Raw genomic sequence first — 72,089 nt, forward strand, 5'->3', positions numbered from 1 at the left:
ACAATTATTGACAATGATGTCTGTTTGTAGCCAATGAACTTTTTTTTTGTTACGTCATAAGCAAGCATTTTGATAATTGAAATTATAAGAGTAAATGTCGAAATTGTTAAGCCGGACGTTTTGGAGTTCGATCCCCGGTACTTCGATTTTGTGCGTGTGAGTTTATATGATAATTTTGTCATCTCGTCTATCTCCAAGATAACTTTTAGTGTCTCAAATTTGCAAAATGACTATTTATTATTTAATCTTTAAATTAAATAACGTCTCAACCAATTTTGTTGTAATTTTTTATTATTATAAAAAGAAAAAAAGATAATTCTTTTTCTTCTAAATTTACTATAATAATTGTAAAGGCTCGATATGTTTATCTTAGTTCAGTAAGAGATGAATTTGTAGTTTTTTCATTGATTTCGTTAGATGTTTTCTAAAAGCTGTTTGCTTATGATGACTAAATCACTAAATTAATGGATATTTTTAATTTAAAAAGACTAAATTATTATTTTGCAATTTTTAAATATTAAACTGTCCAGCTATTACGATTTGGGAGACCAAAATATTGATTTAAGCAACTCTTATTGTTGAGTGACAAACACATCCTCCAAATTTCAGAAAAGAACAAATAGTTAATGATTATTTCAAAAGTTTCGGTCAAAATATAAGAAAATAATTTTCCTACAACCGCACGTTTACGAAATTTCATGTAATAATTGATCTTCATCGTTGATTTGAGATCGGACAATTTAGATCAAACAATCAATTTTATGTTGTTAAATGATCTCGTTACATCGAATGACCAATCTAGATCAAACAATCAGTTTCATGTTGTTAAACGATCTGGTTGTCGTTGATTGACATCGAACAGCCGAGAGTATAAGAATCCATTTGAGATTCCTAAGGTGGATTATGCAGTCCATATATAAATTCAACACGGTACTAGTCAAGTACATATGTAATCAAATATTAATGTAGGGGCCGGTTTTAATAAAGAACGAGTATCTCATAGAAACTTGAGAAAGTAGGGGCCAATAATACGGAAATTACAGAGAGGGCTTATAGCCAAATCACGACAATATATTGCATGTCATGGGAACATAACAATTTAAATTATAACGGATTTGATGTCATGTAAAGGTTGGTTTTCATATATTTTATATGAAAACATTATTATAACCGTGATATAGGTTGCATGAAAAATTCACAATATGGTGCTATATGGTGGTAACTTATTTTATTAGAAAATTATTTAGAAATGACAACACACACAAACTCATGCATGGAGCAGTATTAGTTAAATAGCTTATGGTGGACCAATTTTGAGACAAAGCCATTGTTGCGATGTTTCTCATAAACAATGAAACGATATATAGAGTATGATACATCACTTTCATGTGTGTTGATTTTATAGTAGATCTCTGCATGAAATGGACCAACCATGAGTATCTTGGTGCACTATAGGATTGTCTTTTCTTATTTGGAATCCTAGCTTTCTTTTAATGTTTGTTTTCTCACATTCATATTTTTTTATTTATTCATTTCTTATGAGATATGAAACCATCTTGATAGAAATAATATGACTTGAATTGTCAAAAAAAGATAATAATATCACTTGAAGATTATAATTATTGGGTTTTTTGTCTAATGATTTTTTTACTTGTTTGTGTTTTGCTTTTTGTTTGATACTTCTTTGTATCTTCCCCATGTGCATGCTTGCTTTCATCCCAAACAAAGGTATAGTGAAAACCGAATTGTTTGGCTATTCAAGAGATTATTGGAGCGTGTAGCTACGCTCCTTAGAAGAGAAGTGAGGAATTAGTCCAAGAAACAGTGTCCATTTTCAACACATGCAATTGTAATATAAAATGTATATCTTACGTTTTTCTTTTCTTTGACAAGAATGCATATCTTATTTAACAACCATCATAAATTAACACCTTAAATTTCATACTTTTATTTAATATCTCAATTTATTTTTATCTCTCTTTCTATAGTCTCGTCTATATATAACATCACTCAATTTTTCTCTTTATTTTAAGGTTTACATTCATAACGGGTGTACAGGAAACATTTTCCCTTAATTTCACACAACTACCCCTATAAAATATTTCATCCAATCATATTTATAAACTTTTATTTTTCCATATTCATTAAATAAATTATGTATCTGAACTATAATACATTCCAGATACATCAGTTGTTTAATGAACCTAAAAAAACAAAAATTACTTGTAAATGTGACGAGAGAGTATATGTTAAATATAAGTTTCATCACCAAATTTTAAGGAAGAATGTCAATACAATGAACTAGTCGTTTTTTAAATCATGTGCTCATCTGATACTTTTTTTTTAAGAAGTCATGGGCTCTAATATTATACTCCCTCCGTCTCTAAATTATAGTCGTTTAAAGTTTGTGCACGATTATTAAGAAAAAGATTAATTGTGTTGATTTCAATGGTAAAATTAATATCACTTACTAAACTATTCTTATTAATTATAGTTAATGGAGTAGTTAAGTTGAATTAAATTCATTAAATAAGGGTATAATAATGGGAAAAAAAAAATACTACATTGGTATTGTAAAGTAACAATTATTTTGAAAAAAAAAAATGTTAAAGAAACAATTATTGTGAGACGGAGAGAGTATTTGATTCACGAGAGAAGCTTAAAACATCAAAAAGATCTCTATAGGGAACTAGAAGTGCATTAGGTTATATGTTAAGCTGTTTATCTGTGATTTTTGAGCAATTATGATGATCATGATTAGGACAATAAATTGAGCCATAGTTAATCGTAGTAATTGGTTAACTCAACATTTACAAAACCAACTTGTAACAATAAGATTAACTTTATTTATAAATACATTGACAATGTTTTTATAAATACATTGGACATGTGAAGTCTGACCTCGTACGTGGTTCTAAAGTGATGATATGATAGCAAGTGTCCATTGAATCTTAAATAAGTTTTTATACTATATTAGAATTTGACTAAGGTCTAACTCAATATATACAAGACCAACTTATAAAGTAAAAATTATCTTCGCTTATGAACATGGTCAAATCATATATCATTCAAACGCAGCAAGTGTTACTAATCAAAATAATTAGCTTCTTCCAAGTGAAATCGAAATTAGTACGTTGTTATGCATATTGTAAAACTTAGAAAATTGAATTACGCTTTTTTTTTTTTGTGGTGGTTGGGGTTTGAACTCCAAACCTTGCATATAATATATATTGTCTCTACCAACTAAGTTAAGTTCACGAGGACTGGATTACGTTTAAGAAACCTAATTAATTTTAATTTAGGTATTTAAATTTTGAAAATATAATTTTAATTAAAGTCTATTTGAACTTATCACATCACCACCACAACAACAACTAAATTTTATCACATCAAGCGAGGTTGGTACCTGGATCAGATTATGTCATAACGTTTTATCATAAACCATATTTGAATCCAGCTCATTAATCTCTAAAAAAAAATTAATAGTTCTTATTATAGTATTTTTAGGTCTTCATCTACCTCTTGTAACCTGACTATCCTCTATTTGATCTACCCTCTTTACTACTTATAAGCTATAGATCTTCTCTCTACGTGTTCAAACCACGTTATAGACAAATTATTATTGTTGTTGTTGTTATTACTACTACTATAGCAATGTTAAATTTTACAATGTCAAAAGAAAAAAAATCATGTGAGATTTTTTTATGGAGTTAAGCGAAAAGTAAAAATGGGGTAATGGTGCACTTATTGAGACTTAAGCACATAAGGACATTTTTAAGTGGTATCCATGAACTATCTTGACCCTAACAATAAATTGCTCATTTTCATTGGTTGGTGGGTAAATTACCCACCATTCTTCAAAGGTAATCTAGAAAAACCTTTAAAGGACGTATGCAATTTTGCCCTATTATCATTATTTAATTTGATGAGGACTTCTTTTTCTCATGTACATATTTTATTCCAACTATATATACATACATTATCATAGAGCAAAGGGCCTCTTGAATGTTGACATCTTCATTTTACAAGTACATAGAAACATGCCAAACACAAGAAATCTGAGGAACCTCAACCTATGTTTTTCAAATTCAACTCTTGAATCAAAATCTCCACCCACAAGTCCAATTTCTACAACTATCAGTGAAGCTTCCTCACATCAACATCATCATCAAATTCTTCAAAAGCCTTCTTCATCTACACCTTCCCCATCAATTATGATCAAGAATTTCAACTCTCTCTATGACCCTTCCTTAACCTCTGACCACACTTTATGCTCTTCTTCACTCTCTACCACCTTCACTACATCAACCTCTTTCGATCTCGAAATTGAACCCGAACCTGAGCCAGCAGATTTTGCAGCAGCCTTCGCCTCTCAACGCTTCTTCTTCTCCTCCCCCGGTAGCTCTAACTCATTAATTGAATATACAAACACAGATTGCATTCAACATTCTTCGGTACCACTGATGGATAAGTCCAATAGTACTAAGCGTGAGAAGAAACAAGAGAAAGAGAAAGAGGAGGTTTTGTTCAATGGAAGTGTGGCAGTACCAACCTACTCGCCCGATCCTTATATGGATTTTAGAAGATCGATGCAAGAGATGGTGGAGGCGCGACCGGAGTTGATGGATGTGAAATCAAATTGGAACATCTTGCATGAGTTGCTTCTTTGTTACCTTGCTCTCAACCCAAAGAATACTCACAAGTTCATTCTTGGTGCTTTTGCCGATCTCCTCGTTACCCTCATGTCATTCTAGTCATGGTTTTAAATTGCAGTTGCGGTTGCACTGCAATAAAATGTAAGCAAAAATGGTCAATGCGACCACCATCCCAATTGTGATACCGTTGCAGAGATTGCTAAAATTGTTATATTACGACTGCAATTACAAACCACAATTTAGAACTATGATTCTAATGGTCTAGCAAGGTGTTACAATTTGGATTTTTTTTTGTAAATTGAAATGATAAAAATGCATGTAACGTGGATGGCAGTTAATGATTTGTCTCATCATCATAAATTGATCTGCTACTTCATTCATCCACGATGATTGTTTCTTGATTTGGTTAATTTTAACAAGTGAGTACTTGAGTATATAGTACGTACGTGTGACTAAATTTTTTGGTTTCTTTCCTTTGAAGGTGGGGAAACTCTAATCAAAGTTTTGGTCCCCTCACTTCTGAATCCATGGTCCTCTACTTCATCTATCACTATCTTACCTATAATTAATATTTTTTTTCTTATATAAATAAATATAATCTACTATAGTTCTCGTTTTTGCTTTGGACAAAGACCGTTCAGGAAATTTGGGGCCTTGAGTCACGTTAATTTTATTGTTGTGGGGTACTTATGATTCACTAGTTCGTTTTTCTCAGTTACCTCTGAGCATCTTATTAGTAGTATAGTTTTGATTTGAAATTAAGATATGCAATCAATACGGAAAACCTTGAATGTGTATATAATATGACTAGGAGTATGTGTCACGCTAATTTAAAGAAATGTGAAATTGATGGACTTCTTTGATCAAATTAATGTATAATAAAATGACATGTTAATTATGCTATGACATTGGTGAATGGTCGCATTTGTCAAATTCAAATTAAGATATTTGGTCTAGGGTTTGATCTATAATCAGTCCATAGAGAAACACATAGTTGAAATATATCAGTTTTGAATTTCAGTTATCTTGATAGATTAATTTCAACGGATATGTAGAGAATAATTTTGGTTTATAATAAAATAAAAAAATCATAAAAGACGTAAAATAGTAAATTCTAGACCATTGGTCTCTTTTTAGATCTTGACGACACTCATAATTTAATTACTCAAATTCTTTGTAATATAGTAATGTGTTGATAACACTGGTCTAATATGGCTGGTAGTAATAATATTAATTAATTAGTGGTTATAATAATTTTGACATGTTGGGCAGTGGAAAGGGAAAATTCATCTTACTCAACTAATAAACAAATGAAACTGATTAGTTAATAGTTGTTTGATTGAGCAGAATCGATGCATCCAGACTATGAGAATCATGAGATGCTCAGAAAGAGCCAAATGAAAAATCAGTAAAATAAAAAATTGACAAACAGACATAATCAAGGAATCTCGATTTTCTGCCCCCTTTCATCATCATTTCATTTTTTGTATTTGGATTCTTATATTATTTTAATCAGATGCTGATGACCTGGGGGATAAGCCACGCTGAAGATTCATTCATTTTTATTTCCATTTTTCCATTTAGATGTATGGATATATACAACTCACATTTATCATTAATTAAAGGGTATTTTTAGTGATAGTAGACCGATGCAAGAAATGCTTTGTTAATGGAGGTTTTTGGTCGTAATCCATTGAGGAGTTAATGCTTTAGGAGGGACGTGTATATGCAAATACTCTCAAGCTTAAGTGTGTATGTGATTGAGGTGAGTGTGAGGTTTAAAATGAATCATATCTTGATAAGTGATGACTTGAGGTTTATATAATTTGAAGGATGATTTTTGGCTTGAGTTAGCTTAAAATTTCAATCTAGAACGGTTGCCATAAGTAAATTGTTTATGATGTGTAAACATGTAAGGTTGGCTGAAACGAGCAAAATTGCAATGTATGTGGAGTGATGAATATTACAATGTTGGGGTTTTCTTTGCGCCACTCCCTCTGTTCCTCTGTTGGGGTTTCAGGAAGAGTGGTGTATAGTGCCTCCCATATCCATATTCATCGTGTTATAATCAGCCCGTCCTACTTTTCAAACACCTTCACTATGTCAATCGATACTTTCAACGTTCAACCCCAAATCGCTTTCGGCCCTAAACCACTTCCACCCTAAAATTGAATTCTTCCCCCGAATCATTTTCGACTCCAAATCACTTCCACCCCAAAATCGGATTCTCCCCCAAAAAGCTTTCACCCTCGTGAAGTTGTATCGTCCTAAAGATTTCTTTAATTGATCGTCCTCCGCCTCATCCACCGCCATTGGATCTTGTTGATAGGGTTGTCATCTCAATTGCTAACACGACATCCGAGCGCCCCTTCAAAACCACCATGGCAACATTGTGTTTTTATTACTTCATATTTCCTTGTTTTGAGATCTATTTTGCATATGTTGGTGTTTTTTCTCATTTGGTGAAGGACGTTTTTTATTTGTTCGTGAAAATGCCCATAAAATCAACACGTCAACAAACCATTGTATGTGTAGAGAATCTTGTGACCGAATCCCTTTTTTTGTTACTCTCCTATAATCAATTGGTTTTAGATCAAAGGTTTAAGATGGACTTTTGCGAGACCATTAAAAGTATAACCGTGTCTGCAGAGTGCAATTTGTCGTAACATAATAACTTTTAAGAATGTGACGTCTTATCTCATCTATGTCTAAGACCAACGGAGAACAAGGACATGGATCTTCTCACACTTGAGAGAGATATTGTGATGTATCGATTGTAAGGTAAAGTCTCACATTGGATGGAAGAGTTGAGGTTGAACAAGATATAAGTGATAAATTTCATAAACTCAATGTTAGATTTTTGATGAAGATGTGGTGTTCAATCTCACTTGTGTTGTTGCTATTTATCTAATTTGTCGATGCAACAAAGTCTGGTTCAACTTTAAGGGGGAGCGGGAGAGTTCGGTTAGTGGAATAAATAATTCCATGATGTCCACTTTTTATGAATGTGTGGAATAAATAACATATCTGAATCCTATATTTTAAGTCTTTTGTTGGCAGTCGGCCCTAGATTTTTAGTGAGAGAAACTCCAACTTCTCTCTAAACTTTCTTTCTTCTTTGTTCATCAAGGAGAGGTGGTTTTAGGTCATTTTTTGACCTAGAAGCACCTCTCTACATCTTTTTTTCCCTTTTCTTTCGATCTAAATAAGTGGTTTTCACATATATCAAGTTTTTCCTTGTGTTTTTTGTGATTTCGTCGTCTAAGTGCGGCGTTGTGTTGTTTGCCGTGTGGCGTTTGATTTCGTGTCTTGTCGCGGTGTTCATTTAGTTCCTATTGAAATATCGACATCAGTCAATCAATGATTTGGGCGTCAACGTTGCAAATCCGGAAGCATGGGTATTTCGGTGACTTAGGTTTTATCATATTATTTTTAAGCATTTTGTCGTTGTATGCTATTAACTTGGGTGTTGTGACTTTGTTCGCAGATTTACCCTTTACGTTTTTAACAATGTGTGTATTTGATGTACTCTCGATTTAAATGAATGAATATCGTTTTATTTTTATTTAAAAAAAAAAAAAAAAACATATTTGAATCCTTGGACCCAAACAAGAATTGCTTAAACATGAACAATTCTCATTAGTATTGATATATACACACACAAGGGGAATACATAATTTTAACCTGGTTTTTTTTACTTTCAATTCTACCTTTAAATATATGTCTATAAGAATTTTATATTGATTATTTTTTTTTTTTTGAGAGGGGAGAATGTTATGTTGTTATTGTCATTCAAAAATATTATAATTTATATTATTATATTGTTTGTCATTAAAAAAAAAATAAGTAGAGTAATAAATGCAACCGTGTCAACGCATTGTATAATGATAATTCTTAATTATTTCGTGAGTTAGTCCGTCATGGATCAAAACATCATTCGAAACACTCGCACGTGGCAATTAGTTAAGAACAGTCTACACTCCTTTCTCGGTGAAACATGAGCTTGGTGAATTTGCAAAGATGATAAAGTATTTCTATAATTTTTTTAAATAAATGATTCGAAATTCCAACCATTTATCTGAAAAATATAATAATATCTAGTGGAAAAATTTAGGGATTTGAATCTTCTACCATTTAGGCAGGAAAGGTAGCGTGATTTTAAGCAAAAAAATTATTAAATAGAAGAGATGATATTTAAAATGGAGAGAAGGCAAATAAAAGAGATAGAAAGAGACAAAATTTATAGAATCCTTATTTACATAGTTTTAAAACTCGGACCGGACCGGCCGGTCGGACCGGTCCAACCAGGAACCGGTAACATGACCGGTTCGAGCAGATAGTTGGATCGGATATGCAGTTGAACCGTGACGAACCGGTATGAACCGGCCGGTTTCCTGTCAAACCGGTGACTCGGTGGTTTTTAAATCAGACCGGTTTTTTGTCCAAAGAGTGAAAAAACGCTGACAGAAAGCTGCAGATCTGTGTTTGGTAGAAAAATCTGAGTTAGAGAAAGCTGCAGTTTTGCATCACAGTAAGAGAGAGAGCGAGAATAGCACTTTATTCAACTATGAAGATGGAAGAGAAAAACAAATCTCAGATAAGAAGGAGGAGAAGCTGAAGCATTGAGAAAAGAAATGAATGAATCTGGCGGCTGCTGTTAGTATTGCTACTATTAGGGTTTGTTGTTGCCTGTTGGTGCTTAGTAGTGATTGGTATAATGGGCCTCTCAAATAAGCCCAAATTTATGACACGAATACCACAGGTATAATGGTGCTTGCTTAGTAGTTGGTAGAGGTATAACAAAGCTCATGTGTAGAAATTAATTTTTTTTTTAAGGAATGTGAAGAAATTAATAGAAAGCATTGATATATTTTTGATATTTAATTTTTTTAAAATAATTTGTTATATTTTAGTTTTTCATGACTTGAATATTATACTTTTAATTAGTGTTTGTTGTAAGAAAAGTTAGTGTTATGAACGATTTATAAATATTTTTGAGATGAGTAAGTTAGTTTAATCTGATTAAATGAAGAGATGTTTTTTTTAAAATATTAATCATGTAGTTTAATTTGAAGAATGAGTTTGTAAAATTATGCGTGTCTTGAATTTTTTGTAATTTTTAGAGATCGACTCACACGGTTAAACTTATTTATAAGAACCGAGTCATATGATCGAGTCATCCGGTTCAATCCGATTCAGTTGTGCGGTTCAACCAATGACCCAGTGGTTCAACCAATGAACCAGTGACCCAGCACCCTTACCGAGTCGACGACCGGTCCGAGTTTTAAAACTATGCTTATTTAGTTACTTGCCAGTGTGCCCTATCATAATAATAGCCTCTATTTCTTTTAACGCACATAATGCAACCCCTGAAAATGGAAACAATAAAGGTTGCCATCTAGAATCTGAAAATAATTTTAAACTCAAATTTCAACTTTCCATTTGTCATTGCCAATTAAGGTACAAAGTTCATAGCCATTCACAACCATCAATGATCATGTCAATTTCTACCACCTAAAAAAGTTAATAATGAAAAATTCAATGCAACACCTAAAACAACGAAAGTATAAGCGATATTTATAACAAAAGCAATGGTCAACTCCTTCACGTCTGAATGGCAATGACCGCGTGAGCAATAAAATACATGAGCCTCATGTCATGGTGTTGTTCCTCCCCTAGCTCCTCCACCCTCTAAAAAAATGGAGCTAACCTCCAGAAATCTTTATCTATAGGTAAGATCACCCTATTCTAACAACTTTTTACAAAATACTTTGCTACAAAGACAAATCTCGTGTCGCATTAAGTAAGGGGTGGCCCTCCTGAATTAAAACCAAGGGCATACCTGTGACCCTATCCAAAATGCATTGCTATATCACCTACTCAACTGCCTGGTTTGACAGAACTATCCCTTCAGCACTACCACATGAAGTACTGCCGGTAGATGTACAGTGCAGAGCCGCACCCGAAGCAGTGTTAGCGTTACTCGATTCAGTTTGATCAACCTGCAAATTAACCTCTGATAGCTCTGAAGACTCTTTTATCCCAGGCTTATTATTGGGAACTAATTCAAGATCAATTGGAAGAAAATCAGCATCAGCTGCATTGGACACTTTATTCCTCTCATTTACAACATCTGCAATTTTCTCACGATCTCCAGGATTTTTGTTTGTCTGGAGATCAATTGTTTTGGAGTAACATCGTTCTGATTCATCAGCATTTGGAGCACCAACAACACTAGAATTGTTCTCACAATTAACAGGAAAATCTTTAGTAATACTCTGGGATTCAAGGTGCATCAAAACGTTGGTTGTAACACCTGCTTCGCCATGGGCACTATGACCATTGGGTCTAGAATGAGAACCAGGCTTATCATCAAGAATTAGTTCAATATCAGCAGGAAGAAAATCAGTATCAGCTTCCCTGGATGCTTTATTCGTTCCATTGACACCATGTGCAATTTTGTCACAAATACCTGAAGATACTAGAATAGATGAGCGATCTCCAGGATTTTTTTTTGTCTGGAGATCAATTGTTTTGGAATAATGTAGTTCTTCGTCAGCATTTAGCACACTAACAACACTAGAGTTGTTTTCACAATTAACAGGCACATCTTTGGTAGTATTCTGTGATTCAACGTGCCTCAAGATGTTGCTTGTGAGACCTGCTTCGCCAGAAGCACTATCACCATCTGGTCTAGAATGAGAGCCACAACCATCGTCAGATTCAGCATATACTTTTGATCCTATACAGCCCGGTTGAGCACAGTCAGTCGTAAGTCTCAGTTCACAACTGTCGGAAATCTTGTTGTCCACAACCAATTTTTCATTAACAATCTGACATGCAGCATGATATGTGACATCTTTTTGAGATTCAATATTCTGTATGTTGTTGCTAGTAATGTCAGGTGCATTATTCAACGAGTTCTCAAGTTGCAGACAACCAGATTCAACAGATATATTTTTTTCAATTTTCGGGCAACAATCAGATCCAGATGAGTCTTCCCCATCCTGACATGCTACCTTGTATGCAGTAAGATTCTTCTGATGATTGGAAACTGCAATAAGTTGCATTATGCAAAACACAAGTTCAAACTTAGAAAAAGGACAGCAAGGGTTTAGATCTCCAAGCATGCATAACCAAATAAAAGATTATGTCGAGCATCTAGGAAAACGTACCTTCATTATGAATCAAATTTTCATTAGCAATTGCATGCTTTGATATCTTCTTCTGTAACAAATCTACATGAGGAAACACCAACAGATTCATGTTATTTGTTATTTGCTTGCTTGTTTGTTTAAGTGGCTCAAACCCAAAAACGGAGGTCCAGGTTTCTCTGAGTTCTGATATTGCTGGTATGACCAATAACTCAACATCTAAAGAACTGAGTGCCTGATAACAATCAGAGATTGAGTTTTGAAGTCAGCAAAATGAAGATCCAAAGGAAACATATAATGTGAAAGTGCAGCATGATTCTTTCTCGTTATCCTACAATTAGACTAACTATTTCCCTCAAATTACAACGCTGGAACTCCTTTTTACTATGCCACATACTACCTTTGGTCCACCCCAATCATTTCCTCTCAAGACGTCGAAAACAAAACCCCGACTACCATTCATGGAATAATTGCAAACACGCACAGTGACCACCATGGGACATGCTCCCAAGTTCACACTAAGCCCATAAACTGCCTCCTAAATCGAATGGACAAGAAAAGACTGTGCAGAACATATAACCTTTCTGGACATTTGCTCAGTAGTTTCAACCTCTCTGGTGTTAAATGGCTCTACGCTCTAGTTTATTGAAATGAGAAAGTGGAGCACTCTACTTAATAAGTTTAACTTTCATTTTCTCCACTCTCTAGTTCTAACAATAAAAGCAAAAATGAATCAATATAACATCCCTTGTCAAATGTCATATGCTTCAGCAGCTAGCCAAAACAGTAGCCCACCCCTAAGCTAAACCAGTTCAGATCAATTTTTTGCAAAATGTGACAGAAGCAAGGTTAACCAAAAAACAAAAGTTATAGGCTAAAGGGCATAATTGCAAAAACGGAAAAAGAAAAAATGAAAATGGTTATGAATGAATTCAATATGAGCAAGTTAAATGGTGAGCAACAAAAACTGAAGATACATATAAAAATGCTGAACTTACCGATTCAATGGCATTTAGAAGCCGACGGCACATTCCTTGTCGCCTATACATATAGCGGGTCCCAATATATGGCATCTCTGCAAGTCGGTTCCCATGGACCCTATTTGATGAATTATAAAACTAAAACCATCAGAATAAAAATCACACTCTCTTCCATCAATTAAAAGAAAATATTTCACAAAGTATGATTAGATTACACATTAGCTAACTGGGCAGCGAAGTAAAGCTATACAAGGGAAATTTTGATTTAGCTAAAGCAGAGAAAACTAAGGACAGATTTTAAATATGTAATCAAGATTTTAACTTTTCTCCAACTTATGTTGCTGCTCCAAACCCATATCCATTTTATTGACTTTGGTCTTCGACCCATGTTGCATCAATACTCTTGCCAAAAGGGCTGGACTTGGAGACAGCTTGTGCAGCGTAAACAGTGAACAGACCAGAAGGGTCTGCATCGAGGATAATACACCGAAAAGGCTCGCAAAAACCGTGGCACAGCACACATGTCGAAAGGATTTGCAGGGGAGAAATCATGTGCACTGTAAGAGCTCGTAGTGGAGGACACCTCGCTCTCACACTCGGGTCAAATTCGCCGGAAAAACTATCTCAGACCGAACCGAGTCTTACCTTTATTTGGGCTAACGAAAACCCTTCTTTTGTGAACATATACGTTATGATCTTTTTGGGCAAGTCCTATCAAATTTATCCTCTTGGACCAAACCTACAAAAAGCCCTTTTCTGTTTTCTAGTGATCCTCGATTCTTCACACACAACTTTATTGAGTTTGGAGCATAAATACTCTCTACAGGCTTGTAAGGTGAGGAGCATCACCCTTTATTAGTTAATTCCATACCTTATCTTGTGACCTAAGGAAAGGTGATATTAATTACATATTGGCAGGAAATACCTATATCACATTTATTTCAAAAGAATGGTAATTGAAATAATTATCGAGACATTAAACCAATAAACCCAATCATTTGCAGAGGATATTGAATAATCAACCCCAGCATTTCTATGGACAAATACCTGATAGATGCAACACAGATGATCTCATCACCTCTCTCTAGAATTACAGTAATAAACCCACTATAGTCCAGTCGTTTGAAATTTGACCTAAAAAATGATATAACAAGAATATAAGAAGCATGTATTGTATAAGAATAATAGTCATCTATCCTAACTTCAAAAATTTATGCATGAATGATGAAACTAGGACACAGTCATTTACTTTCTTAAATATTCTCAGATTTGGCAGTAGGCTTAAAGCATCCTTAGATTGTAAGATGAAGAATGCCACTATATAAACTAATTGCAGGCCTTATCTCTTCACGCCCAAGATTAATGAGTTTGGTGCATGAATAATATTTCCAGGACTTACCTCTTGACACACAACATTGATAGGACCTTTTATACTATCTTGGGTTTTGGATTAGGTCAAACTCATCCTTACAAAACAGCTTGTAAGGTGAGAGGCATCACCTTTTATTAATTAATTCATACCTTATCTCTTTTCAATGTGGGACTTTGATTTCCCAATATAGCTCTTCAAGCCCAGTACTATTAATGGATAGGCTCTGATATCATGTTAGTTTTGCATTGAGTTTAACTCATCCTTGCAAACCGGCTTGTTAGGCGAGTGTTGTCACTCTTTATAAACTATTTTCAAGACTTATCTCGTTTTAAAGTGGGATTTGGATGAATCAAGTGGCTGTGTTCAACTGGTTAAACAGCTTTAGTTACAGTCATCTCGATTGAGAGTATCCGGGTTCAATGTTTCATGAAGACCCTAATTTGTAGGTAGTTAAACTATTCAGGAAAAAAAAAAATCCTGAGGCTCTGTTTGGATTGATGGAAGAGAGCGGAACGGAGCAGAATTTAAATGAACGGAATGGAATGGAATGGAACGGAACCGAATGGAATATAGATTCCATTCCACTGTTTGGATAGTGGATGGAATAAAATAAGTTACAATAATTTTTTCCATTTTTACCCTTATAAAATAAGTTGCATATTATGATTATATATTCATATATGTATGAAACAATGGCTGCTAATACTGATGTAGTATGAGTGATCCGATCCCACATGTTCAATAGTTTATATTTCCCTCTACTTCCCACATTAATTTGTACGGTGGGTTCCATTTCAGTTGATAAATAAAAAAGACAACATCAAGAGAATAGACTAAAGAAACATTATCCTGTCAAACTGCAATAGTTGATAAATAAGATGTACTTGCATGAGTAATGTTAGAATCCAGACATAAAATAACAGTGGTTGTCCACTTTTTTTTTTCACCAAAACAAGCTTTTCTTGGGTGTACAAAAATGATTTTTGAAAACTCTTAAAAAAGCTAAAACAAGCAAAAGAGTTTCTGTTCAACTAACATTAGCTCTTAATAACAAAAGTCAAACATGGGTTCATTGCAAATCAGAGAAGTATAGAAATGAAGACACGAGAAGAAAAAAGTGAGATGAGCAGTCAGTAGGAAGTAATGGAGAAAAGGACGTGTGGGAAATTATATTTGAGTAGAGGAAGAGACAAATAAAATGAGGGTAGAATAGTAATATTTCAAGACACAAGTTCCATTCCATTGGATACCCCCAAATTGGGGGGAATGAGGAATTGAAGGAATGAGTGGTATAGAATGGAATTGATTCCATTGTGTTCCATTCCATTCCATTTACATCTCATCAATCCAAACAATGGAATTTTATAAAATGACATTACATTCCATTCCATTCCACTACAACCCATCAATCCAAACAGAGCCTGAGTGTTTCAAAAATATCTTCATCCCCAGGCCTATCACCCCACTTATACTACTCAAGTCATATCATTGTCCAATTTGAGATTCTCAACACAGAGCCCTCACACCTAGAACTGGACATCTGGAGTGTGAATTTTGCAGTGTTCGTTTAGGATAAACTCTGATATCGTCTTAAAATTTGAATTTGGGCCTAAACTTAACCCCAAAGTCTAGCATATGATGAGGGCTATCTCCCACTTATAACAAATTATTCAAGTCACTATCTATGTGGTAGTCTTGACAAAAGGAAATCATCCCACATTTCGATGGCAGAAACTGCTCACACAGTGCTATTGTAACTACTAAAGGAATAAAAACTAAAAATAAAAATAAAAACTGCAAGATTGCAACCACTAAAGGAATATCTACAAAGGCAAATGCAGGATCTGGATAATGTTTTCATATGAAAAAAGAGGCCATGTGATCTTACCCACAATTATATAGAATACTGCGGAGCAGATTGGTCCCACTTCTATGATCAATATATGGCATGAAGCACTCATTCATTATTGATAATGCAACAGCCAGCTTAGAATTACATTCTACCAACTGAGGATTTGTCAGAGAAAGATCACAGCCAACATCTGACCGGCGAATAAAAGACCAAGAAAATCCATCTTCAATTTCATGTTTAACCCCAAGAAGCATTTCAAGTCTCTCCGATAACTGGAGGAAAAAAAAATTATAAAAATAAAAAAACGTAAACTTATTAGTATGACCAGAATGTGTAAAGATTAAGTAATATTTATCAACAGGAGTTAACAAACCATTGGAATTATACAGTAACTTACATCAACCAATTACATACAGTGAGCAATTCGAGCGGATGAAAAAAAAAAAAATAGATCATACCTCTTGACATTTGTTTCCACAAAATAATGCATCCTTGGAATCATCGGTCTTGCCACCATTTGCCTCAACACAGGATATGTGAACTACAAAAGGTAGAAGAGCCATATTCATTTCTAGCTGGGAAGTAATACAGCTCCTCGTGAGAAATAAGTATTTAGCTATCAAAAGAATATAGATAAGAGCGTACATTTTTCCTCACATAAATGGCATGTGAGCAATGCAGGCATAGTAAACTCATCATTGACAACACTTTGGTTTGAACTTCCGCCAACCAACCGACAAAATTTGCAACAACAGTAAGCACAGTGCCAGTCACCAGACGGGAACTTCTGCGTAAAAGAATAGACACTTTACTTTCCAGAACAAACATAATTAAGTTGCACAGATTTCAGTTTGCAGATGTCACAAATACATCTAATAACTATGAAGTATATAAAAAAAACAATAAGATTTTCCCATTGATTCTCATGAAATCTTGTAAAAATTCAGAAGCAAAAAACAATCAACAAGCATATATATTTTCACCAAGAACCAGAGAGATAGAGAGAGAGAGAGAGGCACAGATATTGAACAAATCCGACAAATTTGTCACCAATTTAGCATATATTCAAGCCCTTTTCAGTGATGAGACAATTGATACTAAAGGAAAAGGGACAAACTTATAGTTTATAACAGTTAAAATTAATATCCTAGTAAGAAATTTACGATGAAAGAGTAAGATATTAAGACCGATTAAAGTTATATAAAAAATTGAAGTAACCCCTGTAGCCACGCATCAAGAGACATACTTTTATATCTAAGCAGCTTTTATGGAATGTTGATGGGCAACCATCACAGCAGATCAGGTCTCCACCATCCCCGCAGACACCACATGTATCATCATTTGGATCTTCACCCGCAACATCAAAGAAATGAAAACTTTTAAGTTCAGATTCATCTTGTTTATTCCATGAATCTAACAGGCATTGTAGGAGTGAAGTTTCTTCCTCCGTATATATATTTTTCAGAGGATCAGATTGTTTGCTTCCTGCATGAGCTCCAAAGTCTGAAATTGTTACGATTTCATTACAGCAGCCACAGTGAATGCCATCTCCTGTGATCTTACCTTCCAGTGAAGCATTTTCCAACCTATCTTGTGTATAATGGACCTTCCCATTTTGGAGGATTGTGCCCAAATCAATCATCCAGGAAAGTATGGTTCGTTTTCCACTGTATGGCACATATCCATTAATTTCTGAATCTACCTCCTCTGTAGCATCACGAACCAACAGAGTGCTCCGCGTCTTGTTCTGTGTTTTGTGCCGCTTACGATCCCTGTTAGGTGATGTAACATTTGTGTTGCCCTCCTCAGGAAGCGGTCGTTTCCTTTTAAGTTTCCTTTTCATTTTCCCCTTTACTGACTTACCCTTGCCTGCACCAGAATCAGGTTTTATTTTTTTCTCTTTTCGTTTGACTCCAACTTTCTTTCCACCTTTTTCTTCAAAGGGCTCACATTTAACATTACTTCCTTTTTTGGACTTGGTAACTACTCTGGTTAGTCTATTGAAATCTTCCTGCAGTATGGGTGTAAATATAAATCCAGGTTTGTACAACTTACCTTCACCATCCCCAGCTTCATAATGCTGTTTAAGCCTTTTGTACGCCAAGGTTACAGACCAATGTGTAGTTCCATCCAGACTAACATATACTGAATCAACATAATTTCTGCCGTTTCTAGGTCTATGGTCTACTGTCCATCCCGCAGCAAAGAGACATTCCCTTATTTTATCCCTCACCAACTGCTGTTCTTTACGCCTTGGCCCTTCTTTAGCAACAGCTGCTTTCACAGTAGTTGATACCAATGGCGAGACCATCTCATCATTCTCAGTTTTCAAAACCTTTCGTGGATTATTTTTCCTTACAGGAGAAAATCTCTTCTCTTTTAACTTTTTGCCAGAAGATCTCCCTGAGCATGTATCATCAACTTCATTTGTACTTGCACTATCTGTTACAGTTAAAACTTTTTTACCATTTTCACGGCTCATCTTTCCTTTACTATTATGTGCCACGGTCATGAGATGTTTTTGTTGGTCGGCCTTGAAGGGTCTTCCACGCTTACGTGGTGACTGATCATCCTCGTTTAACTCTGTCTTGCGAGGCCTCCCAAGCTTACGCGGTGACTGATCAACGAACTGACCATCCCCTTTTAACTCTGATTTGCGAGTCCTCGGAAGCTTTCGCGGTGACTGATCATGGTCTTTTAACTCTGTTTTGCGCGGCCTTCCAAGCTTACGTTGTGGTTGATCAACTAACCGATCATCCTCTTTTAACTCTGTTTTATGAGGCCTCCCAAGCTTACGCGGTGGCTGATCAACTAATTCATCTTTCTCTTTTATCTCTGTTTTCCGAGGCCTCCCACGCTTCCGTTTCAATTTCTTCTTTACCTTTCCCCCTATTTTCACCTTAACCTTTTCATTCTTGTTACCATCAGTTAAAACCTCATCAGCTTCTTCAATCTTGACTTTGATCCTCTCCAACACACCATGTTTTCCATCACTCCCAGAAAAGACACCATAATTCTCTTCATTATAAGATATTCTCTCACCCCCGTTCTTTGACCTTGACCGCAACAATCGAACCCCACTCACCCCTTCATCCTCCTTCTTATCAGCTTTAGCTTCGACATTGATATCCCTGTCTTTTAAAGAACTCTGAGGGCTACTCTCCCCATTCTCAGCTATGTCATCATCCATACACAAACTCACATTTAAATCCAAGTCACGTCCTCTTCTCACAGCACACTCAACTTCACCAGCACAGTCAACATTGCCTGCACATTCAACTGCACCTTTCTTCTCAGTCGATGAGGTAGGTTTCACTAGAGCCTCAACTTCACCAGTACACTCAACATTGCCTTCACATTCAACTGCAACTTTCTTCTCAGTCGATGAGGTAGGTTTCACTAGAGCCTCAACTTCACCAGTACACTCAACATCACCTGCACATTCAACTGCACCTTTCTTATCATTCGATGAAGTATTTTTCACTAAAGCCTCAACTTCACCAGAACACTCAATATCTTCTGCACATTCAACCCCACCCTTCTTCTCAATTGATGAGGTAGGCTTTGTAAAAGCCTCGACTTCACCAGCACACTCAATATCACCTGCACACTCAACCCCGCCCTTCTCAATCGATGAGGTAGGCTTCGCTAAAGCATCAACTTCACCGGCACACTCAAAATCACCTGCACATTCAACCCCGCCCTTCTTCTCAATCGTTGAGGTAGGCTTCACTAAAGCCTCAACTTTGACAGCACACTCAACATCGTCAGCACATTCAACATTGCCCTTCTTCTCAATCGATTCGGTAGGTCCCAATAAAACCTCATCGCCCGTAACCATACCCTCATTCTGCAGACGTGCCCTTTTCTTTTGAACAACTCCCCCATCACCACCAGAACCCTCATCACCCAAAACTAAACCTTCAACTTCACCCTTCTCATTCAACTCGGTAGGTTCCACTAAACCCTCTAAACCCAAAACCAAACCCTCATTCTTCACACGTACCCTTTTCTTCCTAACAACTTCTCCACCACCACCAACAGAACCCTTCCTCGCCGGAGTTTGAGATCTCAACCCTTCCCTCATTTCTCACAAAACCCTAACTCTACAAACACCGCAAACCTTAAACAAACCTAAACAAAAAACAAAAACACAGATAACCCATTCAATTCTCAAGTTCAAAAACCTTAACAGTTACAAATTACACTTCACACAAACCAAATTCCCGTACAAGATTTCACATCAAACACACCATCGTCATTTCTGTAACAAAAAAAAACCACAAAAAAACTTAGAAAAAAAATCGATTAAAATAATCAGATCAAAAGCAAACAAAAAAAATTATACTGAAATTTCGTAACTTACCAATGTGAAACCGGTTACAGAGAAATCAACGAAACCTAGAAAACCGAGCGCATTATTCGAAGATTGTGGTTTCAGGAAAACGAAAAGACAGAAAACAAGGTTTAGAGAATTTGAAGAGAAACCGTGTGACTTCAGATTTTATACGAGACGAGATTTCTTCTTCTTTTCTTTTCTTTTCTTTTTAGGTAAATACGTGGAAAATATTTTTATTCATGATCTATATGCTCGAGTAAATCTTTAACATTTGTGTAAAAAAATTATTAAATCTTTAACATTACTTTGGTTTGAATTTAAACAATAATGATTATGTTTAGTTAAGACAAAAAAAATATTCTTTAAAAGAGTGAGGCATTTAATTTAATATTTGAATGTTTTATGGTTTTCCAATAGTAAAAAGTAGATTGGATATATTTAATGTATTGTATGAAAAATTACTCTTTTGGTTTGGTTTTATTTTAATTTTAATTTTTATATTTAGGAAAATGGTGTGATGATTTCTTGTTGATGGATTAATTAGGACTGAAAGATAAAATGATTGCAATTTCGTATATAGTGAAAAGCGTTTTAATCAAAAGGCAAAGGAGTGTGTTGTTTTTTGTTTTAGGTTGTGTATTGAGATTTGTGGTGAATTTGTAAATTTTACATGTTGGAGCTCTCCCACACAAAAAGAAAGCATGTTATAGCTTTAATATCAAATAGATAGAATGATAGATGGTGAATCTTTATCAATGCGTTAGCATTGTTGAGATTTGAGTAATATGCAATAAGTTCGTAACCTAAGCATCCTCGTTAGAAAACAACAGTTGGATATCATTTTGTTTTAGAAATGTCCGTGCATGAGAGGAAGATCCAAAAACAAAGTTGGGTTTTGAAAACCACTTTGTAGTCGGTAAGAAGGATGACTAGACTTATAGTTGTTTGTTTGGGACATTCTTTTTCGTGTTTAGTATTGAATAACGAAGTGATCCACCAATTCTCACAACATTGAGAAAACATGTTTGAAGAAGGACATTGGATGCTCACATATTTATATATTGTTATTCAAAAACATGATAGATTTCTTGGCATTATTACACAATTTATATAACTGATCCACTCTTTTGAGATGTATCAGACATGATTGATATTAAATGATAGTGAGATAGAAATATGAAATACCAAATTGACTAATTGCATGCTTTCTCCAAGCACTCCATGTGATCTTAAATATAAGAAAAAAATCAATTGTATTTGGTTTAAATTTGAATCAATTATATTTAATTTCTTTGTTTAGTATTTAAGACCGTAGGAAGCATAACATATTAACATTACAACCTCCATGACATTCAATTAGAAGGATCTATATATGTTTGTGCAAGAAATCTTGGAACTGTCAATACAAAAGAAGGGTGATTGGATTGAGCAATGGCAAGCAGCTCTAGATTATCCATCTTTTTCCCAAAGTCAAACTCATGAATTTTGATGCAGCTTGATAGAAGTTATGGATCTTGTATCCATAGGGAGTTGAATAAATACCCCAATTAATTGTAAAGCGGAAACGGAGTTTCAAAGAAAAAAATTCAAAACTACATCCTTCGGTCACTATTATAAGCAAAACTTTGTATTTTATATTCATTTATTAAATGATGTATGTGATCTATAATAAAGATCATATACATCATTAAATGAATGAATCTAAAATGCAAAGTTTTGCTTATAATAGTGATCGGATGATGTATATGTATATGGACAAACGTATCAAGATATTGTATTCTCGTGAGCTTAAATCAGTTGGTAAGAACAATATATAATATATGCAAGGTTCGAATCCCAGATATCAAAAAAAAAACGTATCAAGATATTGTATTGGATGAATGAAATGCAATACAAGATATTCTTGAATCATGCAATTAAACCTAGATGATTATGCTTAGAATATCACAATGTCGGAAAAAAATCCAGACAAATAAACTAATTTGAAATTGTATACAATAGGCAAATTAATATAATGATTGTTGGAGTGCATTGCTTATTTTGATTAGATGTCTTTGAATGTATGTCAAAACTTATATAGAATTTTTGTGTCAGTGTTCTCTCGTAATATTGTCTTAACAATCTTATATAGGTGGCATTGGTTTAAACCTTGCATTCATACACTAGTTAGTTTTTGAAATACGCATATTTTTGTCTAAGATAATCGTTTCATTTGGCTTTCAAAATTGTGATTTTTGATGTTTTTCAAAAAGTTAATCGTTTCACTTGTCAAGGTGAATCGTTTCACTTTCTAGAGAAAAACAATGAATTGTTTCACTTGGCTTTTAGAAATGTGATTTTTAGTGTTTTCAAAAAGTTAATCGTTTTACTCGGATAAGTGAATTGGTTAGTTGTCCATAGAAAATCAATTAATCGTTTCACTTTTAGGAGTGAATCGTTTCACTTATATTTTTAAAAACGTATTTTTTAACTTCACTTTCTTGCATATTTTCAATACCTATATAAGTAAAACATCTCACCACTTCTCAAAACATGATTTTTTTTCACAATAAATTCTCTTAAACCATCTTGCATGCTTTCTACTTTTTGAAAACTCTTAGCATGAATTTTTCACAATAAGTTCTCTTAAACCTCCTTCTATTTTACACTCTTTAAAAACTTTTAGATATTGATTGATTGTGAATATTGAGACATTATGGACTACGTAGATAAGATTTCTTTGTACGAAGATTGATATTTAGGGTTTTGCATTTAGGGGTAGTTGAAACATAAAGGAAATGGATAAAAATTTTCACCTTTAATTGGGGTTATGGGGGTGGGTGTGGTGGTTTTCCATCCAACATCTCAAAAGATCAATTTACGGTATATCAACAATCATCGACGGATCAAAGGTTGAGTTCTTTATATCAAAGCAGACCCAATAGGATTTTGGGAGCGGACCATGAGAAGATTCAGGAGACTCTACGATTGATTAGGCACAAGATTAGTTACTGAGGAGAGTTTGAGGTTTGAATCTTAGGCGCCAAGGTTTATAGGCAACCCCAAAAATTGTTGAAAGATTGGGGTTCTACTGCTGAATTCTCAAATCTCAAGAACAATATCGGCGTAAACATTTTCGCAAACAGTTGGTGTTCAATAATCAACAAAAATTGCATTGAAGGTTTGTCTTTGGGACTGAATGTACCTCATTAGAGAGGACGGTGTGGGGGAACCACTATAAATATCGTGTTCATCTTTATATCCCTTACATTTCTTTGTTTGTGAATTGATTTAATTATAGGTTTTGAAATTTGATTTTGAAAAAGGATCCACCAAAGATAATCTGTGAAACCCCTCTTAACAGTCGTGCACAAAAATATTACCAACATTTTTATATTAAGATAAAACAATTAATACAAAAGATAAAAAATTTGTTTGTCAAAGTTTGTACACAAAATTTGCAGAATTGACAAAGCAGACAAATAAAATATGGAAAATGCTAGATATCAAGAATGATTTATCAAGAAAGATTCAAGAATGACATGGCACAATAATCACCCTTAGATTTCAGTCTCATTTATTCATTTCATAAAAAATAAAAAATACATAACACCCACCACCCCATGATTTCCGGCTCGACATAGATTTTATTGGCTAACATTAATTTCAGTACAATTTCTTGATAAAATCTAAGGGTGGTTATTCTGTCATGTCATTCTTGAATTTTTCTTGAGAAAATCTTTCTTGATATATAGCATTGCTCATAAAATATTTGTTCTTTTTTGAATGAGATTTTATAACACATTCTGAAAAGGATGAATCTTTGAATAAGATTCTTGAGTTTATTAAGGTTCAGAATTTGAATTTGAATCTTGAGCTCATTAAGGTTCAGAAATTTCGTGCAGTAGCCACAAGACTTAAGTACATATTATTACATAAAATTGTTGGAAACCACAAAGCATAACCCATAGGGGTGGGCATGGTTCGGTTAACCATAAATATTGAACTGAACTGAACCGAATTGTTGAAATGGTTTAGAAAAACTGAACCGAACCGTTTAAGATTTGGAACTATCTGAACTGAATCAAAGTTATGGTTCGATTAATCATTTGTTTACCTATTAACCGAACCAAACCGAACCAAAATCAATATTTTGAATTTTTTGTCCTTGAGCGAATTTAATTGTTTTAATGTCCTTCTTTAATGTAATTGCAAATATTTTATGAGTAAGCACGTTCTGTTTCTTCTGACTGTTAGCATCAATTCTTCTACTTCTCCTTCTCGTTCTTGTGTTTCTTCTTCAGGTTCAATTTTCATAATCGATTATTTATGATTATGCTTAATTACTTCTTAATGATCAATTATCACTGTGTGTTTATAGTAATCGTGATTATGCTCTGTTTTGCTTTTTGGTCAAAAACGAAGAAAGAATAGAGATTGTTTATAGTAATCGTGATTATGCTCTGTTTTGCTTTTTGGTCAAAAATGAAGAAAGAATAGAGAATTAGTAATTAAGATTTTCTTGATTAATTAATATTTAGTTATTTTTTTAATTTTAGTTTCTACAATTTCTACATTTGGATCGCATAATTGATTAACCAAATTTGAATTTCTGTATTTGATTTATTTTCATTTGCATGTTGTGTTTTAGAATTTAAAATAATTCGTAGTTCATTTTTTTTTTAACAAAAAATTATTCGTAGTTCATGTTTATAATGATCTGCATTTTTATTTTTCTTTAGTTGAATTTATGTTTCCAAATTAATTAAGTTGTAATGGTTCGGTTCATAACAATTAATTGCGGTTAACAACAGTTTGGTTGGATTAGTGAATTGTCTTTAAAATAATGGTTCGGTTAGATAATTAATATAATGGTTCAGTTAATTTTAATATAGTTCAGTTCGGTTAAGCGGTTCGGAATAGTTTTTGGTTATTTTGCCCAGCCCTAATAACCCAATAAGAACCAGACAGATCCAATAAACAACGTCTCTAGATAAAAAAAAATTCATGATAATAAGACTAATAATAAAGGAACAATTAATTTGTCTACTAATTTTGTGTTCAAGTGTGCGCACTGTATACTATGAAAGGAAACAAATGCCAATTGTCTGATTTGAAGAAGACAACATAGTAATGCTCTTTATACCATATTTTCTACGAGAAAATATTTTGGATTAACTGTGATTGATTTGTATGTACTTGATTGTATTGTATGGTTTCCAATCTTCTCTAGCTCGACAAAGCATGGCCTCGATAGTCTCATAAGTGATGTCCTCCTCATTCTCCAGTAGTCGTCGGGAACCTCCTATATTAAACCTCTTATTAAATCATGTTATATCATCAAGTTTTCCTCTCTAATGGTTGGTGCAAAGAGCATGAAACCATGGTTGTTTCTAATGGTGTAGCCAATACCCTAGCCAGTGGGTCAAATTATAATAGGCTATTGAAGTGACACTTAATTTTTATAGCCAACATGATTTTTTTTTTCTTTTCTTAAATTAAAAAAAAAATGTAAAAATCAATTTGTACAATTGAGAGCGAATGAAATCAATAATTAGTTTCAAACATTTAGCCTTTTTTTTTTAGTTTTTAATCTTTAATTTCAAATAAAAGTGATATTGACTACGAGAGTTCAGTTTCACTTCAACAAAAAAGGTCATATGAACATAAATTTGAAAGAAAATTAGGAGGGAACTACCAAATCAAAACCGCTATGTTTGGATCGATGGTATTTGACTCAATGGAGAGAAATGAAGTGCTTAATAATTAGATTACATTTTTGAATTTGCAGAAATAAAAAATGAATGGAGTGAAATGAAACATATGGTCTTGTTGTTTGGATTGTTGAATATTGCCGAGCTCCTTTTCCCCAAATTTGATTGTTGAATATTGCCGAGCTCCTTTCCCCCAAATTTGAAGTATATGCAATGAAATGAAGTTTCACAATTAACATATTTACCCTTTTATCCCTATTTTGCCAATTCCTCTCAAATACATTCTTTCAATACTTCAACGATTTCATCAATTCACAAATCCATGAATATGAGAAATGAAACTTCAATGTGAAATTGCGTCGTGCTGCTGGACTTGCAGGATCAATAGTACTTATGCGAACTTACAAGGACCTTATGGCAATCTAAATATAAAAGATTGTATGTCTCTTAATTTTTTGCCACAGTTTCCATTTAAAAAGAACATGATTACTTTCGGGTTTAGGCGATGTTCATGTTTTTTCAATTTATTTTTGTTATGATGACTTTGTGTCTCCACATTTTCTTGTTTTTAGACGACCTTGTATTTTTTATTTTTTATGGTGGTCGGATTCGAACCCCGAACCTTATATATATTATACATTGTCCATGTTAAATTCACGAGGACAGACAACCTTGTCTTTTGATAAGAACTAAAAAAAAATCAAATGCATTCTTTCATGTTTTTTAATAAGTTCAAAATAGAAATCTTATTTTGGGATTTGCGTATTCAACATATTGAAATATCAAAAAACAATTTTTTCTACATAAGATTTATCAATTGTTTCTATTTTAGAATCTTAAACAAGTGTCTAGCAAGACCTCTTTTTATATACATATATAAGGGGTTAAGTGGAATAAATTTTGATCTGTAATTTGGTCTATTCTCTTTGTCCTGACAAAAGTTGGAAGGATGGATCTGTTTGATTTGGCTATTTCTGTGTCACAGATGAAACCTATACCCAGTTTGATGAAAATGAATTCATTTTTCAGTGCATCAGATCTCAATGGATGAAAATAAATTTATTTCTAACCTTCTCTGTTTTCTGCAGATCAGAACTTTTGGGTCTGAAATAGACGATACCTGTCTTAAGTCTCATAACTACTTGCATTGCATCAATGTCATATTCATTTTGGTGCAGTGTTATTTTCTAAAGCAATAATTATAGACCCTAAAATGCAAATAATGTAAGTTCTTCTAATTATTAATGTATACTCGTATAGTGTTCTAACAATCGCACCCCTATAAAGCATCAACTCTCAAAAAAGAAGCTTAATAACTGGGGACAAACTCAGACTCAAAAAAGAAGCATATTAATTGGGGACAACCTCAGATGTGTATGCCAATATCCCCCCAAAGTTTTGCAATCATTCAAGAATCCTGTACCCAAATCCTCACAGTTCTATCACCATCAAGGCCAGCAGAAGCAATTTTATTCTCTTTTGGGTGGCAGGTAACTGATATTACAGTATCTGTATGGCCTTCAAGTTTCTGAATCATGTTTTTCTGCTGAAGATCCCACAAATAAAGGCACCGATCTTCTGAACCACTAACGATATATCTCCCATTTGTCACGGAGAATGTGGAAGTTAAGCAGTACACTCTATTCACATGGCCTGAATACATTTTCAAAGACCTCCCAGCTGCATAGTTCCATAGTTTCTGCATCAACCAATTTCATATTGTTAAGGAAATTATCAAAGAAAACCCACCATCAACCAAACTAACACTACTAGTAAAAATACACAAAAAAAAAAAACAGAAGCAACCATTGCATCAATCACAACATAACCTCGGACAAGATTATAGTTTCCAACCCACAACATGCTGGCAAGATGTGTGACTTTAGTCACGTCAGAAAGAGCTGCTTTAGGCTCAACATATGCCATAAAAATACTCATACATACTTTTGGAAGAGCTTATAAGAATAACTTATGAAATATCCAGCTCACAAAGTGTGTGTTTGGAATCACGGTGCGTTTGTTGAAATCACAGTGAGCTGTCATGATTAGGCAAAAACTTGTAGTTCTACAAAATCACGGCAGCTCACTGTACATAGCTTCTGCAAAACAATGGTTGCTCACCGCGTACTTCTGCCAAACTCGCAAATCCAAACATCCACTTACACATAGTTAATACAAATTTATCCTAGGTCTCTATTCAATTGAAGAAACAACTTACATAGAAGTTCTTCTACAATAAGAGCTTAATTAAGTTAATCAAAATATCATACCTACCAATCAATCCCTTATCTATAGAAAAATAAAACGAATCACAGTAGAATGATCAAACTCATTTCCAATCTATATGAAGTAAAAGTTTCAAAACACAAACTAAGCTATGAGTATGAGTATGTAGTATATGATCATAAACACATGATATAAATATCAGAAAGAAACAGAGAACTCACAAGTGTATCATTAAGAGTAGCAACAAGTATAAATTTCCCATTAGGCGAAAATTTGGCGAACGAAACAGCAGGAACCTTATCATCAATCAAAGTCTTCAACAGCGCACCAGAATTGGTATCCCAAATCTTACAAGACCCATCATGACTCCCAGAAACAATAAGCGAACCGTCGCGATTAAAATCAACAGAAGTAACAGGCATAGCATGAGCCTTAATAACATGAACAGATTTCCCAGTCTTCACTTCCCAAACCCTAACCGTCTCATCAAACGAACCCGAAACGATGTAATTGGATTGTGGATTAAAATTGACACAGAAAACATTGTGGCCGTGGCCACGAAGCGTTTTGACGCAGTCGCCGGTGTTAGCGTCCCAGATACGGAGGGTTTTGTCGTCGGAGGCGGAGCAGATGTAGTGGGAATCGGAGGACCAGGCGATGTCGTTAATGCCTTCAGAGTGGCCGGTGAGGCGGTGGAGGAGGGAGAGAGTGGTGGAGGAGTAGATGATAAGGGTTTTGTCGAGGGAAGCGGAAGCGAGGAGGTTTCCGTCGTTGGAGAATTTGACGCAAGAAACGGCGCGTGTGTGGGTTGTTAGGGTTTTGTGGTGACGGTAAGGTTTGTATGGTGGCGTGCTGTTACTGCTCGTCGTACTCGTCGCCATTGATTCCTTTGCCGCTATGTTCGTCTCCCCCACTCTCTTTCTCTGGTGTTTTCAATTAATTAAAGAGTACTCTAAAGGTTTAAATATGTCTTTAGTCCTTCACTTTCATCAGATTTTAGCATTGGTCCTTACACTTTTTTTGTTTGAAATTGGTCCCTGCACTTTGTAAAAATATTGATATTAGTCCCTCTATTAACTTTCTGTTAAAAAAAACACAAAACTATTGGTATTGGTCCCTGCACTTTGTAAAAATATTGATATTGGTGTCATGTGGCATGATTGGGCCACGTGGCCAATACCAATATTTTTACAAAGTGCAGAACCAATGCCAAAATCTGATGAAAGTGCAGGGACCAATGACACATTTAAACTTTAATTAAATGTTTAATTTAAATCGAAGTTCCAAAGTCCAAATAGATTTTTTTTTTTTTTTTAAAGAAAAGTCCAAATAGAACTTCTGTAAGTAGATATATGGTTGTTTGTCTGTGAGCATAGCTCAGTTGATAAATGAATCAATGATATATGGTTGTTTGCCTTCTTTTCTTATAGTAGGTAGTATTACAATTATATCATCGGCTAATGTATGTGATATAAATATTTGTTGGAGTTTATGGAAGCATCATAACCTTAAACTATGGAAGAACGAGAATTAATTGTGTATCAAAGTTGTTGATAGAGCACGTCACCTTACCAAAGACCGGAAGGATGTTGATATCATTCATAATGCAAGTGAGCATCAACAATCTTCCTCAATTGTGCATGTGAATCCTCCCTTGCAATCAAGCTCTTCGTCAACTGTAAATCATGATGTGCATTGGCAAAGGTCGGCCCCTGATCAGCTCAAGTGTAATATAGATGCAGCTTTTCGTGGTCTTTAAATTGTATAGGAATTGGCATATGTGTACGAGATGATGAAGGAACTTTTGTTTTGCTCAAAATTGTGAGTTTCTCTCCTTTATTTAAGGTCCATGTAGGTGAGGCTTTATAGTTGTATAATGTTATAGAATGGTTAAGTGACATGTAGATGGACTAAGTCGACTTTGCGGTTGATTCTAAAACAACCAGTGACGCTTTTCACTCTCACAGACCTAATGTTTCAGAATTAGGTCACATCATATCAGGATGTCGGAGACTTTTCATTCACAATTCACAAACTCTCAAGAGGAGTTCAACAAGCGACGAACAAATGTAGTGACTCATACTTTAGTTGGAGAAGCTATGTGTTATCCACTAGTCTCATCATCTATTTTAATATCCCTTATTGTGTTACTGATATTATTAATAATGAAATGATATAATCATCTTTCTTTAAAAAAAAAAAAAAAAATCGGTACAAAATAAACATTAATATTTTTTTAAGAATAAACATTAATATTTTATTTCTATTGTAAAATGACATGTAATTTATTTTTTATGAATAAAAGTTAATATTTTTTTGTCAATAATAATAATATATAAATATTTTTCTATAAAGAGACATATAATAAAATACAAAGAGAGTAATGAATTTCATTAATAATCAAAAGAATAAAGTAAAATGACTATCTCTCTTGCGGTCGTCCATAACCCTTACTAACCTAGTTTTTCTTCCATAGAGGAAAATGATTTAAGGTCAAGTTTCAACCAAAAATCAATCTTAATTGTTTTGTTCCTTTTTTTTTTATATTTAAATCAGTGATCGAGTCTAGAAGTCCTAGCTCAACTGGCAAATGCCGAAATTGCAAGGCCGGACGTCATGACCCGGGTTCGAACCCGGGACCTCACAGTTGTGTGTGAGTTTATTTTCAGTGGATTACCACTTCATCTAAGACCAAAAAAAAAAAAAAAATCAGTGATCGATTGATCTTCGTATATATTTATTTATTTTCTTTTATTATCTCGCCGTCTAAGCGCAACGTTACGTTGTCTCTCATCTTGTTGTGGTGTTTGTTTGGCTCATTTGAAAGATTATATTCGATCCAATTCAAATTCAATCAATGATTTTTGCATCGTCAACGTTACTGATTCGAAAACATGGATACTCCTCAATTTTAATTTCATCATATTTTTACATTTCTAGGCATTTGTCGTTATATACTATTAATCTAAAATTATGCGAGTTGGTTTGCAAATTCATTATTTTTTGTGTTTAGCGATTTTGAATTTGTATTAGTATTTATGTTTCCAAAACTCAATCCCATCTTTTTTTTTTTTTTGTAGTGGTTGTGATTTGAACCCCGGACCTTGTATATTTTATGCATTGTCCCAACGAACTGAGTTAAGCTCACGAGGACTCAAACTCATATTTTAAGCAAACCAGTGTGTCCTCGTTCCTATAATTAAACCAAATTCATCTCTTAAGCAAAGACATATATGTCGGAATAATTATTTTAATTAATCAACTATATATGGATCGACAAAATCAATTATTAAACATTATTGATACTATAAATTATGGTCAATTGTTATTAAGCACTAATTATTAATAAATAATTTAATTTGACTACTATTTTTAAATGGACAATGATGAATTGGACCATTTAGTTAAGCCGATGAGAGATTTTGTGATCAATCATTTAACTATTTAAACGTCATCCATTAGATGATTCAGCACGGTGCTACATAAGGTGAAAACCTAAATGTAAAACTAAACAGTGATGCGGTAGTCACTCCTCTCATACTTACTTTCATCGACAATCTCTGGAATCTTAAAAGGTGTGTCTATCTTTGTTGTTGATATTATGAATATGCTATAATTTGTATGTGTGATTCATTGGCTATACAACTAAAATTCCAACAATTAATATGATCAGGTTGAAACTATGTATGATTTGTATGTGTGATTCATATATTAGGATTCACATGATTATATTAGGATTCAATTAATTTGTATGTGTGATTCATTGGCTATATATGATTTGAAACTATGTATGTCATATATTTGTTTGATTATTGATAGATGAGTAATATGAAATTCTGTATCCCCTTTGAAATACATATATTATGTAAATCATGTGAATCCTAATATATGGATCTATTTTAGATTGGACATTATCCCACAAAGCCGACTAAATACGTGATAGAACATTAACTCATCCATTATCCTTACGGTTCAAAATAAGACAAGGGACTTCATGTGCGTTTCATCGCACAAAAAAAAATTATATGTATAATTTAAAATTTAAACTTTTTTAGAGTTTTATTCTAAAAAAATATAACCATTCTTAATTTGTATGATTGTAACTCACATATCATGATTCATGGGTACAATTGTGCAAGTTTTGGTTGGTTGGAATTATTAGATATATTTATTATAATTAAAATTATATTGATAATAACGATACTCTATGAGTATGTTATTAGATATATGTATTGTTATTAGAAGCAGTTGTGCTTCTGTTTATGTTCAATTATAGTTCAAATACCCTATCGATATTTGAATTTTCGGTGACATAATATGTGCACATTGTTGTGTTATTTTTTTTTTTGTTTAAACAACGAATGTTTAAAATTTAATCATTTATAACCTGAATAAGTGAGAAATTCGATAACGAACACTTGCATATAAAATGCAATGCCAGACACTCCACTTCTCTACAATTTAACTGTGTGAGCTCTAGCCACTAGATTACTTGACCAAAAAAAAAAAAATGCAATGCCCTTGCCCAACAAACATAATACGTGTATATTGTTGTACATTCTTATTTATTATTGCTGAGACTCTTAGTTGATATTACAATAAATAAGATTTTTTTTTTTTCAAAAGACATGTAGAAATTTATTTTTATTTTATGTAATCCAGCAATTTATTTTAAATTCCATTGAGCTAAGTAGGCTTGACTATCCCCAAAATCTGTTCTGATTTCTCATCAACATCCTCCCACAAATTCATATTACTACTTTTCCAAACACTAACAAAATAGCTATAGAAGTTTGATGAAGGAAATCCAACGCCTTGAAAAATTTGAAAATGAGGTGCTCATATCTATCATAAGATTCCGATAGATGATTCAAAAATCTACATGATCAAAGTTGTCTCCAAAATTGTCTAACTTAGCATTTGAAGAAACTATGCATCCTTTTCCACCTCGTGGTCACAACAAACACTCACCATTCGACAAGCAACAGATCCTGGTTGAATACAGTTTACACCTCAGAAAATTCCTAACTAGCGTTGGAACTTGAAGACCGCAGATAGATTAAATTCCATTTGCACTGCTGAGTTAGACGGTCAATATCTACAAGTGAACTCCAGGTATTCGTCGTGGCTTGCGTATAGCTTGAGGCCGTGGTATCCTGGTAAAATTTGATTTTAAGAATTCATCTTTTGGAATGACGGCTGTTCCAATGCTCTCTTTTGTTGTCATGGACTCGTGTCTTTCCAATTATGCGCTATAAGGAACAGGGAGGAATCATTCATTGGAAGCAAATCTTCCAGGAAGTCAATCAAAGTAGATCATCGATGAATTCCCTTGGCCCTATAAAAAAACCTTCAGAAAAGCCACCGAAGTCACATCAACGAGCAAAGAAAGATGAATAAAATCAAGGGAACTCGTTGATGATCTACTTTGATTAACTTCCTGAAAGATCTGCTTCCCATGAATGGTTCCTCTCTTGATTTTATTCATCTTTCTGAAGGTTTTTATTTGTTTGTCCTTGGCCTTGCCTTTCTTCAAAGAAGTTAAGCGACAAATGAGCTCAACCCCCAAAATAGTGACAGCTAAGAAGAATATCTAAACAGGGAGGAACACTTGTCTTCTGGTTTTTGGAGGGTTAGGCTACGCAGTTTTTCTGCATGTTTTTGGTTCAGTTTTGGCGTGTTAGCCTTGTAAGGGCCTTGCTGGTTTCATTTTTCCAGCAGCGTGTGGGAGGGTCCTGTTATGGAAGTGTGTGGCTTAGGCTTTTGTTAGGTGTGCCTGTTGCTATTGTAGGCCTTTAGCGCCAAAGGGTTTGTATTTATCTCTTTGTGATCCAAGGTTCTGGTGTTCCTTTCACCTCCTTGGCTTAATAAATTTTGCCGATTAAAAAAAAAAAAACCTAAACAGACAAATCCAGAAAATATCCACAGAAAACTATAAAAGTTGATACATAAGAATCTGTATTAGCATTGAAATTAAAGTGAATCTGTATTAACATTGAAATTGAAGTGCCAGAAGGCCAGTTGTTTTCTTTCACATTGAGTTGAATAACATCGTCCTTTTGTGCAAAACCGTTAAATGCAAAAAAGTTTTCAGGGTAATTTTTCACCAATAGGAATAGAACTCGGCACCCAGAGTTTACAACACTCAAACACCTTGCACTAGAGACTAGACCCTTGTAAGTTCTTAGGGTATTGGGACTGCATTAAATAAAGAATCACACAACATGGAAGCAAAGACATGAACCAGGCATTCACATAATTGTGCTTGTTTGTGGGAGAAGTAAAAATGAAAGAAATAATTGCAGCTTTTTCATTAATGAATTAATGTAAGTACATCTCACGAGGGAGACAAAAAATCATATATACATATTACTAATAGAATTGCTTTTCTATGTCAAATTAATTAGATCCCACGAGAATGTTGAAGCCTACAAGAAGCTAACCAACCAAGAAATATGACAGTATAGCAAGCGGTCCCAGCTTTTTCAAAATTGCAGGCCTAATAGATTCCAACTTCCTTTCATTATCCACCATTTCTTTGTCAAATCCCACCAGCAAATGTGGTATCATATTCATACATACTATCACCTCATTAAAGTTCAGCTTATTCCACATCAACATTGTCTTTACACCTCTCATATATCATTACTGCCTATGTAAAGAACGACAGGTAAAACACTAGGACCGGTTCCACGAGTGTGATATAAGCTACATGGACCTTCTCCTTCAAATTTAAGTGTGGCCTTAATGAATGTGAAGAACCACCACAAGGGCAGTAACACACCCAACAGTTGCAGTTTGAACATGAAGCAGTAGCAGCAGCACCTTCCAGAATATATGTCGATTACAAAAGATTATGAGCGGAATTGGAGAGAATTCTTTGATATATTCTGCCTTGGTACAAGATGCGATTTGATTTCTATTACTTCATCTCGGATAGGTGGCTGGGACATGAGCTTAAGATTGATGGAACATTTCTCCCACAAACTGGGGAAGATTTTTGGCCACTCCCAGAAGAATTCTCAGTTTGTTGCAACTGCGAAGTGTTCACTGACGAATCAACTTTCCATCCTTCCAAATTTGGCTTCAAATTTCCCCCATTAAATGTATTTCCTGCTGCTGTTGTATACAAAGGCTGGCTGTTATTGAGTTGGTGTTTCCCTTGGGATGGCAAAGAAGTTGTGTAATTTCCCCCAAAAGAAATTTGCATACGCCCCTGTGAAAATCTTCCTTTCTCCAAATCATTTTTGGTGGTTGGAGTCTTGATTGTTGTACTAGGTGTGTGATGAACATGATAACTTGTGGTTCTTCCCGTGATCTTCGAGTGAGAAGTTTGGTTAGAACTATTGCATTGAGTATGGCTTTGTGAGAAAACAGGGCCATTGTTTGCAAAGTTTGTGGCAGAAGTGGTATTGGTGGATGAAGCTTTATTTCGAGTAGCCGCGGCAGGTTGCTGCTGTTGCATACCATGCTGCTTATGAAGCTGAAGCGATTGCGCTGACTGTTGAGAACTTGAAGTATTACTGGAAAAAGGCATGGTTGTTGTCACAGTTGAAGTAATGGAGTGACTGGGCCAGTTTCCATTTGAATGAGATAGCACAAAGTTAATATTCTTTGACGAATTATCAAAAACAAGAGTGGTTGGCCCATTAGCTGACGACTTACCATGAGTGGTTTTCTTTTCATCATCTTTGTGGGAGGAATTTCCCCCTCTCTTCTCTATAGTAGTTGAATAATTCTTCTGCTGAACAATATGAGATGTGCTTGCAGCTTGATATCCTTGTCGCGCAACATCAGGCAAACTTTGAATTACCAGTGGATTCTGTTTCATGGATGAGAAGTTAAGGTTTGAAGGAAGATTGGTTCCATTAAATGAACCAAATGATACCGCAAATGGTTGAGATGGTATAACCTCAACTCCCCCCTTTAAAGCCTGCTGCTGCTTGTCACCAAAGTTTCCACTGTTGCCACCAACACTATCCGATGTCGCACATGGCTTGAAAGAAAAGTTCACTGGCTGAACTGGTATTGTGAAGTTCTGCCCTTGCAAATTCTTTAGTGGGCAAGATGTTAGATTAGCAACAGATGGTACATTCTTTCCATTTACCTCAGTCTCTTGCTTGTGTGGGTGAGACTGTAGAGTATGTTGCTTTTGTGACCGTCGCTCCGCAGTTGTAGAGGTCAAGATACTATTACCATTTACTTGCGCACCATGTGGCTGCATCTGAGATGATGAGCTACTTGATGTTTGCGTAGTAAGATAACTTGGTTGCACATGTGCTTGTGAGTGAGGGTGTTGTTGTGGATACTGAAGAGAATGGAATGTTTGAGAAGAGTACAAAGGTCCACCGAGTATATGTGTTGTTTGTGCAGAGCTTGCATTTCTGATTGCTGCAGTTGCTCCAAGAGAACTAGATGAAACGGGGAATGAATACCCGTTATTATGAACTAATGTTGCATAAGGAGAGTTATTGGCTGAAAAATGAGGGTAGCTAAAGCTCATAGCATTAGCAATGGCAGTGGCTGGCAAAGTTGAGGTGGTACAAGGAGATCCAGCAACTGAACTCTGGGACCTATTATATGAGGAAGTATTGTTGGGAGAACTCACACCTCCTGCCTGATTAGTAGCTGCTGCAACTGATGCTTGATAATGAGCCGGAGAAAATACAAAAGCAGGACCATGCTACATTCAAAATTACAGCACATTACTTAAGAAAAAAAAAACAACTGAGCACAATTAAAATGGGTAACACCCTATTTTTCAACTGTATAGAAGCAATAAATACAAGAGTCACAAGACTATACCACTAGATTCCCAGTTGACCCGGCGAATGGACCTTGTTGTAGTAAGTGCATCTGATGTATTGAATCCACAGGATTGGGATTATTAGAATTTTTAGTAGCAGTGAGATTATGATCACCTATGACAGTCAACCTTTTCTCTTGTGTGCCATTTTGGTCTAAACTCGGCAAGTGTTTCTGAGATTGTTTGTTAATGATCATACTTTCTGCCGAGAGAAGACAATTAACATTGTTGGTTTTTGGGGCACAAAGTGAACCCGAGCCAATAGCCGCTGACAAAAGGGGATTCATCTTTGTGAACTGCTTGAGTAGGATCTTGCGAGCAATTTGATAATGGGTTGCACATCTCTTTGGTTGTGGTTCAGAGAGAGCAAAATTCACACGCTGCATGTTTGAATTATGAAAGAATTGTTAACCATACCGTTACATGTAGATAGGCTGGGTGCTAGGATATTGTTACAAGCGAGAATAAAGAAAGGAGATAAATAATTACAATTAGAAGAACAAAATTGCTAGAAATTATAATACCTGTGCTGATGTTGATGATCCTGTGGTTGTGTTCATCTTCACAACTGTCTGCAAGGGCGGCGTGCATCCACCAGTCATAGTTATTGACCTGAGCAAAGTCACATTATAGATATGAATAATGTTACGTAAATTTAGAGAGGTAAGAATGAAGAAAAAACATATTCTTCAGAAAATGACGATCTAATACCCAATAGGAGAGAGACTGCTCGGCAATCCTGATACAGCTGCTGGTAGAGGCACTGAACTAGAACAAGCTGAATAAGGAAAGAAACATAAGAGACTTCTAAACAATCAACAAATATCAAAATCAGAGTTAACACTCATTCTATATTTTAAAAAATTCAAAAATTTACCAGTTTTCTCTACTTTGGGATTTGACAATGCAATAGGTTGTTCCTTATTCCTACCCTGCTCCTCTAATTTATTGTTTATCTTTATGTCATTGTCATTGTTTGGCTTCTCCAAATAATGTTTTAGCACATTCATCGTGGCCATATTCGCCTCTTCTTCAATTTCTTCTGGATTTTTCTCTACCGTAGCTTGTCTTTCCACCTTGTCTTCAACCTTGATACTATTTTCCCTCTTCTGCATCAGAAATTGTGGTAAGTTGGAGTACAGAAAAAAGGGACAGTAAAAATAATATCAAGAATAGAGTCAACCTACTCACCATTTCCAAGTCCGGTGCCAATTTTATACTTGCTGATGTTAAATTGCCTCGAGACAAGTCATTCCCTTTTGGGGACAGCATCATAGGAGGAGGAGCCTGAAAGGAAAAGACACTCTTCTTCAGCTATTACAAAACAGAAAGAGAAATGTAATTCGAATGCAAATAAGAAGGATCCTCACCATCAAATCTATCTCAAACTTGCCTAATCTTTGGGTCGCCGGAGCAGTCGACATCCTAATAAATTGAACCCACGAGAAAATAAGCCCATTGATCGGCTATCCAATATAAGTATTCAAGGGCAAGAAAAAAAGAACAATTATTCATTGGTACTCACTCTCTGGTAGATACCGAATCATGTTTATCAGCGGCATCCAACTTCATACATGATTGTGACCCGCGTGTGGTGGATAAAGGTTTTCCATCTGCTGAAGCACCACCAAATCTGGCACCAGAATTCACTTTCTCTATTTCAACCTCTAATGATCCATTTTCATGACAAGTAACATTGCCATCATGACAGCCCGCATCCACAGCTTGATCGCACTGAATTCTAACCAACTCTTCAGTTGAATTGTAGACTTCCCATTTCTTCGTCTCTGATGGTAAAAAAACACCATTGAAATCAGTCATACACAAACACACACAAATAAATAATAAATTGAAAATCTCACAAAATTCAAACCCACCTGTATCCATAGATGCGTTGTGATTAATGGTTGCTTCAACCTTTTCAGATGAAGACTCGAGGTTCTTGAAAGTCCTCAAACCAGACAAAAGCTCTGCTATCTCAATCTCCATGTCTGATGAAGACGATTTCGATGTCTTATCAACATCTCCAATCACTTTCCGCTACATAACATACACATGAAAATTGAAAACTCGGTCCTTCAAATTCTATAACAAAAAACAGAAAAAATAAAATTTGAACATACCTTCTTCAGCTGAGAAGAAACATCCAAAGAAGTCGAATCTGACGGAGAATTCGACCGCCGCCGGAAAATCTGCTCCTCCGTGCCGCCGCCGGTGATCCATTTTTCACGCAACCTTTTAACAGAAGCTGTAAAAACACAACAATCACAATAAAACTGAGAACAAAAAAAAAAAGTAAAATACAGTGGAAAAAATAAAAAACGATAAAATATACGAAAAACCGCATTTGAATAGTAACAACCTGAACGAGCCTTCCGTGGAACCACCACACCGATAATCTCATCGGTTCTCTTAAACGGCGGCGGTTTCGCCGCCGTTACACTCCGGCGATGATTTTGATCAGAAGCACCAAACGACGTCGTATTCGATAAACGGATCCGAGATATCTCTCGAACGTGGTCGTTTTGTTCATTTCCGAAGCTCACTTCGGTGCTTCGTTCACCTTCGTCTCTGTGAGAGTGTGAGTGTCTTCTCCGTTTCCGAAGCTCTCTATCATGATTCCTTCCAATCTTTCTCGAACCTTCTCTCAACTCCACCGCTTCATACTCTAGATTTCGATGTCTGTGTCTGGGAAATCCGTTTGATTTTCTAGATTCTCTGATTCTATCCATGAGTTTCTGATTTTTCTTCTCTCATGTAATCAAAATCGCCGGTGAATAAGTTTTGAATACTAACGGCGGCGAGTAATCGGAAAATCACCGTCCACGGTGGTTCTTTGATTTGGTAGGGAAGTTTTGTGAAAAGAGTGCACTTCTTCTTATACTCTTGATGTATTTCTCTCATTCTTCTCCTTTTATTTTAGTTTTTCATTACGTTTGCTTTATTGACGGGGGAATTATTTAATGCATGATTACCCATTTAATAATCTGATCTTCTTTTTTAATAAGTATCCTCCATTAAAATATTAAATGAAGGTGGCGTGTCATGTTGAACGCTTTTTTTTTTTTTAAATGGAATATTAAGGGTATAAACTGAAAATATTTCCCCTAAAAAAAACTGAAAATATTTATATTATATTATTTTTTGTGGAAATTTTATTAGTACTTTAAATAATAAATATTCTACAATAAGTAAATATCTTTTAAAAAATCATAATGGATTTTTTTGGTTCAAATACCATAATAGATTTAATTCATATATATCTGATTGCAATGAGTATTATAACTATTTTAAAATCATACATAATATATTATTATATTTGATTCAATAATTTATGTCTTAAGGATATTTTTTTAAAAGTTTTAAGGGCAAAAGTTAGTTCTTTTTTTTGTTACCACAAGTTTAGCTTTTTCCAAAATCTAAATACTATTTGTTTTTCTTTTTAAGTGTTATTTTAAAATGGTACTCGTTAATTAAAATGTAGTTGATTTTGGAGTTTTTTTTTATATACGAACAAATTCCTACTTTTCTATTCTTTTTTTGCATACACTCTCTTTCTAATAAATTAGTTTCATCGTCTTTTCTGTACACTCTTTTTTTCAATAATGTAAAAAATTTAACATGATTCTTAATAATAAATAAATTATATTTTTTATTATAAAATGATATTTTTTAAAACATAATTTATTATTATGAAATGATATTTATAAAATAGCATTTTGATAAATAGGATATAAATTATTATAATTATAAATGATAGAAAGTAATATTTTTATTCTAAACATAATTTATTTAACTATTAATTTAAAGATATATGCGTGGTGGATACAATCAAATTTGTGAACATATAGTAAAAAGTATATATATGTGTGTGTGGAAAAGGGGAAAGTTGTTTTTTTTTTTTTTTTTTGTTTAGGAAAGAAAGGGGGAAAATGGGAATTTTTTTGAATTTTCACATCTCACTTCACGAGACCAAGGACAGATTGGATATGCGATAAAGCTTTAGGCGCTACCGACATCGTTGGATATTTCATTTATCAGACAATTGTTTATAAATAGGAGTGAGAATAGGCGGGGTTGAGCCGAACTTAAATAGGCCAAACTTAGTTAAACAAAAAACTAATTCTTAAGCTTGGCATGCCAGATACTTTATTTTAAATCTAGTATGACCTTTTTATATGTCAAGTTTGGCCTAATTTATACTAAAAAAATTTAAATAGAACATTTGACTTATTTATAAAAAGGCTAATAAACATAGAGAAAGGCTAGCGTCACACTCTCTAACACTCTCTTTGACACACTCCAATAAGAATTTGCCACATCCCCCACTTTTATTGCTCCTTTAACCTGTTAACAGGCTGTTCTGGTTGCTAAAAAAAAAAAAAACTAGCAATATTTTTCTCTGCCCAGACCTTCTTTCCATTGCCAAAGGACCTTGTAGTGACCATATACGGTTGTGATGGTCTGTCTGTCATCATCATCATACCATTCTCAATTTCAAAACCATTCAATTGTTCTAATTCACTTTTGTTCTTAATTTCAATTTCTAACAACCACCCCTCTTCTCAGTTTCATGAAAGAAAGATGGGTGGCGCTGAATCTGGAACCATCGAACCCTTTGCTGATTTTCTCATATTGGAATGAGAAAATCTGCAACTAGCATTCAATAAAAACTAGCGCCACCTATTGTTACAACACCGTTCACCATTGATATGGGTTTTCAAGGTCCTGTACACAAAGCAAAAAATAGTGAGTAAAAGTGTTTTTTTTTTTTTTTTGTTGAAGCGTAGCAACTTGAAGAACCGGTAGCTGGTCAATGAAATAAAAAGAGTGTGTCATGTGGCAAATTCATATTGGAGTGTGTCAAAGAGAGTGTGACCCTAGCATCTCTCATAAACATATATTTCTTTAAAAGGTTAATAGGTCGATAAAATTTTGTAAAAAATGTACATCCATTTTTTCCCACTTTATAATCATATATTGCAGGTATATCTAATAATTTTTTTGCAGAACCTGTACATCCATTTTATAAAGATTAATAAACGTGTATTGCAAAGATTTGATCTATTGCCTTTGTTTTTGTTGTTAATATGGTTCTTTACTTTGTAATTTGAAATAAGATGCGAATGACAATAATAAGAGATTAATAGGGTAATACCCAAAAGTATGTGTACTCGTTAGAATTGAAATAAGAGAGTAATACCAAGAGTTTTGAAACTTATCGAAAATCCCAAATTACAAAAAAAAAAGCAAAAATATAAATAAATCGTGGTATTGAAAATTCGAAGGAACCAAAAATTTATTAATATAATGGAGTATATATAATTACACATATACGGCCTAGCCTGGTAGACCTAGTAGCCTTTTTCTATAAGCCTTAGCCTGACCTGTTTAAATTGACGAGCTTTTTAAAAGGTTTGAGCCTAACCTATTTAATAAACGGGTTAGACCGGGCCATAAGCTCCTGACGGGCGGTCTGACCTATTCCTACCCCTATTTATGAATGGCAACATGGAAGACACGTGTTATAGTCGAGGAAATATTAAATGAGTTAGACCGAACCGAACTTTAAGTATGTTGGTAAACCCCTGACTGATGGTTTGATATATTTTCACCCCTATTTATGAATGTCAACATGGCAGACACGTGTTACTGTCGAGGAAATACCATTCTGCTTAAAATTTCCCCTTTTTTTTCTTAATAAGCTTAAAGTCCCATTTTACTTATAAGATTTATACATCATTTTAAATTAATTAATTTATCATAATAGTTAATATTTTTCCTTCACAAAAAAAATAAAACAAAAATATTTTTCCTTCGTCCATGCACACATGCTTGAGACGAGCCTGAAGCAACATGTATCCCAAAAAGTTACTTGATTGAGAATTTTCTCTTCAACCTTGATGTACTCAGTTCAAGAATTGAGTATTGAGACACGGGCATGAAGCAAACATCAACACCAAGCGGTACATTGTAATTTGATGCCACTAGTTAAGCCAGTGGGGTAATATAAAAATACAGTATAATAAAAGTATAAAACAATAGAGAAAATGTTAAACGTCGTTAAAACAGTTGTTAGATTGTGTATTCAACACTACAATATTTTATGATGAGAAATTATATTTATACAATCATTTTAAAATAAATTTTAAATTACAAAAGCAATAGGGAGAATAAAAAACAATAAGAATATGGAAGAAAATTGTCCCAAAAATTATTTCAAAATGGATATATAAAAAACATTTTTCACGAGACCCCCCCTTTTTTACTTGCATAAAATATTGAAGCCGAACCATCTTAAACATATCTCAAAATTTCTTTTGAAGCAAAACATATCCATATCAACTAGTAATAAAATTACATGTTCCTCAATTCACAAAGACGCCTTTATCCTTTTCCAATGGCTTTGGCTATAGTTTATTTATTTTTTAACAGAAGCTTTGGCTCGATTATAAAAACTTGTATCCTTCAATCAATTCAACAAGAACAAGGAATATTATATTAGAGGGGTATTATTATATTACAAGAGGGATACAAATCAAAGCAAATATATTATTCTGACACTAAGAAAAGCAAGCTCCATATTTTATTTTAGTAAGAAAGAATTAAAGAAAGCAAATAAAAGTACGCATTATTGAAAACTGTATTATTATTCAAATATATAATGCATGAACAAGTTCTATTTCTTAAGGCATAAAACAAATCATTCAATTATAAAATTGAAAAAAGAATTAATAAAAGCATCCTTCATCGGCTTTTCAACATTATTTTAAATATGTTTGAAACGTCAGGAGAGGGATCTACCCCACTTCCACTTGTCCTATACTATTTATTTATTATTACTAATGCACCATGATTAAAATAAAATAAAACTAATCTAGTTTATACGATTTGGTCATTGATTAATGGTTCAATCTACCTGCACATGACCAATCGTGACTTGAATCTTAGTATAATAGTTCTTTATAAAACTGGTTTATTGTATATATTTTGACCTTAAGCTAGTTTCCTTGTATGTGTAGTGAGTCTATATATTAATGAATTAGATGTATTTCTTTAATTGGTATAAAAAGTTGATTTATATTTTGTAAAAACATAATTTTAACTCTCGTTATCAATGTAATGATTTTATTAACATTTAATCTTAAATAATTTTACGAACGTTCTTTGAACAACCATTAAACATATTCCGAACCTAATAAATCATCAAACTTAATTTACCTAAACTCATTTGCATAAGAAAATATTGATGAACATGCACATCTGATGATCATAAGAATAATAAAATATATTAGTGGGTTGAGACAAACCCACTCATCCAATTTAAAACTAAATTAAGAAAGACATCTAATCTTTGATTAATTTAAAAATATGTGTTGGATTCAAATTGTCTTCATAAAGAACAGTAGCAATATTATTAATTTAATCTGAATTTATCAGTTGAAGTGGCAAGCATTTGTTGTTCCACGATGAAGTATTGAAGTTGCATTCCTTGAACACCGAATTCCGGGAATGTGAATTTGTTTGGTTGCTAATCGTGAGATGGATATGATCCAAAATATAATCTTTTAATTATTTGTAAGGAAATATAATATTTTAATTAGACTGCGAATACGAGGCTACTAATATTTTTATCAATTATTATAGTACTAATTATTAAGGACTCGATCACAGAAAAATACATATTTAAATACTAATGTCTCATTTACCAATAATGAGTTCATGAGAAGAGATTTAAACCCCTTAAACAGATGATTAAGGATTCAATTTTTAACTCGTAAAAAAAATCAGTTGATGGAGAATTCACCATACGTATTTTATAAAAATTAATCATCGTTAGACGATAATGAAAATTTTGCATCAATACGTAACTCAACAAATACAGTGGTCTCAAGTTCTGATTGTCTTTTTTAATATTTTATTTCAGATTGAGTTTAGTATGACGAAAATGTTTTAAATCGTTGTCCTTAGAAGTTTAGTTAAGTTGATAAAGACAATACATAATATATGCAACGTTCGGGATTCGAATCCCAGCCACAGCAAAAAAAAATGTTTTAAGTTAAATAACATTTCTGTCGCCAAGCTGTACAATGGAACACTCTAGTCTAGTCTCTAGATCAATATTCAAACTTCAAACACTGTTAGGTGTATGACTTTAAATTTGTAAATAATTTTAAATACATTTAACAAGGTTTTCTTGTGATAGAAGAATCTCATATTATTTTATTAAGTTTATTGCAGCAACAACTCAACCGGAATGGTCAGCATATGGGATTGAATATTGTCGCCATAATATTTCTACTTAGGCATGCAAACAATACTTTATGATGTGCTTTTTTTTTTTATTATAAAATAATATCAGCATGAATTTCCTCACAATGATCGAAGTGACCCTTATTAGCAGCAAGTAGTAAATTCAAACATTTGTTTGGAATCAATCTATTCCGCTAAAGATGTTGCTTGAAGATTATTGAAGAATCTTCTTCCTACAAAAAAACAATTTGGTAAGAAGTGGAATTATTCAACCACAGCGGAATGTGTGTGCAGGAGAATGTGGCTTGAAGAAAAGCTGGAATAATTTGTTTATGGAATGTGAGGTTTTTGGTGAGAATGGGGATTTAATCTCACATTGGTTTGGTATTCATTTTGTTACTCCATCTCTTTTGACCGATTGTTTGTTTACAATTCACGTCATTGGGTGGCTATTCTAAATAAATAAGATCATTTATGCACATTATATGGCTTGTCTGTGTTTGGATCATTTCGGAAAAAATGAATCGGCGTTCCTTTAGACAAAAGGTTGAAACAACGGCTAAATTGCTTGATTAGGTTAAATCTTAGTCATTTTCTTGGACGAAAGCACATAATCCTTGTTTAATGTTCGATATTAACCATTGGAATTTGGAGAACTAAATCATTTAATGTTCATGAGATTAACCACTTAGCGGTTTTTTTCCCCTCTTTTTTATCATGGATGGTTTGGTGGAAATAACTTTTGTTCGGGTTGTCTTGTGCTAGAAAGATGATTTGGTGTTAATATATTCTATTTTGCCTTTGTTAAAAGAAATTCAAACATTTGTTGGCTCATAGTAGATATACCTAAGAGAAGGTCTCCAACAAGAGAGGCCGAAAAGGAAAATAACATCTTCGATGAAACGTTGAAGGAAATATATATGAGTAGTCTTAGAATCAACCATGTATGCCACAACTTTTTACTTTTTAGTCCATTTCAAAATCCACTAAACTAAGAAGTCTTGAGACAATTTAATTCAGGCTGGTTAAGAAAACTAAAAAAAAGAAGTTTTAAAATAAAAGTAATACTTTTTATACTTTTAAAAAGTTGACAGTACAATTTTCAATGTAATACTTACCACATTTGACTCCTTAACCAGTGCCCCCGGAGCACTGGTTAACATTATCCTTTAATTCAAAACAAAGAGTTCAAAGTTCAACCCAAACTACATTACAAGATCTCATTTTACCTTAAAATCAATGATACTCAAAATTAGTATTTTTCTTAAAACACTAACAAATATATGTCGTATTCAATACCATCTTTTGCCGGGAAGAAATTTATACAGTAAAAAACACACATTAGTTTGACAAGAAATAGTCATTGTCATGATTGGTATTGGTATATACAATAGTAGGTATAAAATTATCAAAATTTTAGGGAGGGAACGACTTTAGGAGATGAGGAGGGAAGGTAATCTCCACACTTTTTTTGAAATACTGTTTTCTTGATGGAGGGAAACAGAAAGCCTATGATAAATATATTATTGATTTTAGAATTTTATAACTATTCTAAAAAGATAAATGATTTAGAGAAATTTTGAATCCCCTCCAAAACTGCTTGGAGTCTTCTCCCTTCATTTTTGAAAGTTTTCCCGAATTTGCAGTGTTTGTTTAGTCCCTTAAAGAGAAATAAACCCATACAAGATGGATGACTATTCTATGTCGTTATTCCCTTTTCCACTACTCCCATTCTCCTCAGTTTTTTCATCTCTTTCACTTCTAGAAAATTGCATTAGTGTCCCCGATTGCTCAACCTATCGAAACGAATCTTTCGATAGAATTTGTTTTGTTTACAGAACCAATCGAAAGCTAGCTTACGATTGGTCTTTTCCTAAATTTTGAACAATGCAGAAAGCCTATGAAACAATTTTGTCACTTCTACCTCCAAAATAAAGTCTCGTTGACCGCAAGTCCGCAACAATATTTTTCAGCACAATTCAATTCTTGTACCCCAACTTAGGAGCTGACCATCACGAATAGTCGTTTTAGTGGAATAATATATGCAAAATTGAGTTCATTGGAACGACTATCGTTGATGCTCAATATCAACCATTCCCTTTTGGCATAAAAAACACCGAGTAATTCCTCTTTGTTTAGTCTTTTATGTATGATTTACACTCTTTTAACTCCATTCATCATAACCTTTTTGTGTACCCAATAAAGGAGGAATCAAAACGGAGCAAAATGTCCAATGGTAGGTCATGCTTGTCATATAATGAAGATTGTATTTCTCACTCTTTCACCTTTCTTGAAGCATTTTGTTCAATATTTCACTTCAACACCCATATTTGCTCAAAACATAGAAGTCATGAGCTAAATAAACTTGTTAAACAAACAAACAAAATGTCATAGATCAATTTCCTACACCCAATAGAAATCATAAGGATCTTGTTATCTCGAAATTTCACAAAATTAACATTTCTACGCTATAGGAGTCTAATTCCAACGATGCAACTGTGAAGAAATCCCAAATTGCATGCAAGAACTCACCTTTTCAATTTGAAAAAGCATATATTTAACAGAAAAAGTTGTCTTCCGTATAACAAATAAACAAATGCATCAATATTCAAACTTGGCTTATATCAACAGCAACAACAACAAAAAAAAACTTGGCAAAGTAGATACAATTTGACCTTCTCTAGATAGAACTCAATTAAGATGACTTTTTTTGTATCAAACGATCAAACTGTCAGCAACTCCTGAAAGAAAGGGAGAAGTTACTTGTCAAACCCTTAATATACATATGTACAAAAATCACTAGAAAATTAATTTAGGAAAAACTAGAAGTGATGAGGACAATAATACAAATATGCATAATTCAATTTTGCAAGATATAAGTATATAATCAACCATAACTTCTTGTTTGTTGATATATACTTCTTTCCCGGCCACAAAAGGATATAAATCTTGGTGACTGAATAGACAAATTGTTGATAAAAAAAGCTTCTAAATTTTACAATTGACAAATGCTTTCTTGAAATTGTTACGCGTTAGTAGAAAAAGTCGCTCCATTAGATTTTGCAACGTGGCACATTGAATAAACATAAAGTATTTCATGTGGATCCCACATCAATGTCACATCACTAGACTAAATTATATATGAAAGTTATGATGTAAAAATTATATAATGTGTTTTAATCCTAAGGTGGAAGCCTTGGAGTTGACATTAAATGCATGAATTTGATATGCCACATAAAATTGTGGTGATGTGGCATTGATTTGGGATCCATGTGGAAGACCACATAATGCTCATTTAACGTGTGAAGTCATATAACCCCTAACCGCAACAGGTAAGGAAGGACCTTTTTGACTGATGCATTACAATTTCATGAATGTATGTTAGGAGTCCCACATCGAGTATATCAAAGTGCTTGATGTGGTACTTAAGCCTTGAGGTTCTCCCACCTATTGGACTAGTTTTTTGGGTTGGGCTCTCCTCATGGGCTTAAGTCCTAACAATTGGTGCTTTCATTGAGAGTTGGACCACGGAAAGGGCTACCTATAGGCTGGATTAAGGTGTTCCACCGAATACTGATAGGTGAGTGAAGCCGCCAAAAAGGAAAGGGCTACCATCGGGTCAGTGTCGATAGAGTGAAAGCCGCCGTGAACGTCGGCTCTTAAAGAGCGTGGCAATGTTAGGAGTCCCACATCGAGTATATCAAAGTGCTTGATGTGGTACTTAAGCCTTGAGGTTCTCCCACCTATTGGACTAGTTTTTTGGGTTGGGCTCTCCTCATGGGCTTAAGTCCTAACAATTGGTGCTTTCATTGAGAGTTGGACCACGGAAAGGGCTACCTATAGGCTGGATTAAGGTGTTCCACCGAATACTGATAGGTGAGTGAAGCCGCCAAAAAGGAAAGGGCTACCATCGGGTCAGTGTCGATAGAGTGAAAGCCGCCGTGAACGTCGGCTCTTAAAGAGCGTGGCAATGTTAGGAGTCCCACATCGAGTATATCAAAGTGCTTGATGTGGTACTTAAGCCTTGAGGTTCTCCCACCTATTGGACTAGTTTTTTGGGTTGGGCTCTCCTCATGGGCTTAAGTCCTAACAATGTATCAGCTAATTCTTAAAATTCAAAGACTGGTTTTACCGATGCTCACAATTTCGAGGACAAATCTGCCTATTCACTCAAATCTCCATCAAGTCAAAGGCACCAAAGTTAATCTAAATGTGTAAATTAATTGAGAGGCAATCCTTTTAGCCACTATACCATGTTCAAATGAAACATCATTTGTTGAGTTTTACATAGCTAATTTACAGAACATAATGCTGTGAAAGTGACAAATGTAGAACATCAAACAAATCATAGAAATAGTTATTTGAACTGTATTAGGCCCAATTTCAGTGAAATTCTCCCCCCAAAAAATTAAAAGAATCTTGTAACAACGACATTTTTAAATAATAGCTTTTTGTATTAGTTGAAATTAGTTTATGTTTCTCAATTTATTTGAGAGGTTCTCTCATTTAAATTCTGTATACTATGAAGACATGAGCTTAATGAAACATTATTTTTGAAAGTGACAAGCTATTAACTCATTTTAACTGAGAAAAATAGTTTTTTGAATAGAATCCATGTTTAGGCATCTAATTAATCTACAATCTGTCATAAGCTAATAGATAAAGAAAGTGGAAATATATAATACCTTTTCTTTCTGTTTGTAGAGGGCATCAACTTTCTTTATATAATCATCAGTCAGCTTCTACAAAACAACAAAATAGAAAAAAATATGTTATTATTAATTTTAAACAGTAAACATTAACCAATAATGAAATAAAACAACAAATTATCCTCACAGGAAAATTCACACCGATATTGACTAGGTAGCAAAAAAAATGAGCTGCTCACTGCAGTATAATATAAACAAAAAATTGTATAGCGTTGTTTATTACAACTTGACGTTGGATTTGTGCTTGTCCCATTTTACAGTATATTGTCCCATTCACCAATAAAAACAAAAGAGAGATGGCAGTTGAAGTTTAAACACAGTAATATATTGTAACCTATATGAGTGTATCAAGTTACCTGCAAATCGCTAGACAAATCTTTTACATTATCTTCTGAGAGCTTCTTATCCTATGAGAAAATTCCAACGGTGATTAATGAAAGGTATTACGGAAGACAAGGAATAAATTACTGAAGGGAGTTAAGAAATAAAGATAAACAATTGAAGGATTTAAACCTTTTCAAGTTTTTCATAAGCTTTCAAAGCATCTCTTCTTATGTTCCTCAAAGCCACCTATAAAAGAAGTGAACATTCCAAAGCATTCCAAAGAAAGTCACAAACAACTTCAATTTAGCCAAAACATTTATTCTAGAAGCATATTATGGCATGTAAAGCTATATGATTTACATTGAGAAAGAAAGAAGTAAGAAAGACTCTTTACAACAATTAGATCGTTCAATTATTACAATGATTAAATTTTAGTCTTCATTTACAATTATCTTCAATTATTACAATGATTTAAATTTTAGTCTTCATTTACAATTCAAGATTCAACATAGTTTCTAACTGTTAAAGTTGTAGCAAAGAAATAAGTTCCAAGGAGAGCAAAACCCTCACATTGGCAATAAACAAGAGCCAGTTCATTATGACAAAACATAAGTATAATTTATTTTGTATACACACCTTCCCTTCTTCAACTTGTTTAGACACTATCTTTGTTAGTTCCTGGAAAAGAGAAACAAAAATAAGTTATAGCTGAAGTTATTCAAATGACATCACAATATTCACATATTCGTTTAGACATTCAAAAGATTCCACATAATTCATGTATAACTAACCATTTAAATGACATGGTTTCATAAAAAGGTAAATTGATACCAAAACAATTCTGTTGGAATTTGACCTGGAATACCTTGAAACTTTTCCCCCTGTCTCATTGATTGTTTTTGTTGATTGTGACTATAGCCATAATTTATTCCTTTTCTATATTCTTTGAAGTTTCCATAGAAAGTTCAGCAGATACTGATTTTGCTCCTAACCTTGAGGGGTTTGTTCCTATTGTCTTTCTTGTATAAATAGTTGTATAGATACGTACCTTGCTTTTCTCCATCCGACACTGTTCCAGTCTAAGGTTTCAGCAGCTGCAAGCACTTGTCCATTACCAGTACTTGTCTTCACACTGCTATCAAAATTGTCTCCCCTACCCATCTTAAAAACTGGAAACATGCCTCACCTCTGTGTGCCATTTCCAAAGCTTGGTTAGTGCGCTCACATGCACAAGTTTTCAGTCGATTGTTAGGCACGTGAGGTGCACAGACCACTTTACTTTCATTACCAAATCTCATTGATACAAGGGTGGCAGAGAAAACTTTCATTGTTCTTATTGTAAGCTAGACCGGCACACTTAAAAATATTGTCATTCCATGCATAGATTTCTGAATAAAACTGTCAATGCAGTATAGTCTTTGGGGGTTAGATGTTGAACAGAAGACCAGGTCTAAGGCGATATCATCTATTTTCTACCGGAGAATATAGGGAATACCTTCAGCTTAAGGTAGCCTAATAAGGTTTTTCTTTGGTAACTGTAGCTCATACTGAAACTTCTACTATTTGTCACTCACTTCTAAATCCTAGTTGCCAGAGTTGGTTCTTCACCTTTCACACCTATAGAGCTCGCTTGTGATAATCAGTTACTGTTGCATCTTCCTTCAAACAAAAGACTAAATGCATAGGAAATTGAACGTCATTTCATTAGAGAAAAATATCCTTCCAGGCATCACCAAGACTTCTTTTGCGAGCTCCAAGGATCAGTTGTTCGACATCTTCAATAAACCCTTACAAGGACCTCAGATAGCTTATATATGCTTCAACTTGAAGAGAAGTGTTGATTGTAATTATCATCATCATTTATTATTTCCTTTTTTAATATAGTTTTGATAGATAGTTTAATTGTTATTTATTTTGCTACTAATCTTGAGGGATTTCAACTATATCTCCCTTGTATATATAATTGTTAAGATTCATTTGTAAAGAATATTAGAGCCATTTAAATTATTCAAGTGCGTCATAGAAGAGATGATGCTATGTCATTTCGATAATAATTAAATACAAAATTAGAACCAACCAGCAATATTACTTTGAATCAGTGAAAGTATGAATGTAATTCACATAAAAGAAGAAAAGTCACAGGAAATCTCCTAAAATAATCTAGACACTACAGCATCAATGGAAGTGGAAAATACCTTCCGTCTATCAGATGTCAACTGAGGGATACTCAACCGTATCACTTCTCCATCGTTATTGGGAGTCATACCAACATCAGAGTTAACTATAGCTTTCTCTATTGCCTTCAAGCTGAAAATCGATATTAGTAACCAAGAGCTCACTCAGAATTATTCTTCACATAAGATGCCATATGTACACATTTAATCACAATCAAAATTATATGTGTCTCGCATTGTTGAAGAATGTCTCAGATGGGACCGTATGGAATGATACAAATACTCTCAATCAATGACTAATATACACAGGGAGAGAGAAAAAACCGTACAAATCATAACGAGGATGCCACACTTAGAAGTATACAATAAGTTTAAATAAGAACATTTTGATTTTGCTTATCCATTTCATTCTTTCTGGTTTATCATGCATAAGTGCAAAACATACCTTGATTTGTCATATGGCGAGACCAAAAGAGAACTGGCATCAGGAGTGCTTATTTGAGCAATGGTCTTCAAGCTAACTGGAGATCCATAGTATTCCACCTATAATTTATAAAACAGCTCATCTACAGGACCGATTCTCTAGAAAAAATAAAACTAAAAATGTGTGGTCACTTCAGCTTTGCACTTAGTTAAAATCTGATGATTACATCAATATCTCAGTTTCTACCATTGTGTAAGTATGTGCGATTGAGCCACAATAAAAGCAAACAGTTTGTAATGACAATTGGATGTCCCATAGGTCCATTTCCTTAGGTATTTTTGTGTTGTTCTTCACTTAAACTATTCATAACTACCCGCGATTTCCTCAAATCCGTAATTTTCTCAGAATTTGTTATAATCACAAAAAATAAATTTTAAGTGAATAACAACACGAAAAAACACCTAACGAAATGCACCTAAGTTTTGTCCTATTATTGTTTACTAGTAACGGTAAAGAGCAATGGTATGATAACAATAGTGAAAAATACTAAACCAATCAACATTGTCAATTGTGGATTGCGGAAAATTGTGGTTTGTTCGAATTCCACTACGCTATAGCCGCTATTTGACAACTGTTTGTACTACGTAGTATATCATAGAACAATAGCAATTTGTTTGAGTTCTGCTACGCTATAGCGCTACTATAGCTGCTATTTGACAACACTTTATACTAAGTAGTATATAAAGGAACAATAGCGATTTGCTCGAATTCTGCTATGCTATAGTGCTACTATAGCCCCTATTTAACAAACACTTACACCAATCCAAATCAAGTGAAATGAAGTAAATGACAGAAGAAAAAGCTGATAATAAGATACATAAGTCATGCAATGAAAAGTGATCATGACATAAAAGTAGCAATCAAAACACATAATTCCAATTGATCTAACTTTAGAACAACAAAGTAAAACCATTACAATGTAATATTTATTTTCTAGCAGAAACAGATTAAATAAAAAAGTAACAATGTAATTACAAGCATACCTCAATTTTGTCAAGCATAGACGGGGTTGCTCTCCCAGTTCTTATAGAACTGAAATTAGTCTTAACATTGTCAAGAGTTCTTTCCATCCTACTTTTCTGAAGACATAAAGATTAAACACTCAGAACCCCGCATTCATATATACATAAAAATGGGAACTTTATTGAAAGAGATACCTACAACATCATTTTCAATAGATGCTTTTTCAGCTTCAATTTCTTCAATAGTAGCAGCCCTCACAAATCCCTTTCTGGGTATTTTTCAAAAAAAACAAATTACAATAAAAACCAATGAAGTAGTTCAAAATTGAAAACAAGCACTTCTAGAGTAATAATTTTGGTACCTTGTATGCAATGTCAACAACCCTTTAGAAAGGGAGTGTCTGCCACTGCCAGAGAGTTTTAGAGTGACATAGGTTGAAGAGCGTTTGATGGTGAAAGAGGAGTGTGCAGAAAGAAGGGCTTTGGGAACAATTGGAAGGTTTTGAAAGATAGAACGGAGTGGTGTTGTTGAAGAGAAAGAGGTTGCCATGAGATGCTCTACGCCTAGTGTTCTTGACTTTGTTGTGGATAACAATAACAATATATATGTGTAAGTTCATAAATTTCATCAATATTTTTAGTAATAATAATAGGTCAATAGTCTTTTTTTTAAGTGGTGGCAGGAGTTTGATCCCCACCTTGTATATATTATGCATTGTCCCTAACAACTGAGCTAAGTTCACGGGGACAGATTTAATTGTTAGTCGACAAAATGAGTTTTTTTATTTATTTATATATTCTTTTTATTTTGTTATCATCATTTAAGTATTAATACTTTTTTTTATTATAAATGTTGTTTTTTCTATTATGACTCTTATTATTTATACTTGTAAAAAAAAACTCTTATTATTTATTATTGATTTTTTAGTCGGTTCTACCATGACTGTTGTGTGTTTCTGCCTTTGATTATCTGATTGTTACCATATTTGTTGAGATCTAAAAGTTTCAAGGCATCAGGTTCATCATCTTAACACTTGTGTTTAAATTCAGATTGTTGTGATATCTTACTACGAGATTGTTTGACTCAATGAACTGACTGTTATTGCTTGTTGTTGTCACTCAGGAAGTTGTTGGTAAGTAAATCGTTTCGTTTGGTGGTCGGCTCATTCGCCACATTGTAGACCTCCGATTAGGATTAACTAGAGGATGGATCCACTTGTGTTGCTTTAAATTTTTGCATCATTCATTTAAATTGACTTGCACTTTTGTGTGGATTTACTACGTTTGGTTTTATGTCCTCCAATGTTTGTGCATTTTTCCATTTTTATAATAAATATATTTGAGCACTAGACAAATGTTTAAAATGTACAAAGGATGTCAACCTAATTTAGACGTCTTCTATTCTCTTTAATGTCTTGATGGTTTTAATTTTCAAAAAACATAAAATCTTAATTTGCGTCACCATTCTAAAGTGACATAAATTTTGGGACTAGTCGAGATTTGTTATTTTCTTTTCCAAACTATGCAAACAAGTTTAGACTAAATAGATGATGATTAAACCTTACACTACTTTGAAGAACATTACCTGGCCTGAAATCCTCATGGTTGTGACTTTAGGGACGTTTTTTGTTAAAGAGTCTTACATCAGATAAAAGATGGTTTCATAATATATTTATAAGTAGGACAATCTTCACCTCACAAGCAGGTTTTGTAGGGATGTGTTAGGTCGAACTATGATTTGTAAGACTTTTCTCGATGTGTGCTAGAATTTTTTTGTTAGAACTCAATATATGCTACTATATTTTTAAGAAGGAAAATGCTGTTTTTTTACATGAAAATATTGTTTTTAACAGTACTATTTTCTTCCAGTCAAAAGGATATGTATTATTTTTTATATATACAATTCACAAATATATTTGGTAAGTATCATGATGTTATTTAACTTGATTATTTCAATAACAAGAAAAGAAAAAAATAGAGGTAAAATGCTGAAAAAAATTCAGAACTTGTAATTGATACGTTTTTAAATGATTTCTTTACCAACTCCAATTATTTGTTCTAGAGGTAGAAAGATATATCTTAAAAGTTACACATTGGATGAGACATGACATATCATATACATACATGAGTTTAAAAAGTAGAGGCGGTCTTCACCTTAAAAGTCTGTCATGTTAGATTGAGCTAATTTCAACTCAAATTTTAATATGGTATCAAAGATTCATAAGATCGCCTTCTATTAAATCGCTGCTATCGAGTCACTCAGGTCACACTTCAGATGTCTAGTTTTAGACATAAGAGTGTGTGTTAAGAGTCGCATATTAAATGAGATAAGACCGAGTTTATAAATAAAGACAATTATCAGCTTATAAATCCATTCCAATGCAAATTCTAATATCTATCCAACAATGGTTGTTATTTGTGCACATGATATCCAAAGAAAAAACCAATTCCATTTTCACTTAATTACCTTAGACAACCCCCTCTCAAACAACTTACCTTGCACATCCCACACAGTATACATGAGTTTTTTTGTTTTGTTTTGAGGCGCATAGTGTACATGAGTTGGCATTATATAAAAGGACAAGTTATACTTCACACAATTTTACTGACCAAACTGCTCAATTTTCCATTTCCTTTTGCATGTATCCTCTACCTTTAATTTGGCTATATCTTTATTTTCATCCCAATTTCATATTTGTTTAATGAGCTCACTACTACACTTATTGCCTCAATCAGGAATCAAATGGCTTTGATTCTGGTGTTAATTATAGCAATTTTGATTAATCTCTCAGGAGATTCTACAAGTGCTGTTTACAGGGTGGGAGATACTGCTGGGTGGACTATCATAGATCACCCTGACTAAAAAAATTGGACTTCTACTAAATGGTTCCATGTTGGTGATACTCTTAGTATGTGCTTCACTTATTAATACCTTCTTCACCATATTTAATTTTTCCCCCTTCCCCTTCTTATATTCCTTCAAATCTTTGTTGATTAATTTATTTATGTGACTTGATGAATATCTTACAAAATTTATGTATATACGTGTACAGGTTGTCAAGCACGTATTATATACGATTTGGGTGCATCATTGATAACCCTCATATCATATTTATCAACATAAATAATTATGCAGCATTGATAGTAATATTTACAAAGTTATGTCTTAGACTTAGATTTAGGTTTTCTTAGGCGACGGCTACCTGCCACTATCTTAAGCAGTATCCGAGTGAGTCGAATAATAGTTGGTTCAAATAGTCTTTGATAGACTCTAATATCATCTTAAAATATATATTGTATCTAACTTAATTTTTAAAAAACCGACTTATAAAAAGAAGAATAACAATTATTTATAAACCATATCTTATCTAATGTAGGGATGTTTATATTATGTTTTAAGAACGCAAAATGAACTATAGGTCGATAACATTATAATTTTAATGTTGTGTGATCGCTATGCGATCCTATGATTCACCTAGTGTAGTTGCATTTAACTATCGTTCTTCATAGGAATAGAAATCGTGATTGTTACTACGACCGGGATTTTAAATCTTAATTATTTACATTATAGTTGATTAATAACAACGTAGTATGCAACATGCAGTTTTCTCGTACCACAAGCAATATCATGATGTTATGGAGGTGAGTCACCAAGACTACATTCACTGCAACATAAATTCTGCAAAGGCCTTTTACCACTCTGGCTCTGATTCCATCAACCTCACCAACCCAGGGGACTTCTACTTCATTTGTAGCAAAAATGGCCACTGTCAAGCTGGCCAGAAGCTTCACATTAAAGTTCATTATACCTGACATCCATCAAGCCAATTGGCACTATTGCACAATATTTGTACTTGTTCTTCTAGATTTAAAAAGTTCTTTCTTTAGATTAATCATCCAAAAGTTGAGAATTTCTTTCAGTTTTAATCAGAGATTTTGAGCTCGAATATAAAAATGAAAAGTTAAAACTCTTAAGAGTGAACATTGTTGCCCAAATGGTTCTCGGCTCAAGAATTGTGATACTTAATTTACATAAATGCGTACCAGGTTATTATCTAGTGTCTCCAAAATAATTGTACGAATGCTGACAAAATTGCTAAATGTATAGATCTCTTTTCTTAAAAATGTTTTGAATAATTTTTTATTTGCACAGATCTTTTGAACCATATTATATATACTTAACTTCTTTGTTAATGATCGATTCAATCTTTTTCACTAATAATAAAGAACTAGTGTACACAACATTAGTAAGATTCGAATAGTTTGTCACGAGATCTGCTAATAATTAATAAATGTACTCAAATATGTATTATTAAGAAAAATATATTCTTAATATCTGTTCAAGAGATCTCACGGTGTTTTGATATACTAGATCTCAGGCCTTGTTATCATCACTAAAAATTGTTACTTCTAAAACTAAGTATTATGGAGCAAAAATGTAGAGTTATAATTGATTTAAAGATAACAACTCACTTTTTATTTAACTAGTAAAAGACCTGGCACGAGTCATGTAACATTGCGTTAATTATATAAAAAATAATTTTATTATATTGATTATATTGTTAATATTATAGAATATTTAAATAAAAATTATTAGTATTAATGCAATGTTTTTATTAAATATTTTTCTCTTATATATATATATATAAATAATTGTGAATTTTATATACTTATATATGTGGAAGAAAAAAATTATGTACATATATGAGAAAATCAAGATGATAAAATTTTGAAAACTCGTGACTATTTTTAAAATATCAAAATTAATGTAGTGCTTCTATTAAATAACTTTTCATTTTATATACACAACACGATTCAATGTTTGCACCTCGCCTGTTGTAGATTTTATGTTCTTATATCTGCATAAACAAATTTTATATACATATTGTTAGTAGTTATATTTAAATAAATTGGATAATAAGGAGAAGAAAGAGGAAACAACTTCGAGTTATATTTTACAAAATGAACATAAAATTAAGAAGATCATGGGTTTTAAAAAGGACAATTATGAAATTTTGGAGGAGTGCGATTTTTATATATTGTTAATAGAAATGATCATTATCAGGCACATAAAAAGTTAAGAAGGTTATGGATTTTTATTTTTTTTGGTCAAGAAGATTATGGGTTTTAAAAAGGACAATTATGAATTTTTGCTGAAATATGATTTTTATATATTGTTAGTAGACACGTGGCAGCAAAGGTACATTATTTTAAGGCGAATATGGTTTTGATCTCTGCAAATATGTCTCGTTTTGGTTTTAGTCCATGTGAGTATTTTTTGGTCCCTACAAAATATTTTATTTTTGAAAATAGTCCCTCCTAGGACTATTTTCAAAAGTAAAATATTTTGCAGGGACCTTTTTAAAAATCAAAAGATTTTGCATGGGCTTTTTTTTCTCTAATAAATGGGTTCAGTCATCATGTGTCACGTGTACAAATCATCACAAAAGTGGGGCCAAGGACCAAAACCAACGCGAGACATATTTGTAGGGACCAAAAACAAAAAAAAAAATACAGGGACTAAAAACAAGACATATTTGCAGGGACCAAAACCATATTTTAGCCTATTTTTAAAAACAATAATAACTTGTATAGGTGTTCATTTGTTTGGTCCCGTGTGTGTAGTTCAATTAGTAGCTCTTAGAGACATTATGTGCAAGGGTTGAAGTTCGAACTCCGAAACCTCTACTTCTTCTCATATAAATATAATGTGTATGAATCTAGCCATCAAACTACCTAACAAAAAAAAAAGGTTCTTTGCTTGTTACCCTGAATCCTCACTTCTCCCATGGACTCTTTTTCTTGGTGCAAAAAAGAATCTAAAATTCTTCATATAAAATTGTTTTGAACAACTTCTCATAAAAAAAACATTTTTAATAACTATTTTAATTTTTTCATAAAAAAATAATTCATTAGGGTTAAAAAACGAAAAAAAAGTGTTTTTATTAATATATCTAGAAATTCATCTCTAAATTATGAAATCTTGCTAGAAAACTCTCTAAATTATTTAACTTTTTTTAGAGGTCTCAATTATTTAATATCTACATTTTTTTTGAAAGACTACAACTTTTTCTTTAATTCATATCAAAGTGCCCTATAAATTGGCTCCCACAATTGAACAACTCTACGTAACACCTATTTTTTATTTTTGAAGCAAAAGCAAATAAAAATCACTTATGTCGCTAACACTTAATCACTTATATTGTCTCAGCGTATCTCAATCTCTCATGATGCCTCTACATGCAGCATCTATCTCACCATTATGAAGAACAACTTCCTAAGAGCTTCAAAATGACGCATTTTGTTTTAGCCAACTTAAATCTTTATGATTTAGATAAGCAACGGGGTCATAGTCTCTAAAACTTGAGGGTCAAACTCCCTTAAATCAATCTTCTTCTTCTGCACTCTGCAGTTAACAAAAAAAAGAAAAACCAAGCACTCTGCAGTTAACAACAAAAAAAAAAAAAAAAACCAAGTATAGAAAGTAGGGTTAATTAAGTTTTTTGTCCTTATAAATATCTGCAGTTTTGTCTTTAGTCCGTATAAAAATAAATCACACTTTTTAGTCCCTACAAAATTTTCTGTTAGTGTTTTTAGTCCATGTTAAATTAAAATTTGTTTAATTATGCTTAAACTTCTAAATTTTTGAAATATTTTTTACATACATGTCCATAACATCATAAGACACTCTTTTATAAAAAAAATAAAAAATTGTTTTTAACATGTAATGAGTTAAATATAAATTTTTCTAAAAGCAAAATTTTCAAGATTATATTAATGAAAATTGGGCCTAATAATAAAATTTTAAGTTACTTTTTGCGGAGGAACTTTGTATAATATTCTAAGTAAGTATGTGAAAAATATGTTACAAATTTAAAAGTTTAAGCAAAATTAAGCAAATTTTAATTTTACAAGGACTAAAAATATGTGTTGGTCCCTATTAAATTGAAATTTGTTTAATTATACTTAAACTTTTATATTTTTAATTGATTTTTAACAGACATGTTAAGAACATTATAATAATCTCTTTTATAAAAAATTAGAATTTTTTAACATGTAATGAATTAAATATAATTTTTATAAAACGCCAAAATTTGAAGATAAGACTAACGAAAATTTGGATCTAAAAATAAAATTTTGAGCTAATTTATTGTGACGGAACCTTTTATAATGTTTTAAACAAGTATTTAAAAAATCATTAAAAAAATTAAAATTTTAAGCATAATTAAACAAATTTTAATTTAACAGGGACTAAAAACACTAACAGAAAATTTTGTAGGGATTAAAAATTATAATTTATTTTTATAGAGATTAAAAACAAAACTACAGATATTTATAGGGACTAAAAACTTAATTAACCCAAAAAATCCAAGAAAATAAAACAAATGAAAAAAATACAATGAAATAAACGAGGGGAATGAAGAATTGTATGCTACTCCTATATTTGACTTACTGAGCAAGCATAACATAACGCGAGGCCGGTCAAAAAGTCCATGTTCGCGCTACCCGCAACCCAATACCGCACGCGCGGCTGCACATGCATGGATGGACACTCCTAAGTCCTAATACGTACGTAATAAGACTCTCGCGGGACCAAACAAAGGTGAAAAAAAAAAAAAAATTTAATTGCATTTTTGGACCCCTATTTTTTCAAAAGTTGTGGTTATGGATCTCTAACTAATTTAAATACAAAAGAGCCCCCTATGTTTTGATTCTTTGGCAGTTTTGGACCCCCAAGACAACAAAAAAAAAAATTGACACGTGGCGCCTCACTTAGGGTGCTACATCAGCGTTGACCGAGTAACAATGGACTGGGGGTCCAAAACTGCCAAAGAATCAAAACATAGGGGACTATTTTGTATTTAAATTAGTTAGGGGTCTATAACCACAACTTTTAGAAAGATAGGGATCCAAAAGTGCAATTAAGCCAAAAAAAAAAATACAATGTAACTTTTTCTATTTTAGACATGTAACAAAGTTAAATATGTGACCTTTTTAGAGAAATACACTTCAATATCAATCATGCAAACCAACTCATGTGAGTTAGTATGAAAATAAGGTTAACAAATAACAACACATGTTTAATGAACTTGAATCTCATCCATTGATGTTGTCAGGACATTGGATTAGAGAATGCAATACACTCGAGAACTTGAGTGATGTAAGACTCGAAACAACTTTAATAACTCTTAATAAGCTTTTCAACCTTAATTAAAGTCATGTAAGCTACACCAAATCTTAAAAGAAAAAGAGTTAGGATCGGTTGATACCAGGTGTCAACGAATTCGTTGACACCAAATCTCAACCGTCTAATTTATTTAATTCAATGATCCATAATTATTTGTTAAGTTAATCAGCATGATCTTTTTTCCCTTGCCTCATCTGATCCCGCGCTCATTTTTCTACTTCATCTTCAACAAATTATTGTTAATGGCCAACAATCAAAGTAAACCCATCCAAAATTCAACCGATCAATTACAATCCATCCAAAACTTGATTTCCATGTCAATTCACCAAGAATTTAGAAACTCAAGAACTTCTACAAGTCTTCCGTTTGAATTTCTACAAGTCAATTAAAAGTGGTGAAACATAATAAATCAATTTCAAAAACGAATTTCCGTCTCAATTTATAGAACACGAAAAAAATCAATTTCATAAACTCTATTTCTAAACTGAAAAACCCACCAATCAAAGGAAACTCATCTAATTCAAAATACCCTAGATTCACGATTCACTAGTTTCCTCTAATTTCAAATGATTTCATGAATATTAGATAAATTATGTACATAGGTTGCAACATGTATGAGAAATCTATCAAGGAGTGGATGTGGTAGAGAATAACTAATTGTCCAGAAGCAAAAATGAGTATATTCTTCAATTTGTGATTGGAAGAGATACATAATTACCGTGAGTCAATTTAAAAATTATTTATTAGCCTTTGATTAAAATAAATTGACGGTTGAGATTTGATTGACACCTGATGTCAACGGATCTCAACTCAAAGAAAAAATATATGAATTTTAATCGATAAAAATATGTGATACAGAACATGTATTGATACTCTTATAATTATAAAATGAAGGAAGTAGTACTCACTCTAAAAAAATGGTTACAAGTACTCACTCTATATAACTACACCCATTCCCAAACGCACCTTTCAGTCTGATAGTTTTAACTCTCACCAACTCTGTTCAGAAAGAACAGAGAATCAAAGAGATACCGTACAAAACAAAACTCACACACACCCTTCAATTCATTTCCACCATTTATTCCTCTCATCACCAAACCGTGACACACTCTTTCCTTTCTCACCTTCCACTCCTTTTTTCACACTCTTCACCATTACTACAACACACCTGCAACTATATTCATTCATAACTTCATATATTCTAATTTTCATTGTGAAACTCACTAAAAATGGATCTCACTAAAGTCACACTAGACATCTTCTCCAAACTCGAACACAAATGGCTTTCTCATTGCAAAGAAGAAACAACCACCAAAACTCGCATTCTCAGCATTGACGGCGGAGGAACAACCGCCATTGTAGCCGGCGCTGCTTTAATCCATCTCGAAGATCAGATCCGTCTTCAAACCTCTGATCCTCACGCTCACGTCGTTGATTTCTTCGACATTGTCGCTGGTACCGGAATTGGCGCTATCCTCGCTGCAATGATCACTGCAGCCGATGCATTCGGAAGACCAATGTATACAGCTAGAGAATCCGTTCGTATTATCACAGAGAAAAACTCTCAACTCTACAAACGCAAATCAACCGGAGTATTTCGTCGCCGGTGCCGAAGATTCTCTTCAAAGAACATGGATAACGTGTTGAAAGAAGTGTTCGTCAGAAAACAAGATTCACGGTTGTTGACTTTAAAGGACACGTGTAAACCATTGCTTATACCTTGCTTTGACCTCAAGAGTTCAGCTCCATTCGTTTTTTCACGAGCCGACGCAACGGAATCTCCTAGCTTCAACTTCGAACTCTGGAAAGTATGCCGCGCCACGTCAGCAACACCTAACCATTTCAAACCTTTTGAATTCACTTCCGTCGATGGAAAAACCTCTTGCTCCGCCGTAGACGGTGGTTTAGTCATGAACAATCCTACCGCCGCCGCAGTCACGCATGTTCTACACAACAAACGTGATTTTCCAACGGTGAACGGCGTGGAGGATCTTTTGGTTCTTTCATTGGGAAACGGATCGTCGAATTCGAAGACACGTGAGAACGAAAACCGCACGTGCTCAACGCCGTTAATGGTTGACATTGTTCTTGACGGCGTTTCCGAGACGATTGACCAAATGCTTGGAAACGCATTCTGTTGGAATCGTACGGATTACGTCAGAATTCAGGTACGTTAATTTTTATTTTTACTTTTTTCTTCTTTCTGTTTCTCTGATCTCTGCATTTCGTTCAGAACTCAGAAAATAGAAATCAATCAAATCACATCATTATCCAGTTACCGTTAGTTAACGGCGTTTGTTTTGTAACAGGCGTTTGGTTTGGGAAGTGAAGAGGAAGTGTTGAAGGAAAGAGGATTGGAGTCGTTACCGTTTGGAGGGAAACGGTTATTGACGGAGACTAACGGAAATAGAATCGGAAGCTTCGTGCAACGTCTTGTTGCTAATGGAAAGCCAAGTCCACCTTTCAGTCCTTGCAAGGATTCAGTTGTTACATCTCTCGCTAATGGACGCTAGTTTTTGTCTTCGTTTAATTTCTCTGTTTTTTTTAGTAGTTTTGTTCTAACGCTGTAGAACTGTAACCAGTTTTTTTACCTAGCAATGCCAGTTGTCCAAAGTTAATGTTTTAGCATTTTAGCTTCTAGTCTATTGTTTTCTTTTCTTAGGGGGCTCCAAATCAGATTTTCTGTCTAAACAAATTGGAATTCGGTTTCTATGCAGCCACACAGTCGATAATTTTGAGCGTGTTCGATTAAGATTGAATAGTTCATATTTCAACCTTATAACTAAAAATTGTTTAAGACTTGGATGACATGATCCAACTATTTTTAGGTGTTGACTACACCCACTTTCAATTGCACTTTATCCAAATTTGAAAATTTGATCCATTTACGATTTCGACATATGTGTTATCATTAGATCGAGATCAAGAAATATTAAGGTTAAAATTTGGATCATCCAATCCGACGATCACAGATGGATAAATTGTGTGAATGAGTCAAAATTTGATTGCATGAGATATAGGTGCGAATTAAGACATTTCTAAACATATGTTTTGTTTAACTGTGTCTTATACCATTTATGTGGTGGATTTTTATGTTTTGGTACAAGTTAGGTATTGAAGCTTCTCATTTCGCAATAAAAAAAAAAAAACACGTTTTCGTAGAAATTTAATCAAGAAAAGCAGTTATAAACATGTACACTATATAAACTTTCTTTCTAACACAATTACACAAACTTTCAGTGCATAGTAAATTAATTTGGTGGGGATCTACATAACAACGTACATTAAAAAAATGTGTCTTAGAGTGGGTTGTTAATTAACAATTTTGTTTCTTTTCTAGTTTTCCTCGCTTGGTTCTGATTAAGATTTGTCGGAACTAAGGAAGAAGTAGTGGCGTGAATATGATAGACTATGTTTTACTGAACACAAGACACAACGATTTGTGTTGATATTTATTCACTTATTCAACCTTTTACTTTGTGAAATCCCTAAAATCAGTACTTGCTTTGTGGAGTAGGAGACATGAGGCCTATTTTTTTAACTCTACAAAAATTAAATACACTTTGCTAAATGCTGGTTGTTATTGTGCACAAAATAGAAACCAATGCATTCAATTCTATTCCAACTATAAATTGCAAAGCTGTAACCAACCAACCATCAATGTTTTCTGTCCAGTTTATGTAGTACAATTGTAGTAGTTAGTAGTAGTACTTAGTTGCACATTTTTGGTACAAATATCTTTTGTAGTGTACTAAATAACGGTTCTCAGAAGCTTATTATAGGCTCTATGATCTATCTAGTACTAGTTGGAGGCAAATTATATTGTAAACATTTTATAATTTCATTTTAACTGTAAAAAAAAATTCTGAGTCATGTCCCACAACTTGATTCCAATGCGAAATAATTTATATGATCATTGAAAATTTAGTATAAGGTTGAAGCATGATGCATATTGTAAACAAATTAATTAATATTGTTATTTGTCTTCTAAGACAAAACTCTTGAGCTGAGTGCCACCATTGGGCCCAAAGGAGTTATGTATGGTGTGGGCACGGTCGGGACCAAACGATGGCCTTCAGAAGTAGGACTCAGACTCACTACTTCGGATGTTAAATGCATTCTATGGCTGAAAGTGAAGGGAAGAGAAAACTATATTGTGTCACACCTCATTCATCTCTCGTATATAATACTTACACTTATGTTCCGTTGGATGCTACACACTATATATGATACAATTAATGTAAATGCCGGGTGGAATTTATAACACCTCAAGTTATTGTCCTACTATTATGGAGAATTTATATAAGTTCATGTTTGATATTCATAGTCGATTTGTGACTCGATGGAATTGTGATTCTAGCAACCCTTCCAAAATATATTGAGTTCTACGATAATTTTGTATTACCAAGAGAAAAGAAACCTTCATTCAAGTTCAGAGAATATTTTCATTTTTCCTAATTTCCTCATTTATTTTTTGGAAAGCACATCCCTCCCCTCATGAACTCTCAAACATTGCCTAACCTAAAATAAACAATCGATACCTCAAACAATTCACTATTAATAAATACAATCTTAATTACAACTGTTGTAATATATTTAACTATTCCTTCATTGTAGTAAATTTGTACATCTAATTCATTATTGCTTAGCTTACATTCTTTGGAGACTAGACTAATTAATTGCTCAAAAAATAGAGTGTGCTAACCAAAAACAGCTTTATAATTATTAGTTATTACCAATATGATTCATATATATGTTGGAATAAAGTTGACAATGAGCTCAAAGTCAATACATTTTATACAAAAAATAATTTCGTTAGGCACATTGTGGGGGCCGGGCACTATTGGACTAGCCCCTAATTCAGCCACCATCGTTACATTATTATTACATGTATGTATAATCACATGTGTAGAAAACAAACTTTTTCTGATAGCATTTTGTCTATACTATGCACACATTGGAGAGTTCTCATGTAAGTGATTTGGTGGTTGAGTTTGGTGGTTGCAGTATAGTACTTATCTCCCACTGATACCATGACACAGCCACCCACTGCTGGTGGCTGATGCAAACGGCATTAAATATATACATCTGCTCTCTTACATGTCACTTTCTTCCTTATTTTTTCTTGTGTCACCTTATGTTATGTTATTTGCATGAAAATACACAATATACTACTCACTATCATTATTAACCAATATAAATTTAAAAACAGGGTCCTCTACCACTGGTTTTTTTATGTGGGACTAAGTCAGTAGAATTTGGATATAGGTTTCCACGACATTCAGAGTATTAAGTTATAGGTTTCACCGAAAGAGTAGTAACTAGTAAGGGTTTCTTCAAGGGGGGACCAAAACTATTCTCAGCTAATTTTTGTGCTAAGGACTTTTATTACATGTGGATAATGGGAATTTCTTTCAAGGAATTTCTCTGCGTGACAAATTTCATTACTCGTAGCAGTTATTAGTTCCCATCAATTCTTTGCTTTTTTCATACACACGATTTTATTTTGAGAAGGACTGCATGTATTTCTTTCTGAGACTACTGAAAAGATCCTTTTCAGTTGTTAATGGGTATTAATTAAAGTTGTGGGGTTAATGCCCCTTTATGCAAAATCTTGATATGTAGTCCCTCTCCTACTAAATAAATGTTGAGAATTGGAAACTCCCACTTCAACATATCAAGTGTTCAACGATCATTTACCATACTTATATTATATAATTTTTTCTTCTTAATATAAAAAAAATACTATGATATTTTTTTTTTAGAAGGCAAACTAACCGATTAAAATTGACTTTAAAATAAACGAATATAAGATCTTAAGAAGAGCATACTTTAAGATCTCAAACCAACACCATTGAAACAACTCATATGGGTTAAAATACAATGAAATTATAAAATGTATTAATTACAAAAAATCTGTTTAAACATTTTTTTTTGTCTCCCCAACAAACAAAGACGGTTTAGTGACTGGTTGAAAACCAGCTGGCTTTCCCCTCCTATCAAAGAAAACTCGATTATGGGCGAGCACGAATTCACACGGAGATCCTCAACTTTATGTACTTATATAAATATATTTGTAATGAGAGAGAGATATTTCATCAACACATATCATCTCTTCTTTATTAGAGTTATTCCACCAATGACTAACTAAACTCTCTTTGTGCTTGGGATTAGATGTAAGTAGCTAGGATTTTAATGTATTACTCTTAATCTAGCTGATTGTATATGATTTATGCATTCAATATAACCTTTGGTTTAGATTTGTTCTTAATTATTTTTGTGAGGTGCAATCCGCAAACAATATTTTAATTTAGCAAGTGAAAGACATCGACTCGTTACTTAGGGGGATCTAGTTTAAATCATGTATAGATACTAATTGTTCGACATAGGGTTAAATTTATATTCATATTCAAACTGTATGGTCATATGTCATTGAATCAATCAGTTATTTTTCTTAGCATCAGGAGTTGATTGATACGATGGATTTTGCATTGTTTACTAGACATGGAAACGTACGATGAGGGATATGTGGAGATATATTTGAAGCATAAAGCATATACAATCTATTAAGTAACATTGCGACACAACTTTCTATATTTTGCTAAACTCTTACTTATCATTATGTTAGCAAAACCATTTTACTAAACTTGATTTTGAAACATTGTGAATTTAAGAATGAAATCGAACTAAAACGCAGCTTTTATGGTTCAATACACTTTCTTTGTTAAACCTGCACAATACTTATTATTGTGCGAAGGGCCGAAAAGGCCTTCTTATCAACTTTCAAATGCACGATTAACAACCTAACTTCCAAATTGCCCACCAAAGCCTCGCGTTCCGAAGAAACCTGGAGTCTAAAAAAATATATCCTCAAAGGAGCATTCCCAAGCAAGGAGTCATTCCAGAAGGACGTAGATACCCGACTACCAACTTTTTTGGAGACCCCGTGTGAGGACCGGTGCCCCAAGTCTTCCGTAGCAAACCCGAGCAAGGAAACATCTTTCCACCAACATGAAATGGATCGAAAGCCTAGAGGGTGCCCACCACGATGATCAAGAAGAGATCCACCACCATAACGAGCTAACATAACATCTCCCCATAAGACCTCTCTACTGAAAATAATGAGGCAGCAACGCCATTTCCCTAAAATAGTTAAAGAATCTTTCGATCATCTTTAGAGCCCCAGCCCACACAAAAACCGCCTCTAAAGACTAGCAATCTTTTTTCCACTTCTTACACCCCAAATAATCTTTATTTAATTACTTAATTTAACAAAGTAATTACACATAAAACTAACTTATCCTAACACATTTGTTGTCCCCACACACAATAGCATACAATTTTCTTTTATATCTTCCTGAATTTCCACAGTAATAATCAATAATTTATGACGAGGTTTTAGTAAACTATCGTCCAAAACATACTCCCTCCGTCCCTGAATAAGTGATCTATTTGTAAAAAATATTTGTTCCACAATACTTGACCTTCTCAGATTTCTAAGCAAAATTTGAAAGATTTACCCCTTATAAATACTTTTTGTGGTCCCCATGTTAAAGTTTGTAGTGGAACAAAGAAAGTAATCATTACTTAAAAGTGAAAAAGTTTCAAAATAACGACAAGGGCAACTCGGTAAAAGTATCACTTTCTTTCTTTCATTTTTACACTTTTCTTAATCTGTGTGAAATGGTCAAATAAATCACTTATTCAGTGATGGAGGGAGTATATAACTACTCTAAGAATCTCTTTCTCCCGAGATTCTACGAGGGAAATCATTCGAGATTTTAGTGCTGCACACGAGTTGCATCGAATCACGTTTTAACTGTACCTGCATGTATGCCATGTGCCTTCCAGAAAAATGTTCATGCTCATGCATATTTGACAAAAAGTAAATAAAGTATTTTAGGATACATGATATTCAGCGATTCAACAAAGTATGCAGCAAATCTCAGGTGAGAAGAGATTAGAGAATAATCCTTTTATATACAGTACAAGTATTTTAGCATGCATGGTTTTCACCAACTTTTAGTAAAGGTCAGAAGAGAATAATCCCATTCATTTCCTCGCCATTACACATTACTATGTATTTTTTAAACTATTAATGTGTAATTTTAAAATGATTCTTTCGAATATTATTTACATGAATAATTAGTTTAAAATATAATCGATTGGCATCAAATATCAAACTTTTGACACATGTTATTGTTTGATGTTTGTCAAAAATTAGTTATTGTTCAATTTTTATAGCGTGACATTGTATACCGTATACGATATTATAAAGAATAATTTTTACTATTTTGAACCAATAATATGGTATGTGACTCTCTGCATTTCAAGAGTTCGTTTGTTACATTGTTTTTGAAAGAAAAAAAAAAAATGCTTCCTATATTAAAAATATTTACCTTTAAAGAATAGAGTCAATTTAGTTTTTAAACTATCACTTTTAACACTACTAAAAAAACTAAATTTAGTGAGGGAAATATAGTGAGGGAAAACGTAAAATCTCTCTCTAATTCCGACACTAAATTTTGCGACCAAGAAATTTGTGAGGAATTTCATTTTTTCCGTCACTAATTTTGCTTTTTCTAATAGTATAATTGAGTCATTTAATCCTTAAACTATTTAAATCAACTTAAATGTTCCTAAACCATACTCTCATCCATCAATTTGATTCCTATTAAGAGACTATATAAAATGTAAAAATTGCTTTAATTATTTTGTTAAATGTCAATAAATGTATTTTACAAACATATATCGGCATCTCTTACTCTAAAATAATTATATAAACAATGATATTTAAACATCCTTTATCTTTTCACATGCATTCAATACTTCATGTTCTCTCTATTTTATTTTTGGGAAATGTTAAAAGAGTTCTTTCGGAATACTCTTTAAGCATAAAAAATACTAGTAAGATTTTATGAAAGATTGTCCATTTATTGCATTGAAAATTAAAATCTTTAAATTTTTTTAAAGAATAATTTATTCATTATGCTCCCTCCGTCCCTTAATGTAGGCACCCATTGCTTTTTTCACATTTCTTAAGAAAAGTTGTCAGTGTAATTAATGTGTTTGTTTTGTGTGTTAATATTACGAAATTGTCATTTGTTTGTATGTGTTAAATTTGACTTTTTCATATTTCAAGACAAGATAGTAGTATTATTTAGGGGTATGTTTAAGAAAAAATAATAAATGCATCAAGTAATTTGAAAAAGGGTTTACATTTAGGGATAAAAATAAAATGCTTAGATATAGGGACGGAGGGAGTACATGCTTAAAGAGCGCCCAAAGAGGCGAAGACACTCGTTATCAAGACCCCTTATTTTATTTTATAGGCTTAATTACCTTTTTGGTCCTCTAACTATTTAATTGGTAACGGTTTGGTCCTCTAACTAAAAAATGATTTATTTTGGTCCTCTAACTTCATCACCGTTACCATATTTCGTTCTTTCTGTTAAATTAAATCAAATTCTGTTAAGTGTGTGCATAGATGGCAATTAAGGGCTGATTTGGCAATATATGAGTCAGCACTATATAATCTTGTGGGTTTTTGGTGGTTTGTTCTTATTGTTACTTTTCCCCCAAAAAATTAGGGTTCCATCTTCATCTTCCTCCAATTCAAAATCCTTCTTCATCTTCATCTTCCTTTAATTCGAATTTCTTCTTGTTCATTTTCGTCACTTGACCATGTCCAGTGCAGGATCTCGATTTAACAGAAGAAACAACAACGAAGGTGGAAGGGCCATGTCCGGATCTGTAAGTTCTGGGTTTAGGAGACAAATTCGAAAATGTCAGTGTGGTGAGTTTGTAGTTCTGAAGACTGATACTGAAATTACAAACCCTAACTGTGGGAAGAATGTTTTGGGGTTGTAGGAATTGGAGGAACCGAAATGATAGTGGTTGTAACTATTTTTAATTTGT

General features: G+C 33.5%; 6 protein-coding genes across 7 annotated transcripts; 2 read left to right on the forward strand and 4 right to left on the reverse strand.

Annotated features, from left to right (window-relative positions):
- The first annotated feature begins 3,977 nt into the window (after nt 1-3,977).
- On the forward strand, nt 3,978-5,096 carry LOC11428375 (transcription repressor OFP11). The gene has a single exon (XM_003590585.4). The coding sequence runs from the start codon at nt 4,041-4,043 to the stop codon at nt 4,752-4,754; it is 714 nt and encodes a 237-aa protein (XP_003590633.1). The 5' UTR covers nt 3,978-4,040; the 3' UTR covers nt 4,755-5,096.
- Nucleotides 5,097-10,061: 4,965 nt separating this feature from the next.
- On the reverse strand, nt 10,062-20,553 carry LOC11420802 (uncharacterized). 2 transcript variants are annotated; one of them, XM_024780196.2, is made up of 10 exons: nt 20,380-20,553; nt 20,246-20,277; nt 17,260-20,147; nt 16,659-16,800; nt 16,472-16,554; nt 16,050-16,285; nt 13,837-13,923; nt 12,808-12,907; nt 11,831-12,044; nt 10,062-11,709 (listed from the first exon to the last, which is right to left on the reverse strand). In XM_024780196.2, exons 3-10 carry the CDS (start codon nt 20,098-20,100, stop codon nt 10,532-10,534), a joined length of 4,881 nt encoding a protein of 1,626 aa, XP_024635964.1. In that variant the 5' UTR covers nt 20,101-20,147; nt 20,246-20,277; nt 20,380-20,553; the 3' UTR covers nt 10,062-10,531. The 2 variants fall into 2 exon arrangements, with proteins under 2 accessions (XP_024635964.1, XP_024635966.1); XM_024780198.2 differs by having other exon boundaries at nt 16,659-16,797; nt 17,260-20,277.
- A 6,536-nt stretch (nt 20,554-27,089) lies between these two features.
- Nucleotides 27,090-29,220, reverse strand: LOC11429561 (COMPASS-like H3K4 histone methylase component WDR5B). The gene is made up of 2 exons (XM_003590588.4): nt 28,493-29,220; nt 27,090-27,744 (listed from the first exon to the last, which is right to left on the reverse strand). The coding sequence occupies exons 1-2, from the start codon at nt 29,150-29,152 to the stop codon at nt 27,454-27,456; spliced, it is 951 nt and encodes a 316-aa protein (XP_003590636.1). The 5' UTR covers nt 29,153-29,220; the 3' UTR covers nt 27,090-27,453.
- Nucleotides 29,221-34,558: 5,338 nt separating this feature from the next.
- On the reverse strand, nt 34,559-40,018 carry LOC11429563 (protein TIME FOR COFFEE). The gene is made up of 11 exons (XM_003590590.4): nt 39,440-40,018; nt 39,201-39,325; nt 38,955-39,117; nt 38,603-38,864; nt 38,448-38,502; nt 38,269-38,364; nt 37,955-38,186; nt 37,789-37,855; nt 37,602-37,689; nt 37,077-37,457; nt 34,559-36,954 (listed from the first exon to the last, which is right to left on the reverse strand). Exons 1-11 carry the CDS (start codon nt 39,807-39,809, stop codon nt 35,194-35,196), a joined length of 3,600 nt encoding a protein of 1,199 aa, XP_003590638.2. The 5' UTR covers nt 39,810-40,018; the 3' UTR covers nt 34,559-35,193.
- Nucleotides 40,019-47,734: 7,716 nt separating this feature from the next.
- On the reverse strand, nt 47,735-54,591 carry LOC11429564 (ribosome-recycling factor, chloroplastic). Its single transcript, XM_003590591.4, has 10 exons — nt 54,346-54,591; nt 54,183-54,252; nt 54,005-54,100; nt 52,983-53,080; nt 52,559-52,670; nt 51,000-51,041; nt 50,553-50,609; nt 50,396-50,446; nt 50,016-50,072; nt 47,735-48,071 (listed from the first exon to the last, which is right to left on the reverse strand). Exons 1-10 carry the CDS (start codon nt 54,531-54,533, stop codon nt 48,054-48,056), a joined length of 789 nt encoding a protein of 262 aa, XP_003590639.1. The 5' UTR covers nt 54,534-54,591; the 3' UTR covers nt 47,735-48,053.
- Nucleotides 54,592-63,104: 8,513 nt separating this feature from the next.
- On the forward strand, nt 63,105-64,930 carry LOC11425062 (probable inactive patatin-like protein 9). The gene is made up of 2 exons (XM_003590593.4): nt 63,105-64,339; nt 64,481-64,930. Exons 1-2 carry the CDS (start codon nt 63,401-63,403, stop codon nt 64,682-64,684), a joined length of 1,143 nt encoding a protein of 380 aa, XP_003590641.1. The 5' UTR covers nt 63,105-63,400; the 3' UTR covers nt 64,685-64,930.
- Nucleotides 64,931-72,089: the final 7,159 nt, after the last annotated feature.

Source organism: Medicago truncatula, chromosome 1, assembly GCF_003473485.1.
Source record: "Medicago truncatula cultivar Jemalong A17 chromosome 1, MtrunA17r5.0-ANR, whole genome shotgun sequence".
Taxonomy (NCBI): domain Eukaryota; kingdom Viridiplantae; phylum Streptophyta; class Magnoliopsida; order Fabales; family Fabaceae; genus Medicago; species Medicago truncatula.

Coding starts and splice junctions, on each gene's coding strand:
- LOC11428375 (XM_003590585.4), top strand. CDS start 4,041: ATGCCAAACACAAGAAATCTGAGGAACCTCAACCTATGTTTTTCAAAT.
- LOC11420802 (XM_024780196.2), bottom strand. CDS start 20,100: ATGAGGGAAGGGTTGAGATCTCAAACTCCGGCGAGGAAGGGTTCTGTT. Junction 16,801..17,259: donor AAAGCTGCTTAGATATAAAA/GTATGTCTCTTG, acceptor TCTTTTACGCAG/AAGTTCCCGTCTGGTGACTG. Junction 12,908..13,836: donor ATCTGTGTTGCATCTATCAG/GTATTTGTCCAT, acceptor TTCATCAAATAG/GGTCCATGGGAACCGACTTG.
- LOC11429561 (XM_003590588.4), bottom strand. CDS start 29,152: ATGGCGACGAGTACGACGAGCAGTAACAGCACGCCACCATACAAACCT. Junction 27,745..28,492: donor CTACTCTTAATGATACACTT/GTGAGTTCTCTG, acceptor TGGTTGATGCAG/AAACTATGGAACTATGCAGC.
- LOC11429563 (XM_003590590.4), bottom strand. CDS start 39,809: ATGGATAGAATCAGAGAATCTAGAAAATCAAACGGATTTCCCAGACAC. Junction 38,865..38,954: donor CAACGCATCTATGGATACAG/GTGGGTTTGAAT, acceptor TTTTACCATCAG/AGACGAAGAAATGGGAAGTC. Junction 38,365..38,447: donor AGTTTGAGATAGATTTGATG/GTGAGGATCCTT, acceptor TTTTCCTTTCAG/GCTCCTCCTCCTATGATGCT.
- LOC11429564 (XM_003590591.4), bottom strand. CDS start 54,533: ATGGCAACCTCTTTCTCTTCAACAACACCACTCCGTTCTATCTTTCAA. Junction 54,253..54,345: donor TTGTTGACATTGCATACAAG/GTACCAAAATTA, acceptor AAAAATACCCAG/AAAGGGATTTGTGAGGGCTG. Junction 51,042..52,558: donor TGACATCTGATAGACGGAAG/GTATTTTCCACT, acceptor TCTCTTTTCCAG/GAACTAACAAAGATAGTGTC.
- LOC11425062 (XM_003590593.4), top strand. CDS start 63,401: ATGGATCTCACTAAAGTCACACTAGACATCTTCTCCAAACTCGAACAC. Junction 64,340..64,480: donor CGGATTACGTCAGAATTCAG/GTACGTTAATTT, acceptor GTTTTGTAACAG/GCGTTTGGTTTGGGAAGTGA.